Below are 71,760 nucleotides of genomic sequence, written 5' to 3'. Positions count from 1 at the left end.
ATAGAGCAGCGCAGACTGTGTGGTCGCCTGATGTTCCCGTTCGCGCTTCGTTCGAGTTTGGTGTCCTCTATTCTGGCCAGCGAAATAATATGACGAGGTAATGCATGGTCCAAAGATTTAACAACAGTTTTAACTACTTTGTGTTTGGGAAAGACACATTCTTGGTCTTTTCTATTAGATTAAAAGCTTCGTTTTTTATTTATATGCGCATGCCCCCTTATTAATGTTTACAAACTAACCCTGAAAGCATAAAATGCTGGAATTAGAGTGTTGAAAAAATAAAAGCTTGCCAGTTCGGGGCCTAGATGGGAAGGAGCTGGCAACGACTACTCGCGAACAGAACAACGCTTGATTCGCGAGCGTTGACGCTCAAAGATAACAAATTAAGAGAAGCCTAACAAAACAGCGTCACACTGCATGCGGGCATATCTACCGCACATCATGCGACAGTATATTCAAAGCATGGCACGGATTAGTCTGCAAGCATTTATTGCCATTCAATTGAGTACACAATCAATGAGAAGTTTTAAATATTGAGGCATGAGGAGTGCGCCACGGATTCTTTGGTGTTATATCCTCTTTATCGAACCCAGAACTTGCGGCAGCATGTGAACGCTTGCCGTGGAACGCATAATGAGGGTCCTATCTGGCTTTATAGCAGCGCCATCCGCATTCGAATTTTCAACGCATAACGTTACAGCTGCCAGCTAGAGCCCCGCGCAATGTTTCACCGCGCTGACAGTTGATCTGTTCTCTCTCCGGACATAAGATTGTTGATACACACTGAGTTCTATAGCCAAGACTTCTAGGATAATTCGCAACATAGCTTCATAATCACAAGGTAAGGACCTTAAGAAGCTCGTCTCAACACGAACAAACATCAAGGCGGGCCCACGGTATAGGCACATAGTTTGCTTGGCACCGGTCTGGCAAGGCCAGGTTCCTGTATTAGGAGTACACCGAAATGCTGACATTTACGCGACACACAAAGCCCCTATTTGCAGATGTTTGCTCCTTCCTGCAGCTGTGTTTGCTCAACAGAGTCGCTAAGTGTTGCTCTGTGTCGAGTGCAAACTAAACTCCCCGGTACGAAATGGCCTGCATCCGTTAAAATTCATGCAGTATTGATGGAACAAAAAGAAAACGCCATAGGGACTCCTGCCTTCACGTTCCGTTCTTGATGAATACCGAAACAAGTACTTAATCACTGTAGGCATCAACTAGTGCATTACAAAACACTTAATTTTGTTTAAACCATGCTGCCCATAAAAGCGGACATTAATGTAATCTCGAATTTTATAACAGTATATCGGCAAATTTATGGCATGTTAAGGTAATGACGCATTGTTTGCCCTTATAAGGGTATCGAAAATGTTCACCTTTGTTAAAAATAAAAAAAAAACTGAGACGAAGGTTGTCATTATGTAACGCGATATTCCTCTACAACTGTTCGTGGTGATGAAAGCAGTGTTGCTTACTCGTTATTTTTAGTCCACATCTCTGGTACAGTGCACGTGATTCCACTGTACGTGCTGTCAGTCGTGACATAACTGTTCAGACCACAAAGCGCGGCGCAATGTTACTCCAACACCAGAGGGCCCGAAGGTCTACCCTTAACAGCGGTCGCTATACAATTGCGCATCACTCGAGGGCATATTTTAAATGGTCGTTGCGCTGTCAAATAACAAGTAGCAGCCTGAAGTGATCTGCACTGTCGCAGGTGCTGCTCGCCGTGGTGACCACCGCGTCTGCGACCTTGCACTGCCACCTGCTCAAGGGTGGACCAGGAGGAAGGCCCATCTTCGGCGGAGGAGGCCCCGGCCCATTCATCGGAGGTGGCCCCGGTCCGTTTATCGGAGGAGGACCGGGTGGCTTCAAAGGCGGCTTCGGCGGTGGCTACTCGGGTGGCTTCCGCTCTGATTTTCAGAGCGGCTTTGGAGGAGGCGGTTTCGCGCCTGCCGGACCCCTGTTTGTGTCGGGCCCCGGAGGGTTCGGCGTGGGCCCAGCCGTGGGAGGAGGCTACGGCCCCAGCATAGCGTTGGCGCCCTCCGTCGGACCAGCGGCTGGCTTTGGGCCCGGAGGCGCGGTTCCAGCTCCGCTGTCGTTGTCCAGGCCACCCGCGACCACTTCGACCTTCATCCCAGGAGGTCAGACCAAGGTGATCCTCGTCAAGGTGAGGTTCTCAATTTCTCCAAGCATGGAGCCTGCTGAGTAGAACAGATGGAACACACCAGCTCCTGGTGCACTACATTTTGTTGTGTTTCTTCGCATGTACACCTCCGTTCAAAAGTATACAGCCCAATGGGTTTGTCTGTGAGGCTTGCAATATTTCTCATTATGGCTCCTCAGCGACCATAATCTCTCGAATGGAGAGTGGCTTTAGGTTCCCAATCGTCCCAAAATTTGGACTGCTTGATGCACTAGGGAACCACGCTAAGCAGTTTAGAAGCAAACCTTTTGGTCTGTATGCTTCTGACGAGGGCTGTACCTGTCTGCGTCTTTCTTTGTCTTTTTAATAACGAATGATAATGAAGCATGCCTCTGTTAGCATGCAGGGAGATAACAGACTATATTTGATCGTGTGATTTAAGTTACCTGAGTGAAGAGGGGTGTAGGGAACTGTGGAGGTGCGCAGGAGGTTACTACCTCTTCACCCCGAAGGAGCCAGTGGAGTGGAGGGTTCTTTCACGGCGGAGAACTGGCTCTACTCCCGCCCATCCGGACACGCAAGGAACAGGGTCACTGAATGAAGTGGCTAGCGGTACCCACTGATAAAAAAACAACGCACAATCTGGCTGAAACTTCAAACAATGGAAAAAAAAGCTTCATAAATATAATCTTAACTGCATTTTTTCGCTTTAGTAGCATTTTCGAGGAAAGGAGCCAACGCTGCGTACTACGTTACGATCTCCTGGCAGCCACTGGCGAACATGCATTATAATGCTCGCTCGCTGCCTTCCAGGGGACACCCAGTATCAGCCAGAGGCCACTAACCACGCGTTCTAAAAATCCTCGCTCACCATCTATTACTAAATGGCGAATCCTACAGGGCGCTTACTAAACGGAGGACGGTGCCCGTCCATTGAATGGCTTCAGAAAAGGGACTCTGCCAATATCTCTGCTGTGTCTTCGATGACTATTGGCAGGTTGCCCAGACGGGCGCCGCTCTTTCATACGAAGATCTCAGTAATTGATATTTGTAAGCGATGCTTTGGCGACAGGGTTGCGTGCATGTGGAAGGAGAAGCACCTGCTCTTGCGTAATTCACTTCCGGAGAGAGCGACAAGCCATGATTGGGAAACCGATGGTACGAGGAAAAGGTTTCGTTCTTTTTACCTTCTAGCGGAAAGACAAGTGACGATGAAGTTGTTAACCCGTTAAAGTTAAGCCCACAATTATAGCAATAGCAAGTACCAAGCTTAAACCGTGCGTTGTCTGCGCCTGTTGCATGTAGCAGCGTCCCCGACTGGTGGTTCTCTTTGCTCAGGTTAAACACCTGGGCACCACCACGCACCACCCGACGGGGTTTGGCCCCCTGGGCAGCGGAGGGCCCCTGGTCGGTGCCCCTTTCGGGGGGCATGCGGGCCACGTGGCGCCACCTTTCGGGCTCCCCAGCACGGCGACCGGGTACGGGTCTCCCATCAAGCACGGAAAGGGCGGCTGGTGGTGAGCATCAGGCTCGAGGTGAGTGGCCTCAGTCAGTCAAGCGACGCGAAATCGCCGAAACAATTGCTTCTCAGAATTGGCTTGCAACATAATGCAGTACAGACTGCTGGGGAACCATGGAGAACCTACAGGACGACTCTGCCCAAAGCGAACACCTCTAATTTGTATTCAAACAATATCACCAAAGAACTGGACCATATTTTCGCCGATTGAGAGAAAAGTTGGAGGGGACGCCTAGGCTGCGCCTTAAGGGTTTGACACGATAGCGCTAATGGGTTAATGTCCGTATATGTGGAACTGGTAATTCTCTACTTCACATTAGTAGAACCTTGTGAGTTCTCATACCACTCCTGGCGCAGCGTTGCAGCGGTTAACATGTACGCCAGTGCCCTGCGATGGCAAGTATTATCACCAGTGGGACTTGTGCGATCCAGGATGCTCTTCCTGGGCTGCCAATAATTAATTTAACTGCCACCTGCCACGGTGGTCCCTTTGCTCACAATCCGGTGGGTAGGTTAATTGTGATGACACCACAAGGACACGTGACATAGGTGACTCACCCAAGTTGCTTCTCCCGGGATTTCCCGCTCACAACGCTGACGACGACGGCGGATTTTCTGCACAGCGGGGTCTTTAACGCTATCGTGTTAAAATCTAGTATAATGAGTATCTAATGAAATTCTAGCGGAGTAAAAGTTGATTTTGCTGGCTACCGTAGCAGAGCCCTAGCTAGCAGGTTCAAGAGTGAGGACCATTCCAACTCCTGGTAGCGTGCATGGCAGTGAACGCGCAGCAGGCGAGGTGCTTTTGGCGCCCAGATTTTAGCCTTCATCACTGAGATATCCGAGAGGTTAACATATGCTCTAGTTAGTGTTAATGAACGACATGGTTGAGAACGAAGTGCTAGGCAAAGTTCAGATTCACAAAGAATGCTGATTCAATAGGACAGGTAGAAATCATTGCCTCATGGGGAGTACCTTCTGCTGAAGCTGCCGGTTCGTTTGTTCTTGCTCTGGTGCCCCTGCATATATCGCAGCGTAGCGACAGCACCTAAGGAGCTTTCCGACCAGTAAAGTGTCGTCTTTGCTGCTCCTGCTTCCACTACTACAAAAAAAATAAATAATCATTGAGGGGTGGCCACTGCTCTAATCCCGTGGGAAAAAGAGCGATAGATGAGCTGATAAGCCACAGGAAGAACAAATGCGGACGGATCTACAGGCGGCAACCTGTCATAATAACATAGCTGTCAATCGCTGCACAACATGAAACTTTGAGGAAGAAGCCAAGCCGTTTTGTTTCGGTGAAGTGCAGAATTGCTGATGAGAGCTTTAAGGTTTGAAATGCGTCGCAGTTGGTGGACATTTCATACAAGCTTATTTTTTCAGCATGCAGGCATGCCTTTTATTGAGTTTCCCTGTCGGCGGCAGACGCGCCTGTGACGCCAGATCTCTTTCCAGTCTGAATGCTTGTGGCGCTCCCTCTGAGGGGCTTAGTCAGCCTTACCGAAAGGAAATCTACAAGCCATCATTTAAATGATACTGTGCTACACAACGCACCTATCCGCTCGAAGACGGCCAATCATTTGCACCGTTGTCGCTGCCGAAGAGTTTAGGGCTTTTCTTTAAAGGTATACAAGTTCGCAAAATAGCGACTTTGCTTTTCGGCTTCCTTGTCCGTCACCCGTCTGCGCGTTGTCAGCGCAGCGTAAGGACGCATTATTGTCGGCCCCCTTGTCAGTTCCTTTCAGTGCCAGGCGACACGTGTAGTGGATTGAAACGGGTCAAAATGGCTTTTGTTCTCCTTCAGGAGAACAATGCTACGGCAGGTTAAAATTCTCGTACAAGGAAGAGCGTATACATTGGCGCATCGTGTATAAAAAGAAACACCGTATTTTCCGGAATGCAGTGAGTGGACTATACATACCTAAATTTTGGGAGTTTGCGCTGCGCGAACAATCTAGTGGCGTGGTCTATTCAGCATTCTTGTCCTACAGCTTAGGCAGTGATAAGCTCCCACGCTCTACCTGATTTTTACTATTGCGAAGTGTCTTAAATTCATAGTTCTGCGGCTCTTGCGCAAGCTGGCGCTTCGACATTGAATGAATTGGGAGAGCAGCCAGTATACCGACGTCAACTTGTTCCTGCTCTTACAGCCAGGATGATACCGACAGTGAACGGGTTTTAGCCTGAAAAACATTCACAGTGGTCACTACACTTTTTGTGCAGAGAAACAGTTAACTAGTGAAGATACATTTTTTTTTAGCAAGACGCGTAAAGCAATAAGCGGATTGCACACCTGCAGGCCCTGCGAACTGTGTACTGGCGGCAGAAAATGTAGAGATTTAGCATTTCTTGTTTAAACTATCAATGGGCTGACCCTGCGAACGGTACATCTTCAAAGCACGGCAGAACAAGCACTTCAGGATGGAAGATGTGCTGAGAATTGGAAGTACTGTGTTGTGAGCGGGTCTTGCTTTTGGATTTTCAGTGCAGAAACGATGTGTATAGCAGTACGGCCCCGAATTAACGTGTGGTAAAGAACGTACTTCGTGGGCATATAAGAGTTCGCTTATTCTGGTATGGTACGTCAATGAGCGTAGATTCGTCACTGTCGGGGCTTCTTGTTGGCTGCGGTACTCTAGAATGGCTGCACTGATAACAGCCCCAGCCTTACGTGGGCATCGATGCAAACAGTTTTTCGTACCCTACTACTATCAGGGAGTGAGCGGATCGTAGAGGCCTCCACAATGTCATGCACTCGGCTTGCTTGAACATCAGCGTTCAGTGTTAGCCTGAGATAATGGCATAAGAATATCCAAGTGCATTTTGAAGACCGCTTTAGTTCCCCGGATGGTATACTGGTACACATACTGTGACGAGCAATGAAGTTAACAGGTGAAGTAATTTCCTCACCATGACTGTCATAGGTAACAGGCACTTTCCTTCGATTCCTATACATGGTTACACAAAAGCGTGAAGAAGGGGCAAACGAATAAGCTTTGCTATCCTGCCTGCATACTCCAGCTCACAATATCTGCTGCAGCGAAGCGGATGCTACCAGTGCAAGGCGCTGCTTTCCAGACGTGCCCATATAGCTCGAACGCGAGCGAACAGCGCACTTGCTGAATCCGTAGCCTGGGCATAGTACGTTCCACTTCAATGCAGCTATAGTTTCGAGACGGAGAGTACCCACTGCCTGCGCGGTCAAAGAAGTACTGCGTATTTTATACAGTATGTCATGACGAATGTAAAGCAGTCGAAGTGAAATCGCTACGCATAAGTTTATAGCAGTTAAATGCACGATGAATAAGGGAGCAAATAGGCCATCGATATTCAGGCCACTTGTCCACACGGACGTCTTTCTATCTCGGCATGGCTTCCCGTTTCGTAAGCGATCAGTAGTGTGGGTTATCCGCTTTACTTAAAAACCACGCCATCGATGAGTTTACGGCCCGGTGTTGTCGCAAAAAATGAATTATCACAGCAGCGTGGCTTCTCCAGCGCGAGAAACGGAACAGCTACGAAAGAAACCAGTTCATTTGCGAAAATTCTTTCTGTTCAAAAGTGCTTAAATGAAGGCGGCAAACAACCTTCTACCACTGACTACTGAAGAAGGCGACAAACATCAATCGACGCCTATTCTGTAATAACAAAGGCAAAAAACACAGTCTGAAGAAAAGCGATACCGTCGAGAAACTCGCCTGGAGGGTCACTTGGGTAGATATTGTGCCCCAGTTACTGCGACGAAAGAAGAATGAATGAGGAGTACGTACAGTGGGGAACTGCTTTGGCTGGTCACTCCTGCTTTAGTTTTTATCCCCCACACGGGTTCGAAGGCTGAATCTGGCGCACGCCTCATCCCGAGATTGCGGAACGTGCTTTTGTATTTTTTTCCCCTTCGCTGTGCTGCGCGATCGATTATTTCCGAGCCTATTTAGATAAGCGTTTCGTTTTGCGGCCTTCCGACCAGACGCTCCGAAATGTGGGAAGAAACAGCGTCCTGAGAAGCCTGAGAAGAAACGAGTTGCTGGTTGTTGGCTTTACAATATCTTTTCAGGTTGACTGCGCCGCTGACGACTGCATTGCCGTGTAACTTCTTTCATTTTGTACTCAGTCCTGTACAGTGCATCCATTAGTGCAAACGTGGGATGCCGTCTACGCTTTTCAAGGCGAGACCGTTAATGGTTCCGTTGTGCAGAAAATCTGACCTCCGCTAGCGCGTGCGGAAAATCCGGATTTGTTGAGAAGGTCGTGACGTCACAATGACATGATCGCGCGCGGGAATTCAAACACCCCGCAACGATCACACACTACAACTGTTATAATGTCACTACGCAACTCCTCATTGGCATATAGGGTCGTGACGTCATTCCACCACCATTACGAATTGCCTCTAAAGAAAGAAAAGCGATTGCGCGGCAAAGAAAAATGGTCAAGCCGGGATTAGCACCCCTGCCCTTTCGGTCCTGAACCGGGCTCGCTACCACTCGACCACTCGGCCTCTACAGGGACCCATTAATGCTATAGCGTCATACCATAAAGACGGAGCTTAGGTGTCCCCGAATTTCACTCCATTAATGTACTCGCGTCCCCGCAAGCTGCGTTTTTTAAAGGATGCCTTAGGCATCGTCAGGCTTTGTATACGTACAATTAGCGCTTAGCCCTCTTTATAACTACAAGACATATGATAAAGGACACCTTTTGTTCTGTAATTTTCACTCTTTATATTAGCCTGATATCATATACGGAGAAACCTGAGAGCTCACTGTAGACACTCAGTGCCGGCGGCGCTTGGCTGGTAGTCGGGATTCACGGGTTTCATTCCTGACCACGACGGCTGCATGTCGATCTAGGCGGACAAGCCCGTACAACGATATTTTGGCAGTTGGACGCTGAGCCTGAGGTTTGTCAAAATAACTTCCGGAGCCCTGCACCCTGGTGCTACGAAAAATACTTTCCACTGCACTACGACTAGATTCATAGAGCTCACGTTGTTGTTTTTGGACGTGAAACTTCATTCATCAACTATTTGACCTGTTTTGATAACTAAGAAAGCATACTTTCTGTACCTCGTGAATAAGCATCAAACAGTGGCTGTTTTTTTGTTGTTATCTTGTATTAACCTAAAACTTGTGCGGTCCTACAATAACGAGAAAGTTCATAAGTTTCTTCATTGCTGAGGCCTCATTTCACTTCCAGTCATCTTAAGATGGAAGATATAGCCACGTGGTAAGCCGCTCGAAGACAAGCTATCCTTAACAATCGACGGTAAATAATTACAAGCACTGATTATGTGGTCCCGAGGTAGTGAGCTTTCATAAACACTGCTCGCGTTTCAAGAATGGTGTGCGGGAGAACCTGGCGCGCCGCCACTATAGCGCGAGCGCTGAACAGCGAATGGTATGCGAAACAAAAGCAACCAGCAAGGACGACTTGTTTACCAGCCACCATTCTGCGCGCACCTCCTCCCTCGCAGCGGACAATAGACACTGCATCGTGGTTGGCCCTAATGATCTTTCCACGACGCGACCTCCGGGAGTGCTTTTTTCCGGTGCCCCGAAGTGAACGGCGTCGTGGGACAGCAGGTCGACACGTTCCATATTGGCGTCGTCTTGCTCCCTGGATGATGTCTCGGCGATCGTTGCTTCATCCACGCATCCTTGCGGAATTAAAAATACACTCGAATCTGCCAGTCCTCGCAGCTCGTGTGACTGCTTCGCGGAACAACTCGGATGCGGGCGTGTTTTCCATTGCCCGCATGACGCCGTGAAAGGGAGCGCTAAGCAGATCTTCCATAGGCTATGCACTGGACCAGAAAGGGCCAGCACTGCCTTGTACTTGAGAACCACGGAGCGATGCTCTATTGTACGACTTCAGCGCTTCGTTCGCCACGGCGTCTAGCAAAGCATTCGTCGTGCGGCCCAGCAGTCGTGCTTACGTAACGCACACGGCGTGCACACTGGTTTTAATTCTTCCCTCGGCCTCTCCTGCTGACTTCGGCCCACGCGTGCGCTGCCGTACCTCCAAATTGCCCTTTACTAGACGACTGCAGGCCGTCAACGCCGCGCCACATGTCAGTGATGACTGAGAGCGATAACGCTGGCTCCGCGGCAACTTTCGAAACACAAGCGAAAGGGTTCACCTCGACCCGCCTCCATCGAGGGTCGTCTGCTTCAGAACTAGAAAACTGGCGAGAAGGAGGGAACGTCAGAGGCGGCCAGCGCCTGTAAACTTCCACGCTGGCGCTTGGCATTGATGAACGAGCGATCGGACAAGTTTTACTGCCGTTTGTCCCCGGATCACGCGGCTTCAAGCACGATAAAAACTTTATGGGGCATTTCGGTGTCGGGTAACGTGTGTGCCACTGCTGTATCGCAGCGCAATCGGCGCTGTACCCTGTTCATTAGATAAGAACGAAAACCAAAGATTGCGCAAACAGTGCGCCTCTCAACGGGAAACGCACCTCGCGGATACGCCGGACCCTCAACGGACCGAATACCAGTCGGGCGGAACGACTTGGACGGAGCTGAGCGAACCGATGCCGTTGTGCGTGTACGCGCGGTATTTATTTCGCGCGTCCAGCTCCGCGGCAGCGGTCAATACTCTGCGGTGGCTTAAGTACGGCACGTTGCCTTCTGACGACGCACTGATGCGACGTCTGCAGAATTTTGCTATTTTATGAAGATAATGATGAGTATTTATGGCACAAGGGCAACTTTGGTCAATGAGCGCCATGGCGCAAGGTGTTTTTGTCTATGCAAAGCAGGGGTCAGAGACCCATTTTCTAAGCATTCCACTCAGATCAGCGGAACCATTGTATCACTGGTGGGTAGCCACTAGGCCAACACTGCAGTCATGTTTGTTGCTTGTTAGGACCGTTTCTTGGGCATCACGTCCCTGCTTATGTATCCGTCCAAGAACTACTGGTGACCTCGCTACTCGTACGCGCTACTCGGAGAAACTCCGAGCTTGCTGTGGCCTACCCACTGTCTCAAAGAGCTGCCTTCTAACGGCGTCCGCAAGAGCATCAGGGTAAGGGCGAGGCAACATCGGCCAAGAGTCACGGCAGTATTTTAGCAGGCAATGTTTGTTCTTTATTCAAGGTACGAGGTCCCCCTTTAAAGTTAGTACAGTAAAAAAAAGTACTGACATGCCGAATAAACATAGAACGTGAGTTACTATGAATAGAAAGTGTGACTTTTCTTGTTTTTGTTGTGGATGGAAATTTTTTACACACAACAAACATGGACCAGAAAGGGAACATACGCAGGCCTGTGTGTGTACATTTTCTTGTCCGTGTTTGCTGTGTGCGGATAATTTTCATCCACTATGAACAACCAAATCGCCTAAAACGCAACGATGCTGTTTTTGTTGTCTCCTTTTCCGCAGATGTCGAGGAAACCAGCGCTAAGGGGCCGTCTAAAAAGCAAGACAAAGAGGAGGCGACATTTGTGCACGCGTTGTATACAAGGACTGGTGTCGCCAGATTACTGACAGCTGCTGCTAAAGCACTGCCTGTGCGGGTGGCTTTGCGCCCGTGCCCGCAATGTTGTGCCGCTGCTCTGCGGTCGTGTTGAGCCGCAAATCTGAGCCCAGCCACCACTGCCATCGAAACTCCGATAGTGCTCGCACCATCACCGTGCTAAGACCGAGCGGGCGCTCCTTTCTGCCGTTGACTGCGAACCTCCTCTGCAATGAGAACCATGTCTGTGGCAGGCACGTGCGCGTGGGAGAGATGGAAGCACTCTCTTTGTAACACTCTTTGAACTGCGTGCATATATTTAACGATGTACTTTGAAAACACTGAGAACATTCAGGAACGCATTTAATGCTAAATGGCCTCTTTCCATTGCATGTGAGGCTAAAACAACATACAAAAAAATCCTTGTGTACAGAGCTCACCACCAATGCGCGTAGGAGTCCATCACCAAGCGGAAATTATCGTAGTCGTTCATTAATGACCAAGCCCATCAAATTAAGCTCATCCTCATTGATGTTCTTTAAACTTCATCAGAATTAGAGGTCACAGGGCAACACACGGGACCAGAAAGATGGAGATGACACACTGGGCTGTGTGTCGTATTTTTCTTTTTGCTCTGTTTGTTGTACTATGATTTATAATTCTAAACGATGTACCAACTTGGCCAGGTCTCTCTTTCTGTTTGCTAAATAACATTGCTAAACAAAAACTAGGCAAAATAAATACTTGGACGATACAGAGGACGGGACAGGGCTGTTTCTGCGCCTTTCCCGTACTCTGTCATGTAAATCTATATTTTGCGCAGTGCCGTTCTTAATTATGAGCCACGAGCATGTCCAACAGCGTCCTGCCTTCAATTGCTCATGAAAGTCTTTCTCCTTTTCTTTATCTGTTGAGGTGATAATTTTGCCACTGTACCACAAGCTGAGATTCGGATTTGCAGATATGTTGCATGCTGGAATAATGTTATGACACTGTTTCTCTCACTCTCAAGATGTCACAGTCTCTCTTATAACAATAAACTGATGATGCTTGAATGCTGTTATACGTCCTTTCGTTTTTATTCTGGCCTGCTCACCGACGCAATGGTCTCATTTCGGTCACACAATCTTCCACTTCTGTGATTCGTTATGCGCCTGAACCAGGGCAGACATACGCTTTGACATACGCAGACATACGCAGTCATGCTGAAATTTCTGCTTTCGTGCGTGATTTACTGCTTCTAGCCGAGGCTGCGTAACGAATAACCAAAAAAAAAATTTAAAAACACACACGTATGAGGAATAACACCGCATTGAAGCATTAACCGAATTAGGTGATAATTCGCAGAGACATGCCATGCGGCTGCCTCGCACGAGAGGCTGGAACCCGCCAACCGCTTAAAAGAGATGATGATGATGATGAATATGAATTTTTATGACGCAAGGGCATCTATGGCCAAAGAGTGCCATTTCACAAGATATTTTCGACTTCTCAAGGTGGGGTCAAAGACCCATTTCCCAAGCATTTCACCCTAAATAAGCCGAGCACCGGACCAGGGGAAAGCTTGTACCCATTGTATCACCGGTGGGTACCCGGCGGCACTGGGGATCGGACCCCGCACCTCCCGCATGCGAGGCGGATGCCCAACCACTTGGCCACCGCTGCGGTTCGCTTAAAAGCGATGATGCAGCGTCACACTAACAACTAGCGGCTTCTTTAAGCAAACGCCTCAAGTCACCGCACACTGGACAGGGACTTGAAAACACCAGCACCGAGTTGCACGAAGCATATTGTTTTCGTCCAGAGAGCAGTGAGTTCGTCATAAAAACAGGAAATTCTTCAGACATGATAAAGCTTCGCGAGAAGAATACGCGCAATTAAAACAGGATACTGGACGAACACAACTCGTCTCATATCTTGTTTTCTGCGTGTGCTTTACGCGGAACTTTACCATGTCTCAAGAATTACACCAACTAGCCCGACGACATGTTCTACTAAAGCAAGAAATCGATGTTACTACCACTTTTTGCACTCTGAACTGGCGACTTTGGCGGTAATACATACAGGACGTCTTCGCTGATTCATGAATTGAAGATTAAAGTACTGACTGGTAAAATTTGGCTTCTAGTTTGTTTTAAATTGCGGAAAAGGAATACTTGTCCTGCCTTTTCTGCTTATTTTCATGGTTCACTTTTCGTAATGATGGCTTGTCGGAATGGCTAGCAGGCTGACGCACGTCGCCCCTCTTCTCCCCGCGACCTCTGTTCATTTTGTTTTCTGTTGTGCAGTAGTAACAGCACTGATGCACAGTAACAGCTGTAGTGTACCAAGCACATGCCTTGGCTGGACTGCAGTAGGTTAATGAAAGACAGCCGGATATTTGTTCATTAGCTACTACGAGTTGGCAGCGAGAGGTAATCGTTTGTTTTGTAAATGATCGAAAACACCGGAAGTTCCTTGCAACTAAGTGCAATTCGATGACAATATTTTAAATAAAAAACCACCGCATTTATTACGGATGAACACAACTTCCTTGAAATTTCCGACAAATAATGTGAAACAAAATTTATGTTGACTGATGGGGCTGGTAGTGAATTCGACTTTTCAATTATGCCAATATATCTAAAAAACCTCAGCAGATACTAGGCCAAAATGCAGTACTTCTACGACTGCAGTGCAGCGGTGATACAGACGGAAGTTTAGTTCTTAAGCTGCAACTGAAATGGGCACACAGAAACGCCTTACGGTGTGCAAAGCAAAGAGAGCGGCAGAAAACGAAAAGCTGCCAGCAACACGGCCTGTCACTCAAGTCTCGCAATGCGCTCGTGCCAGAAGCGTGCATGCTCCTTTACCTTCCGTTCCGTGAAACCAGGACGGCAGCCTTTGGCGGCGGCTCTTGCGAGTGGCCCTGTCCATTTCCTCAACAAAGAAAGGTGACTGATAAAGCTGGCTGTGTGTCCACAACTCGTTATCATGCATTGTACTCTGTTTGCCTGGCGCACTAGTTTTTTTAATCATGCAAAAACGATGGTCCTTGCAGAAAGCTCATTGGAAAAAATCTTCAACAAATCCTGTTTGTTAAGACAAGTTGGGCAGAAAAATTCCAAACAATTATACTGTTGCGTGTAGCGTCGTAGGCAGCAGCGACTTTTATGTAACGTTCGGTTAGCGCGTGCACAGGTTGCCGTCCCTGGAGAATGTTGAAGACAACCATGTTGTGTTTTATTAATATGAACGCTGCGCAACACTAATAAAAAATAATGCAAGTTTATCCTCTACACATATCCTTTATTTTAATCTTTCAAGTAGGCTGTGTGTCCGCGCACTGTAGATAAAGACAGTGCACGTGAGCTCACGGCATTCAACACAGAAAGGAGGAGATGTATTTGATTTGCTGCTGTCTAATAACGTGTGGATCTTTCCGCTTTACGTTATCCGAAATGTTATTTATTTATTTAGATTGCCCGATGGTTTTTTCTATAGTTTAGTAATGAGGTACTCGGAACGCTCACACAAAAAGGGACCCGAATGAGCGCAGACGAGAAATTAATTTGGGACAAAACACATACAGTATATGCTTTAAATTTAGTCACAAAAAAAAAACATGCTTCAAAGTGAGAGTCCCCGTGCAAGACACGAGTAAAAAATATTAACATATTAAGGTAGGTATTGCTATGTGGTGATGGAAGCCAGGGAAATACTTGGGGGATTTGTCAATAGGCAGAGAAAAGGAGGCCAGACCTGAAAGTGGCCTTATGCTGTGTCCAAACTCTGATGCTCTGCTCGTAGCAGGGCAGCGTCGCCTCGAGAAGGTATAAACCCCATTTTATGAACAGAACTGAGGGAAACATCGAAGGTCGCGGTTGTTGGAAGAAAGTCAGGTGCGTTTATTATTTTTTTTTGCAAGTGGTCATCGTCTCTTGCATCGTGAATTAGCCCTGCTTTTTCATCACATTTACGGGTATATATAGTATTTATCGCCATCCTTTCTTACTGATGGTTTTGAAAGCAGCCTTATAGTATATTAAATTGGTTTCAAAGAAACTTAGGCATCACAGTTAAAGTCATGCTCATTATTGCATAGGCGGCAGTAGCTCTTATTGGGTCTCTAATATCAGGTTTTGAACCTGCCGGAGCAAATCTGCGTTCCATGTAGGTAAGCTCTGTTTTATATTGTTCTGCCTTGTTTCTGAGCTCCACAGAACGGCATTCGTGATTTCCGGCGAGGACTTTTCGATTTTTCAAAATAACTTTTTTTTTGTGTGTCGTACCTTACCATTCCAATGCTCAGCGCTTCCGCGTTTTTAGGACACTTTCCAGCTTTCTTTTTGTACGAAGAAAACATGAACTAGCATGACAGCAGCCATTTTAAGCACACAACACACATGAAGCAGGACGCTGTTTGCGTGGGGAGTTATTGAGGGAATGATGCCAAGGCGTCCGGTCAGTTACTTATGAATTGTACTTTTGGAACATGCCTTCAGATTGAACAACGCCATAAATAGCAACCTCTGAAGGAGACATCACGTAATCAAGGAACACCTAAGAAAACAACACTAGAATGAGCTCTAAACAACCGTTGGTATCAGTGCGGTGCCATCAGCTTTTTTCATTATTGAATTGAAGCTTAAACTTGAAATTACATTTTTAAAGACATACTTTAGGGTACAAAACGAGTTTATTCCAATCTTAGAAAAATTCTCGGGTGCGACAATGACGTCAAGTCGGATTTTACCAGAAACCGAAGGGCTCAGAGTATACTGTGTTTTCATTCACAACGTGCATAACAGGTTAACGCAGCTGGGTAGGTTTAACTCTAAATAAGCGCCGAGCTGTTTCATTTGGCTTAGCGGAAAACAGCACTTTCAAAGACGACTCAATCGCGGCGAGTTATTGCAAGAGGGACCGCACACCGGTCTCAGAGATGCTCTTCACCAGGCGCAACGGGCGTGAAATAACCGTGGCCAAGTCAACTCGAATTGCGTCCTCGCCACAAAGCACCTCCCTTCCTCCGCCGTCGTTTTTTAGACGCTTGTTTGGACAAAGAGAGAGCCGTCGTGATGAGGAGGGCGTGCAGAAGCAAGGAAACTGCGGAAGCGAACTTTCCCAGGAACTCGCTGACGCCGCTCGATGAGCACGAAAGAAGCTCCCGCGCCTCTCTCTGCTCGGCGGGGCGAGAAGTATAGGGCTCCAAAGGTCAGCGGCTGCTTCTCGCAACTTCCGCGTAGATCACCGGCTCAGGTGAAGCCCGCAACAAAAGCCTACTGCGCACACGGCCTGCCGACCGCAAACTGACCGGTTCTGTGGCCGGGCCGCGCTGCGCTTCGAAGCAGCGTTCACTGCCGGCAAGCACGCACATACGCACACACAAAGAAAAAAAAATGACGCCGAGAGGGTTTTCACTCTCGCCTGGTGATCTGCATGGCACACAAAACGTCATCTTCTTTGACGGAAGGAAGTTTTCTCTTTTTCGCAATTCCGGAATCTGAACCTTTCCTTGCAGAATTCCAAATTGTATCGAGGGCGCCCCGTAACCAGCAACGCTAATAATGCTTGGCTGCATTTCTTCACAATACAGTCCTCCTCGGCTATTAACTTCGACTATACGAGTGCTGTGAAATGTGAGCAAAAAGAACACTACACATCGAATGCGTTTCCGCACGTTTCATCAGGAGTTGGAGGCAAGGATGTCAAACTCCAAGGCTTCAGGCTGTTCAGTTTGACAGGCAGTTACGCGGAAACTTTCTCCCAAATTAGCATCGCCCTCGGTCGCTGCTGGTTTGTCCTCGTGGACCGACAGGATGCCACGTTCTCCATAAACTACGTCCCGATGACGGAGGTTAGAAGGGAGCAAATAGATGCTCGCTAAGTATTTATTCCAATATCTCGTCAGTGCGGGATGTCTGAAGTCTAATAACAGAAAGCCTACCACTGTTGGTTAATCACGACCAGCAAGGACTACGCAGATGCGTTTCACGCCGCTTCAGAAAATGTCTGCCCTGAAGCTGCAACGAAGAGCACAGGATACTCCGGCAGAAATAAGAAAAACTTGCAGCAGGATTTAAGTCCTGGAAACCTTTGCATTTTCTAGCTCTACTCGCGATGAAAGGGAAGGAAAGCGTACCAGTTGTGGCAAAACTCGGCCGTCGACGTTGCTCGGTAGGGGAACGCGTTCATAGCGCGAACGTGCCATTCACGAGCAAGGAGCCACCAAAGTCGCTAGCTGCCTCGTGCGAGTCTTTCGAGTGGCACTCTTTCGAGTCGACGTCTGGCAAGTGAATAACCGTCGAACAGGCTCCGGAAAAGCGCCGTCGGGCTGCCTTTCAGGGCGGCGTGTTGGAAGGCGGAGGCAGGTGAATGGGTGGTGGGCTGGAGAGGGGAGTTAAGGGTGGCGGTGGGTGGAAGGGCAGCCCCCCATCTTGGGAGTGGAATGAGGAGGTGACTGGTCGGTGGTGCATCTGAAGGGAGACTTCGCCGGCATTTTCGGTAAGTGCTACTGGTGCTGCTGCCGTAGCGAAAATTAACAGGCTATCACACAGTGCGATACAACAAATCTGCGACAGCAGGGTGTCAACCGTGTTGCCTCAGTCGCGCTTTGCGTTTTCTATGTCTTCCGATTCGGCTCCTCGTATTGATGGATCTTCGCGTCTTTTCCGCTTCGGCCGCGCGCATCGCTGAAGCCAGGTGGGCTCGGTGTAGCCGGCGCCGGTGCCTGCACAGGATCACGTCCAGAACGCTGAACGGCACCAGGTGGTTCTTGGGTATGACGAGCAAACCTGTGTCGTTGCAGTGGAGAATGTCGGCGGGCATCATGCTGACCTTGTCGTTGGCGTAAAATTTCACATTGGAGACACATACCTCAATGTTATCAGGTCACTCATGTTTATGTTACGTTCCCACGTCATGGTCAACCTGAACGCTGAGTGCACGATCATTCCATCCATTGAGACCAGGGGTTTACCGGTGGGGGCACACGTGGTGTATGCGTTGGCAGTCGACCTAGTACTGTCACCCTCACTGTAGCACCTGTTGTAGACGTCCATGATCAACCGAAAGATAAACATATTCCCACACCCGGCACCGAGGTTCACCCTTCAACCAAGGCGCAGCACGCTAGTATCACGTACTGTGTTCGCGCTATAGCATCAATGAGCACGCTAAAGGCATAACTACACCCCACGAACTACGCGCCCAGGCCCCATGCGCTTCAAAGGCTTCACACGGACCAGGACAGCTATCGTGAACGGAGCCATATAAAGCTGTGGCATTACAAAACCTTCATCCAATTAAACCAAAAAATAGCCGGTTCCTGCACAGCTCTCCTCAGCATGTAAGATACTTTACAGCGAGAAGCTTTTATACTTGGGTTTAGCTACGTGCAACTAAGAAACTGGGGTGCCGGCTATGCGCTTAGCTAAAGCGCTTTAGCTAAAGCTGCTGACGCCGGTAGCGTCAGTAGACCGTACGACCAGCGCCGGTGGCCGCAACGCACAGCCGGTGGGACGCAATCTAACGACGCGCCGAAGCTGGCCAGTCGGAGCGCCGCATGAGTGCCGGTCTTCTCCCTCTGATGGCATAAATATTGGTGTGACAAAGCCTGTCGATCGGCGGCTCTTGCTCATGTGATCTCGCTGTTTCGAGTTACAGTCAGAAAAAACGACAATTCTTTTATTGCATCCCTGGTACAAATGCCACAATACGCACTCCATTCTGTCTCTTTTTTCTTCGTCCCTTGACGTTCACATGGTTACAATATGCATACAAGTACATTTGTAAAGAAAAAAAGAACACAGTATGTTGTTTCATATCGGAAGGTAGAACACGAGCAGGCGCCAACGGCCGCTCAGCATGCACTGTACAGCAGAGTGTGTTGGTTCCAGAAAATACAAAGAAATGCTGATGAGGATATTAAAGGGCGAAAACAACAAAGCTGGAACTTGGTAGTCTACCACAAGTATTGCTAGCTTTAAGCATTGTTGTAGAGTTTCCTCCTTCCCGCCTCCGCAAACCTCGCCACTGTAGTATCGGAACGGTTCCTGGTTTTCTTTTCTTACGGATGCTCATTCGCTGTACTTGCGGGGTTAGTGTTATCTGCTCGTGCAGTCTGTTAGCACTGAAGGGGATGCCCCAGCACGCGTGAGGAGGGCAGCAGCCGACCCATACACATCAGCTGTTGATGGCTGCCTCGTTCCCGTCACTCCGCTCAGTGGGTGTATGGCAGCAAACCTACCAGCGATTCAAGTCCAATTTTCGAAATGGTCCCTAATTTGCCGCTTCGGGGCCGACCGAAGGATGTCTGATCCGGGAAAGAGCTCTAAACCCCTGCGGCGTGTAGTATAGTCTCGTGAGACCGTTTGACGTATGCTGCTGTATGTGGGCATCGCTTTTGCTTTGTTTTGCTTTCCCGTAGCAGCGCGTTGCCTCTCGCATGAAAGCGCGAGAACGTGAGGTCGCCTCGCTGTAAGGCTGTCAGCCGAGCAACCTAGGGAATATAGAGCAGACGGGCGAAGCGCACTATAGTCTGTCCGGTGCGTCACGATGCAAATAAAATGGCGCTTCCGCTTTCTGGGGGCTTTTACTCGCAATTTCAGGTACTCCATGCTTGACCCGTCCCTATAGAACGAAGACCTAGAAGAGGAGGCACGCATCTCGGAGCAAAGATCGCATCCGGCCGTCGGTGCTGAGCTTTTAAGCTTTTGCGTTCCATTCGCTGAGCATTACTGCGTGAGATATGCCTGCCGAGCTGTCCGCAGTTTCATTTTCATTTATTATTTCTTATTTCCACAAAATAAAGTCACGTTATTCGCTTAATCGGGTCGTGAATAATCGGCAAACTTGTCCTTTGATCCATGGATGCGAACGCGGTCAGGATTTCTCACTCTCATGTTCGCTCGCGTTAGCCAGATTTTCGCTGGAGACGGCTCTTGATTCGGCCAGAGAATTTTTTAGAATTTTATTGATTGGGCCGAAGTTTCTAGCGGCCAGAAGGTGGTTGGTCAAGCCTGTGTATAGGCTCCAACTTCGCGCAAGAATGTCGCAATCGTTGAAAATGCAACCCAGCAGAAAAACCGGAGGCGTCGCTTTCGCGCGGAGAGGGGCGAAACAAGGCGTCGGACTGGGAATGGCAAGGGAGCGGCGGGAGAAAGTGTTCTCGGACCGGAAAGAGGGCTGCCTGGGGGCTGCTGCGGCCGGTCCTCGGACGCGGCGGCATCGTCAGTCGCCTGTTATGCCGGCACGGGAATGACTCCGGTGAGTGCTCTTTCTCTCCCTTGCTGGGCGCTCGCTTCCTTCCGTCGCGCGCCTGCTGGCTCCTCCGGAGCGTCGTCCCACTGCCTCCGAGTGCCGAGCTCGGGGGACGTCGCGCGTGAAGAGGAAAGGCCGACCCGCACTATCAGTACGAACAAGAAGGGGGAGTAGAGCGCGGCTTCCGCCGGCTGTCTTTGCCGCAGCTTTGTTCCAGAGGAAGGACGTCTCATTTTCGCTCATCTCTGCGCGCCTGGGCTCCCAACAGCTGGCCATGGTTGCCGACAGTGCTTTATTTGGTAGATGGTAGAAGGAAGTTTAGCTGCGACGCGGCAGTATAGGCTGTGATTGTATCCGCGGTGCCCATTGCTCTTCAACGCCTCATTACTGCGGCGAGGAATCCAGAAAGGTCGTTGAATTTACCAATGCAGTACGTTGTATAAGTGTTATCTGCCGATGATCGCTTCGTTTTTCATCTTTTAAAAGCTCAGTACAGCTTCCCGTCGATTCAATAGCTCTCATGGACTCCCCTGTGCAATCTTTGGTCAGCACTTTGGTCTTTGGGCGCCGCCGCGGTGGCTGAGTGCTTATGGTGCTCAGCTGCCGACGCGAAAGATGCGGGTTCGATCCGGGCCACGGAGGTCGAATTTCGATGGAGGCGAAATTCTAGTGTCCCGTATACAGTGCGAGGTGAGTGCACTTTAAAGAACCCCAGGTGGTCGACATTTTCGTAGCCCTTCACTACGGCGCCCCTCATAGCCTGAGTCGTTCTGGGACGTTAAACCCCCATAAACCAAACCAAACTTTGGTCTTTGGATCACGTAAAATGGGGATATACCATAAAAATAAATCCTTTCATAGCGCAGAAACCTCATTCAACGCCAGGACTTCAGTACGAGGTGCTCATGGGTTAATGGAATAATTGTCTTGGGAAGAGCGGCATTTAGACAACAGAGCTCGGCGGACTGACCTCTGAACTATTCCGTTAAGCGAGCACTGCCAGCATTTTACCAATATGTAGCGAATTTTAGCTGTAGGCAATGAATTTTCATTTTTGTGTCAATACGCCATTTGAACTAGTTGTAGTATTTTAATATGCCTGATATTGTGTTGCCAGACACTATTACCGCATTAAAAATCCTTAATAACTTTAAGAAAGAAATAACATTTAGCAGTGAAATATGTTCGCTATTTTGGGTTGTATGATTACTTTCCCTTCATAATAACGGATGAAAGCGCGACTAGGAGACTCGTATAGGTAAATATATTATTGTCTTCATCTTGCGTTTCCTGCAAAGTCTTGCTCTTCATGGAAGTTATCATCCGTACCTATTACGAACGGCAGTGACGTAGTGCTCGCAACAAGGTGTACTGCACCGGAACTCTCAGGTATTTAGGTCAAGATTTCAGTAGAATCTTGTTCTACGTTCTGCTGACTCAAGGGTGACTTGCAACAGTATTGCAGAGTGAAGTATGGAATGCATTTTGACCGCACTCTGCGTGTTTTCAAGAAAGGATTTCGCAATCGACCCGCACTGTGGAATAGAAATAAAATAAGCATGGAATCCAATGCAATTCAGTGCAGATAACTGGAATGCAATCGGATGCGAGCGGATGAATGCGCATGGCCCTTCGCTCTCCATACGTCGCAACGAGGGAAATAAAAATGGCATCCAAGGAAGAAGAGCGTTAGCGCGCTTTAAATGCGCTAGCTAACGTCGGTCGTTCCCCCATTTTCCCAGAGCTAAAGCTGATAGTTCGCTGTAGTAAGAAGTAGGCTGCACATTGCTTCGTTGAGCAAGCCCTTATCGGATGGGCACACACAAATAAGGCTTTTGCTGTGCACCCACTGTCGCGAGGTAAAAATAACTTGTAACAAACGCATCATTATGCCTGCTGCTATCAACGGCATATAGAGCGGGGGAAAAGGCACAACATTGTAGCAGCAGTTTGCAGCTGTCAAGACCAAAATCAGTGGAGAAAGGAAACGGTAGCTGATAAATACAAGGACCAAGACGCGTACGCTCGTATATGAGGATGAAATAACCAAGCATTTTGTAGCGTGCTCGATGGGAGTAAAGTGGCTGCTCTGACAGTTAATTGCCAGAGGAAGAAACTGTCATGTTCTCGCCTGCTTTGGCAGCCAGAAGAACGGTCTGGGCACTGCCGTTGAGGACAGAAGGATTTGGATAATAGTTTTGCTTCCCCTACTTGTGGGAGCCCAAGGGTATGTATGGCCTATTCTGACCTGCATCTCGTTAAAACTTCTCCATTTCCTGATTATGTTGACTGTCCTTAAGAAGACCTTATCTTGAGAGGCACGAAGTGATGGACCTGTAATACATTCAGCGATGGCATGCATTTATTTATGTGCACATGTTTTAACAGTTGTGTACCATTATGAGAAGAGATTCTACGCAGTTCAGGGGATTTATTCGTGCATGCGTTTCACAACAGCAGCATTGCAAAGAAAAAAAAACTTTGCATGAACAGCCGATATTTTGGTTCGAAGCAATCAGATTCCGTTGAATAGCCGTAACTAATCCGGAAATGCCACGGAACGCGAATAAATATGCTTCACGTAGGTTGCAGTATCATTACGGTGTGCATGTCCGGCTTCGCTATAAGAAAGATTAATGGCAAGAATTATGAAAGAAAATGCCGGTGCTTTTCGTTCACCAAGAAAAAAACTGCTGCATTGGTTTCTGAATGTGAATTCTCTGCGGTCAACAGCCCTATTCTAGGTTGTCCCTAGAGCAATCGATATGTGCGGGCTGTAACGCTGCCGTGATCTATGAAGCAGCCTCTGCCTTATGGATAGTCAGTACGACGTATCTTGGATAAGTATTATGTAATGGTTGTTTTGGTTTTAATTTCATTTGATGTTCTGTCATTGGTCACTGTTTGCGGTGGCGTGGCCCGTGGGAGACGACGTCGTGCTGGTTGCGGCAAGAATAGGCCCACGATACCGCATACTTCCTGAAACGCGCCCCACGCCGATATCAGAGCACTTGGTCAACGGTTACAGACATTCGATAAACGTGGGCAGTGGCGGGCAGGTGCCTATGACGACGTATGACAGAGCGCGACAACGTGTTTTACACGCCTGGCGAGCTTCATCAGCGCTAATCCTGCATCAGAAAAGAAACTGTGTGGTTGCTGAGCTAAGCACTGGTGCAGAATAATTCCCCTTGGTCGACCGGACTCAATCCGGAGGCAGTAAGGTGCGGATAGCGGCGTCACCGCGTTCAGACAGGTGGTGCCTTCGATTCGTCCTTTGATTGCCCACCTCCTGTTGCTCACGTAACGGATAACGTCGCGACCAAGTCAATTGAAAACGAAATAAATGGTTACTTCAAACGGCCGGAGATTATAACTGCGACTTTCGTGATTCGACTTCCCGCTCGGCCGCTGTGTTTTTAACAGCGGCTGACCGCAGTGTGCCTGCTTCGTCACGACTCTGCTCTATGCGACGCAAGTCCCGGACCAGCACAACGCGATTGCTGAAGAGCGGCGTCAGCAAGAACCGAACCCAGACCCGCGAGCCGTGCCTCTCTGATGAAGCAAACAGGCATGCTTATGATCAAGCCATGAAAGCAAAGCGATATGATGGATGGATTTTAGGAGCGTCCTCTATTAAACGTGGTGGTGGCGGGCGCCATCAAGATCGTTTCTTTTCTTCGTATATATTCGTCTATCCAGTCTGTCCAATTTACAGACACTATCTAGAAATTTTTTCTCCTGAAAAGAAAACAAACTGTATTCGCTTTTAAGCAATTCCAATTTTGAATTCTGAATCGTGTCATCTATGGAGCGCAAGAGGAAATGAGTGAGCAGAGCACCGGCCTCCGCTGCTTCGTTAGAAAAGGATTATCCGCAATTATTTACACTCTGGGGCTTTACTTTGTCGCGAGTTGGCGATTTATTTGATTTATTTCCAGCAAGCGCTTATAATTCCCAACGTTGCGCCTTTATGGCCCTCGGGTACTATGCGTTGGTATGGCCTTACACGGATCCTTTCGGCTTGCACAAAAAATCCCGCAGATGTGCACAGTGTTGCCGAAAGGAGAAACCAAGGCAGCTACCGCAGTGATAATAATAATTGGTTTTGGAAGAAAGGAAATGGCGCGGTATCTGTCTCATATATCGTTGGACACCTGAACCGCGCAGTAAGGGAAGGGATATAGGAGGCTGTGAAAGAAGAAAGGAAGAGGTGCCGTAGTGGAGGGCTCCGGTATAATTTCGACCACCTGGGGATCTTTAACGTGCACTGACATCGCACAGCACACGGGCGCCTTAGCGTTTTTCCTCCATAAAAACGCAGCCGCCGCGGTCGGGTTCGAACCCGGGAACTCCGGATAAGTAGCCACAGTGCGACAGTAGCCGCAGTGCGAGGTTTTCGAATAGCGGCACAAAATCGGGAGCGCCAACGTAGGGTTAAAGCCAAGTGGAGGGAAAATGTGGCGTGACGCAAGAATGCAAGCCTAGCTACCGCGATCGTTAGTCGCAGCTGACCGGTAGTTCGCAAAGAAGTTAATGAAGAATCCCTCAGGGCGCGCGAGTGATCTCTGCGAGCGACTGTGACTTCATGGAGATATGCACAAAGAGCGTGATCGTGCGAAAAGTCCGTCTCCAAGAAATTTATCCGGTACAGAGATTTTGCACGCCTTGGCGCTGTGCGTAAGCTAACGACAGTCGCTGAAAAAAGGTGAAGGATCTGCTATGTGTGCCGACAGCGGATTATGACACCCAGAGTTCCCCAGATACCTTTCCCCACTAGACGTCATTAGAGAACAGGTGCATTCCCCGATACCCCCGTGTATGGAAATGTGACGTCTACGCAATCTCGCTGGCAGTATCGGCATCGTATAGCACAGATGACACACATAAACCATATGTGTTCACTACGCGTCCTTATTCTTCAAAACAGTTATTGGTCATTATATTTTATGTCTGCCAATATTTCGCACTGAGTGTGTACTACTCCTTCAGAGCGTTCGTTTATCCGTAGTTGCAGCGCTCTGGCTTAGATGGAGTGCGGCATGTATTTATAAAGCAGTGAAATATCAGAGCGTTTACTGCTTCAAGAGGAAGTACTGAAACTTCTGTGCATGCTCGTACAACGTGGATGTGCTCCAAATATGAGATGAAATGTCAATTTTATAACATACGTAATTGAAGATAAACAGCAGAACGTATCTGTTCTAATAGTGCAGCTTTAAAGCGACAGATATCTGCAAACCAAAGACGCGAACTCAATTCTATAGAGCGCATAACACATTTTTGAGAGTTTATGCCTTTTTTACCACGGTGTAATGAATATTCCGCATAGCTAGGGTTTGCATGAGATAGGCTGATTTATAAGTTACAAAATTACTGCTTCATTTACTCCTGATCGGAAGTGACCGCCCATAAAACAAATTGCTTATAGATGTCAAAATACTCCCTATATTATGTGCAGGAGGTAAGGTGTCGAGTGCATTTGATTTGGAGCGTTTTTATTTCGTAGCGTTTTCGTGCCTGCTGGCACTCTGCATAGACATCCATATGACTGGGAACGTGCTTTAAATTGCATAATTTTCTTTTATGTAAACAAGGAAGCATTGCTAGTGGCACCCTTTCAACCAGATATTTTTGTTTACCTGCTCGCGCAAAAACCTAAAAAAATTGTGCAAAGCTCAACCACGAATATAATTTCAAGTAACGATCGCAGAAAGCAGCAATATACGTTAACAAGTTGGTGGTATGTGATAATGCACGCCTTTAAGTCATGAGAGCAGGATACACACCCCGTGACGCTGAGCGGGCCAGGAACAGCCTGCTGCACGTCGCATGCGTTGAGAAAGCGAAACACATGGTACAAGGAAAATGTGGGGCGAGGTCTTAGCTGCTTTCGTGATGAGCTAGCCCGAACTAACAGCCGCGCAAAAACAAACAAGAGATATGTCTAGTATTCCTCTTAGTCTGCTCTGCTTCTCATGTATGAAATGTAACCAAGCGCATCCATAGTTATGGATCGCTGCTAGACGCACGTCATTAGATCGGCAAGGTGCTTTCTTCCGCGTATTCCATCAGGCTAGCGGATCACGCTGCAGACTTGCGTTCACCGGCAATTTAATGCAAGACGGCGCGTCTGGAGCAAAGAGAAGTTTTCTAGCACAGGCTGCCCCTGAAGAAGAAAAAAATTAGGACTACAAATGTTGAAACAGCTTGCGTCCTTTGTGTCAGTTGGAAAGTCATGTCTTCATCGAAACTGAACCCGCCGCGGTGGCTCAGTGGTTAGAGCGCTCGGCTACTGATCCGGAGTTCCCGGGTTCGAACCCGACCGCGGCGGCTGCGTTTTTATGGAGGAAAAACGCGAAGGCGCCCGTGCGCTGTGCGATGTGAGTGCACGTTAAACATCCCCAGGTAGTCGAAATTATTCCGGAGCCCTCCACTACGGCACCTCATTCTTCCTTTCTTCTTTCACTCCCTCCTTTATCCCTTCCCTTACAGCGCGGTTCAGGTGTCCAACGATATGAGACAGATACTGCGCCATTTCCTTCCCCAAAAACCAATTATTATTATTATATTATTGAAACTGGCATGCATGGAATGCACGCAGGGAAGGCGCAGCACATTCTGCAGCGCCTCCTAGGTGGTGCTAGCAGCATTCGGATATCGGCTGCAGGTCTCTCATTGGCTGCCTTGCGTCCTGCTTATTTCTCCCCGCTTCTGTTCTTCTTGCTGGTCAGCGTCCTTCGTCTCTCTGGCTGCTTTCGCGTCTTGAGAAGCCGTCACCATCAGTCGCTTCTCTTCCAGCTGTGCGGCGTACCCAGTGTCCCTCTCCGCTTTTTGTGATTTAGGTGAACCTGTTTTCGGGCTTAGATTTTTTTTTTTCGGGCTGAGCAGCGCGCTCCGCTTTTCTCTCTGCTTGCGCTGCCTCAAGAGCAATAGCGTTCGCTCGCCCTTCTTCGCACCCTATAGCAAAGCGTGCGACCTCTTTGGACGCTTTCTCACCTTTGCGTGCGGCTAAGTGAACCCACAGTCGGCGACGTAAGAGAGGCTTTCTGTTTCCTGGCTCACCCAGCTTTTGGAAGCATTTGGAAGCGGAGAAAAAAGAATGCACGATGACGGCGATGATTGAGAAGCGAGCACATGCTATACAGAGTGTCTCAAGTAAGCTGAGCCAGGTAATTAAAAAAAGAAAAAAGAAAAAGTGGCGGTGAATCGCAGCTGGGTGGAGCCAACGCTATGCTGTTTCCCGTGGTGTGGCGCTCCTCAGAGTGTCTTTTAAATTCTGCTAAATTAGCTAATTAACTACAAAGAAATATACAATTTTGTAAACAATCATTTTAGGGTCAAGTGCGCTTGGTTAGGTAGCATGTGTGTGTGCGGGGGGGGGGGGGGGGTGTTCGGAAACAACTGATCTAGTTTTTTTTTGTGTGTGTGTGTGGTAATGTACCTCTACGTGTTCATTTTTTCCAGCCTTTCAAGAAAGCTAGAGAAGTATAAAAAATATCGCATCATTGCGCTTTTGCGCTATCGTGAATTCTAGCGCTTTCAAACACGGATTTAATGAACTAAGCATGCGCGCTGACTCTGCCGAGGGGAGCGGCAAAGCCGCTTTCAGCATAGTCCTGGAAGTAATCAGCATATTTTTCCGGAACATGGAAAACGCGCGTCGTGATCTGCTATTAAGTGATTGGCAGGCCACCGAAAGCCAGTCGGAGCGTTTATTAAGCCATAACACAAAAAATACAAAAAATGAAAGGAAAGCAGTGAAGTCGCTTTCTTGATTTGTATCATTGTGCAGCTGGTCAAACTGAGCGGCGGCTGTTCACTTGGGCGTGGTCAGTGGGCAAGTTTCTTTCCTTCAAAACGAGCTTGAGAGTGCTGCAATGTAGTTGTGTATGAGCGCTGTCGCCTGGTTATTTTTGCATATTTGGCGGGCATTCTTGAAACAGAGAGGAAAAGGACCATGCAGAAATTACGCGAGCACAAAATACTTGGTCGGTTGTCTCTAAACCCCCGCCGTATAACTTACTACACTCAATTTGTCTCAAAGTGAATATTTACAGTTTTCCCTCATTCAGCTTTGTTAATAAATTCATTGATTGGAATGTAAAAGTATACTCGGTGGCCCGCCCCATTATGGCAAACAGTATGCCGTTGTTCTCACCAAGCTACGGTCTCCTGCTTTTTTTAGTCATTGGATCAAGTTACGCGGAAGTTGAAGCGCCCTGCACATAACTATTGCAACGCTTAGCGAGAGGTGAGGCGGCGATGACCGAGTACTTTGAAGGACCCGGGAAGAAAGTGCTCTGTATATTCGTACCGGTGTTGGTTCTAATCGCGTTCGATGTGCGCAATAGGAAAGTTTTTTTTCTGCTGTTAGGGCAAAAAATTTAGGAATTTTCCGGAAAGTGCAGGCTTCACGTTCGGCTCATGGTCGACGCCGGATTCACCGCAGGCTTGGGACAGCGTGCGCCTAAGTTGGCTGATAGTGGGGACAGACAGCGTTTCATGCTCGATTGTAAGTTGGAAATCCTTCCAAACGGAACATTTCGGGAACATTTGAGTCCTAGCTGATTTGTTCAATTTTATGTAAGGAATTAGTTTAGGCTGTATTAAAGCAAACTGCATGTTTCTTCACTGACCCTGTCTCGTAATATATAAGACGGATGCATCTCATCACTCACGTCTTTTTGCAGCCTCGGTACCGCATTCCTAAAAGAAAGGCAAAACCAGAAGTCTATTACCACAGCAAGCCGTAACGCTAAAGCGTAAAGCCATTTCAAGTCAAATGAGGAAGCGAAAATATGATCGCCTTTAGGGTAAGATAGCAAAGTATACACGAAACCCGTAAACCAAGAAATAATGCCGCACAACGCCGCGGGCCGTATGCATCGAGACTCACTTCAATTTCTCTTCGACATCGATCAAAAGAAAGAAAGCAATGCGTAAAACGGGACCGCATTCTTTAACGTTTCCTTTCGTCGTCCTGTCTTTTGGCCGTCTGTTCATCCGCCCCGCACTACGTCACCAAGCAGCAGCTGCCAACGACAGGCGAACCGAAGAAAGGAAATGGAAACGTTACAACATACGGGCCCTGGCCAGCTCCCATACAGACATGACCTCTTTAGTGCATGCAGAGGCGGGGCCTGCAGCATTGTTGACCGGTGTGGCAATTGCCGGCTCGGCGGCACCGCGGCGTTCCGGCTTCGCTGGGTCCGGCCTCTATCAGCGACGCAGATACCCGCGGAGACAGCGAGACGGACAGAACTGCGGGTTTCCACTCATTTCCTGTTTTGTTAGAAGCGGCCGCTGGGTGGTACCGGATTTGCCTGAATACAGCCCCACTGTCCTCGACGTCCGCTGCGATGTTCGTAACGGTGCACTTCCGAAGGGTCATGTCACACAGGTAGCATGACCCATTAGTGTTGGAATATAGTTCGGGCGAAAGACGTATACACTGGAATCATAGCATGCTTCAGTATCAACTAAGCTTAGATACGTGCAGTGGCTATGGTTTGATTCTGAAAAATAGCGCTGCCTGTTAGATGGCGCAGATAGGTTTTAGTCGTGACAAAAACAGTGCAACGAGTTTACTGATATCTCCCGAGGTGGAGAACAATTTTTTTAAAAGGAGCACTAACTGATTAGCAACCATGCAAATACCATAGCAAAGACAGTGTGCTGTTGCAGAACTGAAGCCAGAAGTACGACCCGTAAAACTGTAGACCTCGAAAGACGAATATGAAAATCTTTGAGAGGATATTGCAGTTGAGTATATCCATGCCTTTGTTATGGCCTACAACGTCCAGAGAAGGCGGCCTGGTGTTTCTTCGTAATAAGGGAGTAATTACTCATTGGCATCCACACAAACGCAGCCACACGGCTACAACGGAAAGCTATACAGCTTTCTCAGAAACTTCGAGTTGAAGAAAAATTTGTCCAGGTCCGGGGTTCGAACCCAGGACCACCGCTTCACCGGAGCAGTCGCTCTACGAACTGACCTAACCGGGACGGCAAGCTTATGGTAGGGCGAGAAAGAATTGGTCAATAACTCGAAGTGGAAACAGTGAAGTGTTTCTTCGATATTTCTTCGGCTGTGGTATAATCAAAAGGAAGACCTTGCTAACCACGCGAAGTAATGCCATTGCTGGACAGCAGAGTGTACGTCGCATGCTTTCAGAGCAGCTGGACTGCTGTTCTGGGCCCTCAGTGCACCAGGTATAGCGCGTAAGACACGGTTTCTCTCCCCTCCTCTCTGCTGGAGTTCTCCTGAGGCCAAGGCACAGCTAGCCACCACTACCGGTTAGTCAGCTGGCGGCGCATATCGGTCACGACTGCTCTAACAAGCGGCGCGATACGAAAGAAAATCGGCGAAAGTCATAGCGGCCGACCTTAGCTCACGCTTGGATACGCCGCTCTGCTTCCGTTCGCGTCGCTAGTGTACGCACGAGGCCGACGAGGGCTGCCGCCGGAGCCGCCTTGCAGGACGCAGACTCGCCTCGTCCGGTGCTCAGTCGAGTAGCCCCAGGGAGAATGCGGTGCGCAAATTCATTTCGTGTATATGAGCATCAAGGCCGAACTAGAATGCCCCATTCTTCATCACACCCTAGAACGTCGTAACGAATCACGTCTCTACCTTGATGGCTCATGCGGTATTACCGGAGTTCTTCAGAACAGCGTACCGACTTTGGATTGTTAGCAAGTTTGTTCACTTGTTTGTTTTTTGTTGAGCCTTAAGAAACCAGTAAGTGCCGAGGCCGTTTTCCAAAATTTCCCCAACATTGCCTTAGGCGGCTTATCCGAAAGAACATCAGAAAGAACATCACAATACCCACTTCCCTCTTTGCTTCATTTTTGGTAGCACGTGAACGCAAAACCATCCTGGCGTCAAGCACAACGCTATTCTTTTTACAGCTTTCCGCGTAAGCACGGTCGTCCAAGCGAATGTGCCTCGCAGAGTCATTTCAAGTTTCAGTATTTCACTGTTTAGCGATCTGTTTTTGCGTCGACAGTGCTAGGAGAAAATCGCAACCGGGGATCGCAGAAGGCGAGTGCCCAGAACGGACGACTGCAGCCGACTTGTGCACGCGTGTTGCCGTTCCACAGAAGCACAGATGCTTCGCAGCAATTTCTCCACAGGCCGCATCCGGCGCTAGCAAATCCGGTTTCAGTGCGCACTGCCGCGTCTTACCACTCGGGGCGTAGGCGTGCGTGCACAAAGCATTCGCTGGAAAACCTCCCACGTCGGGACGCTCTGCTCACGGGAGGCAAGCGTTGAGCGAGCGTAACGCCGTCTGTCGCAAAGCCTGCTCGCGTGGGACCACAGTGGCTATGGAGAGGAACACGCCCTTTGTACATTCTTTCTGCGCTCCTTTCTGTTGCTGGCGTTACTCGCAATCGAAGGCCAAGCGGGTGTAGGCGATGGCACCTTGGGACGCTCCTGGGCGGCACTTTGCAATCGCACGTAGCTACTTCTCAATCCAAAGTAACTGCGCTGGGCTCGGCGATCAACGACGACCTCCGGTTTTGTTTGCTTTGCAGTGATCGATAGCTTCTCCGTGCACCTATGTTGTTTGAGAGGTTCGATCACGGAAACAGCTTTCGCAGCTGGTGGGTCAATTGCTTTCACACACATTAGCAGGCTCATGCAAACTTTACCTGAATGGAACGCGGTCACGGTGCCGTGCACTCGCCGGTAGTGCGCGTGACGGCTGTCGTTGAGAGTTTACTGTGTCGACGAAGGGCGAAGAGATTGAGAGCTTTTCGCCACTAATGAAATCTTACTTTTCTAGAAAATAAAAAGAAAACAATTAATTTGCTTGCGACTGGGGCTTTCCCAGTGGCCACAGACGCACAGCTGACGCAAATAACGATGCGGCAGGAGAGATGAAATGCAGGGAGGTTTATAATTAGAGTTACCAGGACGGCTAGTGGTTGGTATCCAATGATGAAAGCAGCGCGACAACTCGATGACACGGGAGGTAAGAGACAGGACAGCGCTGAACTCACATAGGAATTTTTATTTCCAAAGCGATGTTAATGTGCCCACACCTATACTCAAAAAAATTCAAAATTCATACAGGGAATAAGAAAACCAGGAAAAGGATGACAAAATGAACCCGTGTTCATGTTTGCCGAGATCCCATTAATCCCATTAATGAAAAGTCCAAAATTGCTTCCTCGCATTGGATTTGCCTTTCTTGCGAGTGAAAATAGCTTCCCCGATTTCACTAGACATATCCCACCTGTACTTCGGAACAGCTTTCGTTGTTTGTAAGGACTGAATGGAACGGTACTTGCAACAATGAGAGGCCAGGTGTGAAGGACCAACTTTTGTACGGAATTCTCGTGACCCAACTTAGGCGCGCATGGCGCGAGAACTAGGTAGTGCAATGCAGGCGTTTATATATGAAAACAACATTTCACAGAGAGTCCCGATTTCAAAATGCACACATTCAAGCTAGAGAGCATGAGTGCATCGTTCTTGCTTAATAAAGGTGCCGCGTTGAAAAAAAAACCATTCGCGTCTGTCGGTTCATCTGGGTGGGCAGAGCAACAGACGTGTTCGTCGACCGGCGCACAGGCGCCTTCCTCCACAGCGCTCGGTCGTCGACACAACACGGCGCAGCGCCCTTCGCAACGCTCTGCCGCAGAGTGTTTGCAGTGGACGCAACTAGAAGCCCATAGCCCGTGCACGAACACAAGCGAACATCAGGTCCTCGCGAGTGCTGGGGTGAACAAAAACACACAAAAAAACATTCGCCAAAGTAATGCGTGCGATTTCTGTAACTCACGTACGCGCGTTTATCCAGTAATTATCGTCGATATCAACTTCGCAAGCAGGCTGTGCGCAGAGCGCCGTCTTCACTCCGAGTGGTGGTCCGTTACATGGCCGAGGGCACGCATTCGCAACCTCTCGTTCTGCGTGGTCAAGGGATAGCCCTCGAAACGGCTGCTGTCGGCCGTGGCGCTGTGCAGCGAATGCAATCTGTGTGGCCGGTTTCACTGAAGCTTGAAGAGTGCATCGTGAGTGTAGTTTAAACCGAATTAAGTATTTATGAGGACAACGAAAATGGTTACCCGGGAGGCGGACAAAAAGAAAAAAAAGTATGACCTAATAACCTTAGCTGATAAATTAAATCATGAGTTAACACGGTTTTCTTTTGATTAGGACCAGGTTGCGCACATCCCTCCTCCCCCCCCCCCCCCCCCCCCAAAAAAAAAAAAAGCACAAACGGGCGTGAGCGGGCTTCCGTTTGTCTCCTTGTGATATGCAGTGCCAGAACCAAGTTGGGGACCCAGGAACAACGGCCACAGCCTTAAAGTCACTTCAGTGTTGCTTCGTACTCAACCCAGGGAAATGCAGGCAGGAAGTTATTCGCATACTAGCTCGTAACCGGACACAGCAGGACAAACCACAATATGTGACCGTCGTTCTACTAAGCACATCCGCTATTTATAACGAAATTAGTCGTTTTAAAGCTTGCATTAAAACATTCAAGAGAGTGGCATTTACACGAGCTATTTTTCTAGGATGTTTATTATTAAACGCGCACATTAATGACACAGTTATAGATACAACTGTCCGTTTTCTAATCTTCTAATGTGCGGAGATTATACTCGTTTGATTTTTCCGGGCACCTACATACATTGACTAAAGGTCAAAAGTAATAGCGTACTTCATTGCACCACAGTAATCACTTCACAATTTTAAATGGTGAAGTGATTTGCGCGCCCATGTGCAGGAGGGGAGGCTCGTGTGCGCGTTTATATTTCTTTCCTTTTGTTTTCGGTAAAAACCCAGGAATGATGAGTCGTTCAGACACCTGCAAAACATGTGACGAAAACTGTTCACACAGCCGTAGATATCGATAATCTACAGTCACCCCCGGAAACTGAGCTCAACCAGTAACTTACACGGTGGGGAATTCCTTACACTTACACGGTGGGGAACCCACAAGCTTTCCCCCACGGACGTTTTGCGTTATCTCTTTTCACGAAGCGTTTTCAATGTGCCACAGTGTCAGTGTCCCGATGAGTGCCGCGAGAAGGCAGCGCAGGAAAGCACGCGCCACTTTACCACCTCTCGTTGTCCTCGAACTTGGTGCGCCGTGGCATCGCGCCACGGGGGCCCCCTATCGCGCGACGCGATCATGCAGTCCCACTCGGCGTGCGGCGCCCGCGGACATTTCCGGGTGCACCCGCAGATTCGCACGCGCGAGCGGCGACCGGATTTCCCGAAGCGCGCGACGCCGAGGACTTATCGAGGCAGAGGCTGTAAAGTCCAGTGTATCGGTCGAGCGCCGTAATCCGGTCGGCTTAACGCCCCGCTTTCGGATGTTCTTTCAGCAGCCAGAGCTGACTCGCGTGCATCTGTGGTCATCGAGAGCAGAAATGCTGCGGGGCGTCGTCGATTCATGAAATGCTGTCGCCTTATCAGTGGTCTGAGAGTAAGCGCGGCTGCTTCTCAGATCCCCACAAATCTGAGATGAACTAGACGAGGCGAAGGAGAAGGATGTAGAGGACGGCAGTCGCATTCCTCATCTCGTTGCTCATCTTTGTGCCAGTAGCGCTGAGCTGAGTGCCAATATCAAGCCACTGACACAACTGGCTATTAGCCGATAAGGCAAGTATACTCTCAACAGCGGATTCGTAGGTGGCAAAGCTCTCACAAGAGTAATCTTAAAGGTTTTGTTAAATGCCGGAGACGAAAGGAAAAAAATCATCCCAAAAGAACAGAAAAGAGAATTTGTCTTATCCTCATTTGCCCAACCCGGCCCAAAGAGGTACGAGGGGCACAGTGTGTTTCACAGGCACTCGCTGACCCTGCTTATAGCTTGCATGAGTAGCCCTCAGCACGCCCAAAATGTAGTCTGGTAGATAGGAAAGCCGACATCAGCTCGAACAGCGGCCATGGGATAGGTCATAGGTCATAGATGAAGAACATGTAATAGGTCGTACGACCTTTGACCTGTGGGCGCTCTCAGGTAGTGTATGAGAAGGAGCTGCAGTGAGGGCAACCTCTCCAAGAAAAGCGCCACAAATCTGAGTCATGTTCACCCTAAGCCTGTCTCTAATCGAACATCGGAATGAGGGTTCGTTCGAACACTAACATTGCTCAGGCTATCCAGGCAAAACTGTGGTATATCCACGGCATTCCGTTGAATTGTCGTGTGCAAACGAAGGTGTACGATAGGTTTCTGGTTATACGTACAAAAATGAGGCAGGTAGATTCCATTAGGCTAACGCGATTAACTGAATAAAACACGTACAATATGTACACCTACACCCCAGCAGATATAAAAGAGCGTCTGGCATCCTTTCCTGTCATTAAAGTTGGAAGTTTCGCTTCTTTCCCCTGTCTCCAAGTTTCCTGTGTACGTCCTGTTAGCGCACGCTGTTTAATAGAGATGTACCAACTAGCCCGTCAGAAAGTTCTACTGTACAATATGGGTGTCATAAAAAGGGATTTCGTGTTTCAGAATAAAGGACGAAAACTAAAAAAGCAACTGTGCCACCCAGCCAAAGAAGGCGCCGATACAGAGGGCAACGACATACATTATTTATTTTTAATGCTATTATCCTTTCATCTGCACCCTATTTTACAACTTGATGTCATGGAAGCATTGGTGACGGCGGGTGAAGTACACCCGTAGTCTGGAGTGACGTAATTTCGCTTGTCGGGTCACTAGGAACTGTGCTATTGTACACGTTGTCGTAGACATGCTGGAAGGTGCTCTGGTTGAAAGCCGGCACTTTGAAAAGCGCACTTGATCGCGTGCTCCGGTTCGAGAATTCACACCCAACGGGTAGCCAGACGAATCCTTGCGCAGAGTGGTTCTTATAACCATAGTGCTTTAGCCTATGGGTAAATACAGAGCTTTGAAGCAGTTGGCGGGAAATACTTCTCTTTTCTGGATCCGCAATTTCTTGAAAAGAGAGAGAAGACCGAAGAAAATAAGCAGTGTCTATGCAATTAGTTGCTGGAATATATTTGTCGCCTCCCACTGAAGCGCTATAAGCCGCTAGGCTTAGTGGCACTGGTGGGCGCTGTGCCAAATTCTTGGCAATGTTTCCAGTGTCTCCAAGGGAGCGCAGAAGAAAGACTGAATCACCTGTCGCGGCGTCTCAGTGGTTAGGGCGCTCGGCTGCTGAGCCAGAGTACCCGGGTTCGAACCCGGCCGCGGCGGCTGTGTTTTTATGGAGGCGAAACGCTAAGGCGGCCGTGTGCTGTGCGATGTCAGTGCACGGTAAAGATGCCAAGGTGGTCGAAATGATTCCGGAGCCCTCCACTATGGCACCTCTTTCTTCCCTACTCTCAGCCCCTCCTTTATCCCTTCCCTTACGGCGCGGTTCAGGTGTCCGGCGAAATGTGAGACAAACTCTGCGTCGTCTTCTTTCCTCACAAAACCAATTTTTTTCAAGATTGAACCTGGTAGACGTACTACAGCGCATAGTTAAAGCAAATTCGCTTGTTCCTTCATCGCGCTGTGCATTCTATACGACTGCTGACAATGACTGCAATGACCATAACATGAAACTATGCTCCCGCATGGAAACTCGATGGCTGGCAGCTGAACGCCTGAAGTTGGGCACATGGGCGACTGGCTCCCAAGAGGTGCAGCTGCGCGCCCTCAGTGCGTAGTGGGCGGGACCATTTTGGCGAAGCGCTCACCCCGCGGTGGCGCCGGCAGCCACAATCAGAGGTCGCAAGCGGGGGCCTGTACTGCTGTTGCAAGAGCGGCGGCCCGGTCATCGCCAGCCCGCAGCGGGTCCCGCCTGCTCCGTAGGCGATAGCCGTCTCATTACACGCCTGGACAGTCGCCGCCAAATGGCGCGTGTCGTCCACGGGCGAGAGTTGGGCAAGGAGGTCCGCAAAACTATCGCAACGGCACAACGCTGTCGGCCTGGTTGGAGCGCCGGGTCTGCGTGGCCGGTGGGAAATGCGCCGGCTTGTTGTCACCTCCATGGGCCAGCTTTTTCGAACGCGCCTTTGCGTATAGAAATATGCCGACTGTGCTTGCTTCTCTTTACCTATGTACTTGTTTTTCCTTTTATGTCTGCCTCTCCCGAGAAATGGTAATTGCTGTAATCTTTGATGGCTGAACCGATTGCTGTCGTCGCGGTGTGGAACTTTCCATTTCACTTTTCCACCGGTCGCGGTCGAGGTCTTGTGGGGCGTTGTTGTGCAGTGTTTCGCGTTATTCGCGGCGTATAGTTTTTTTTTTCTTTTTATGGAGACTGCAATGCACTTTTGCAGTACCTGAACGCCGTTCCTTCGTGGCTCTGCGTGTTCTTTACCAACGAAACTCCTTGCATCGAGTTACGTGTTGTTTGCCTGTTTCTCTCTCAGATGTAGTCAAGCGACCGGTATATTCGATAAGTTTTGAGATTAAAATTGAGTTTGGTTGGTAGAGTGAAGTGCAAAGAAGTGGCTGGTGGTTGCGGGAAAAAAAAGAACACGAGACTGACGCTTACACCGATTGTACGGTGAGTGTCCAATTCCAGCTGATTCGCAAAATGATTGCTGAAATGATGGCTGAATGCATAACTAATTTGGTGGCGCATACTGTGATGGCGGTGGTTTGTTCATGGGTAAATACTGATGACGAGACTGCGTAGTATTGTGTTCGGCCACAGCGTTTATTGGTTCTGTGCAATTTTCTAATTTTTTGCAACTTGGTAATGTTTGCTGCGCTGTCAGGAAAAGGCGTGGATCTGTTTGAAATCACTTTCTTCACTGTGCCGGCTGAAGAACGACAGTGCAATGTACACATTGCGTTGTGTTGACTGTATTTATTCAGTTGTAAAAGGAAGCCTCGGGATGTGGTGACGACGGCGAATTGCCTGTGCTTCTTGATGTCCACGATGTAGTCGCCAGCAAGGACGGCTGACGAAGTGTAATCGACGCCAGCGAGGGAGGTCCAAAGTGATTTAAGTTATCCTGGGATTCACCCTTAGGCAAGGGTGAATTTTGTTTTCAATGCAAAATTTCTTAGACAGGTGCATGCCTGTACTAAGGTGGATGGTAATGAGTAATAATTGCTTAACTAAACTCTACTCTACATTGCGAGATTTCCCCCAATACATTGGACTAAACCTCATCCTTAAATGTGGAAAAAATTTTCCTCGCTAAACGTTCAGCTCTCAGAACTGCACACGCATCTGAAATGTGCACCGCGAGAATTTCCAAGAAGCGGCAAATCACCACTTCTGACCGCATCGATCCCGCGTTGATGCTGATCTGATGGGCAGCGACAGCGATCCGAGAGCAGCTCGCATATGCTTCTTTTGTGTGACTTCGAAATGTTCGCAGGATCTTTCACTGACACATGGGGAAACCGCGGGAAAGAAAGCTGTCCAGTAGCGTGCAGCGATACAGCCTCGGGCTTGATTGCTTCAACTAGGCCGATCAAATCCATCACGACCAATTGGAAACTGCATCTATGGCACTCTGATATCCGTGGACCTGTATCCGGTCTTTGGATCGCCGCTCTGTGCATTGGCACGAGGTCATGTCAGGGCGGCGCGGTGGACAACGTGGGTCGAGCCCGCTACGAAGGCTTCGTGGTTCTGCAAGCACGGGAAGCAGGCGTGGAATAGGAGGCGGGCAAACACCTAGACGCATTGCCACTTTATTGCCTCCTCCAAGATTATTGACGACGTGTAGCACTGGCGTAATACCGAATATTCCGTCCCGGCTGGCGTGCTAATGAACAAGCGTGCGCTCCGGTGTTCATTATGTACTGATGAAGCAACGGCTGGCCGCATTATTAACCCTCTGATAGGTTGGGAACTAGAATGACTGCTTTTGTATCTATGTTTTGTATTCTTAGCAGGGCCTATCTACGCTTTGGTTCGATTTTTATTTCTACCTCTGAGCATAGCCCCTTGGTTTTTCTTTACGATAATGCACCGTCGAACTGCGTAATGATGGCACGCTCAACGTCAGTCAGAACGTTCCCCTGAATGGTACGTGCTTGTTCTTCGTCGAGGGCCGTATGTTAACCTGTCGAAGCGATATCATGAAGGCAGTGAACTTTTACGTCAGAGCCTTAGTACAATAAAGCGGGGAGAGCTTCAACTCACTGCACATCATAACAAAGGCTCAAAGTCAAACCAGTGTTCGCTGAGCATGATTGAAGGGCTCGTCATTCAACTGCATTTACGTTCGTTTGTGCCCACGGAAAACACGTAGGATGTTGGAGAGAGCAGATAGCTGAGAAAGGCCGCCCAAGGTTCTGTCACTATCACTAAATAAAAATAAACGAACTGCCGCATGTAGTGCTACCTGCTTGAGGGCTCAAGTGCGCCATAGCAGAGCCCTTGCGCGTCGCCATTGAGGCGACAGACGCCGCCCTGACTGGCAGAGCGTCGATGTGGAGATAAGCCATGAGCGGGTCGGGGTGGCCGCCATCAGCAGCAGTCGTTCGCTGGCGGTGGAAATTACTGCGAGAAAAATCGGAAGAAGGAAAGGGAAAATGACGACGTTCTTCAGTCTTCGCTTCATTGAGACAGTCCAGGAACGGCGAAGCAAGGAACGCAAGAGATCTTGACAAGGCAGCGATTCGCTGACTGTTCTTACCGAGTGGTCTGAGCATCCGCCTCGCATGCGTGAGGTGCGGGTTTCGATCCCCAGTGCCGCCGGGTACCCACCGGTGGTAGAATGGGTATAAGCTTTCCCCTGGCCTAATGCTCGGGTTAAACAGGGTGAAATGCTTGGGAAATGGGTCTTTGACCTAAACTCGAGTAGTCGAAAAGGGCCACAAATGGGCTTCTACCGCACGAGGCGTATTCATGGTTACTTGACGGCGGAACGAATCACTGACCCTTCAACGCAATGGTTTGGCGCAATACCCTTTTCTCAAGCATCTCACCCCAGAAGAGCCGACCACCTGTCCGGGGGAAATCTTGTACCCATTAAAAACCGGTGGGTACCCGGCGGCACTGGGGATTGAACCCAGCACATCCCGAGGGCGAGGCGGATGCTCTACCAGATGGCCAACGCTTCGGTGTTCTCAAGCGTTGTGGCCTGCAAAAGAGAATTGTTAGCTTTCCTTTCTCACACCATTGTCATCCGCCATGGCAAACGACGCATCGATGTTAGGCGGCTCGCGTACGTGAATTCTGTAGCGGTACCGTGACAGGAAATCAGCGAGGTGGGATGTTCCCAACAAAGCATTCTGCAGAGCATAAGGAGAAACCAACAGACAGAACAAAAGCGGAAGCGACACCTACCAGGGTAGATGCAGGCCAACAAAATATAAAAAATATATGAAATTCCTGTGAGAAACGGCCCGGTGCACGAAGGGTATAATAGCCTCGTAGTCAGTTAAGGACAGGGAATCCCCTTGAGAAGGTAGTCTATCAGTACAAAACGTCATTTCGTTTTCGTGGTGTAGTGAAGCAAGGAGCATGCGGTATGGAGCGAAGGAAAATGCAGGACACTTTCATTTTATTGCAGAAATGAACCGCACGCCAACACATGGTGACCGCGCTGGCTGCCCAGCAAGAACATCGCTGCTGTCCTTAAGTTAGAAGGAATGCGGGAACTTATTTTATTTTGTATTGAAAGATGAGGACGTATAAAAGAACATCAAAAGAGGAAAACGAGGAGTCCGGGAAGTGTCACATCGGCTCTCAGCTGCAGAAAAGAAAAGGAAGCGGAAAGGGTATGTTAAAAAGCGGTGACGCTTCAGACGAGACGGCCCTCATATTGGGAAACTTGCAGGTGATGAAGACGCGAAACAAAGCGCACAGGTGGCCAGATACTACATACCACACAAGCCGCGAAGCACCGGGGTGGCATAAACTACACTGTTCCCACTAACTGTGCTGAAATGTAAGGAGAGAGGGACGCTAACACACAGGTTATAGCCTATCACTCGCAAGTAAAAAGAAATAAAACAAATCCACATGCCTAAATTTTTTTTGACCGTATCTTTACCTACTTTTCGAGTGAGGACAGGAGCGGCACAGCCGTGCCATGGCGGTGTTGTTTTCTCTATCGCTAGACTTGAGGGAGTCGTGGGGCCCCCTTGTGGTTCCTGTTTGCATAAATTTGCGCATGACAATGTGACCTGGCACACGGCTAATATCAGAACACAGCGCAAGAACAGTGCTCAAGATTTTACAGCAACACATAGGAACACGGTGGCGCGTCCCTCTCTCTGTCCGCCTTGTCAGTTACTCTTGTAATGCTATGAAGGGGTTTAAAGTGCCCGTAGTTTAAGCCCTCTTAATAAATATTAATAATTAGTGTGTCCGTAAAGCTCAGTCGGGTGGTTTATTAAGTAATATCTCCGTAAAGCTCAGTCGGAAGTCGCAATATGTAAGTTGCTAATTGCATGGGCGTACTCCAAACGTTTAATTAACACGAGGTCGCCATAAGATGATGACCATTTCGTGTTCCATTAGATAATAACTATTCAATAAAAGTCTCATCCACCCCATCACCAATCCATCATTACTGCCACAACCGCCATCATCTTAATTCATCATTGTTGGCGGGCCTTAAGGAAATGCATTACGCCGCAAACGGGTGCAGCGGGGAGATAAATCGCACGGCATGCTTGATTTTAGTCTACTATTCCGCTCAAGCGACCAAAGGTAGCAGGGCCGACGAGGTGCATAAACCGCCTGGTATGCCGGAAGGTCTTGCTTGCTGGAGGATTTGGCGACATCTTTTGAGTTTTTGTATAAGGTCTGTTGTAAAGAAGAGAGCGCAGTCCACATGTACACGAAGAAGCACGTGTGCCCACTTGAACAACTTCTAAGTTCGCAGCTAGTCAGTCTGGCAGTATTAGTGGCTATAAACAGCGCGCACCGTGAAAGCGTCGCGGTTGCGTGCTGAAAGAGCCCAGTGGCAGGACGTGCCGGCAGACGCACGTTTGAGGCGCAAAAAGAGAAAAAGTGCTGGCGGTGGCGGTGCAGTTGCATGTCGTGCGCCCATAGGCTGCCACTGGGCCCTGCGGATGGGAAGCGCATTGCTGTCACATGCAGCAGCATAACAGATCGCAACAAACCACGTCACGATAGAACTTTTCACGAGTGCCTCCCTGGTTCGAGAACGTGCAGTGCGACATCCAAGCCACAGTGGAGCGTCAGAAGTAGCCGGTGCATCCGCCTACTTTTAGCCTTCGCCGCTTTGACCTCAGAATCCTTGTACTCACGACTTCGCTCTGTGCCTTCCGTGAGCGCGGTGCGGTTCTATATTTGCGCACTGCAGTGACAGTGCACACTGCACACAATTACAGAGCAGGAAGTATACGGAAGCGGAGGCGCTGCAGCTTCTCATGCCCGTTGGAGCGAGAGCAGAAACCGGAGGAACAGGGAGTCGTCGCGAACGCACAAAGGCTCGTGCCGCTAACAAGGCAGCTCGTCACGGCAGAACGGCGTGGGGATCCTCGCGCCACCTGGGAGTCAAGAGATAGGCCTCTTCGGTCGAGACGCCGGACGACTCACTCGCGGATGCACTCAGCTTGACGTTCGAGAGAAGACACTGCACAGTTGTGGAGGGCCCACTTACCAAGCTGGATATTGGGGGAAGCCAGTGCAGAAGGAAAATAAGATATACGCGATGCTCCACAATTCCACCGCTTAGTTCGAGGAAAGTATCGAACGCTGCATCATAAGTTGAACCTTCGTAAGTCTCGTCTGGGTTTGCGAGATATGTGAATGCTGAGTGGGCAGGGGAAAAAAAAAGGAAAGAAACACGCTTTAAGCGTGGCTTGCTTGCTACAGAACGCTCTCCTTGAAAACTGGCGCCACCTGCTTAGCGCCTTGTCAACGCACATAGCTTATGTTAAAGCACACCAGTGGCTCAGCATATGACATCTGTTTAAAGAAAATTACTTAAATTAATTTTGCTCTATGCTTTCCTTGGTTTCGGTGACTGTTGGCTTTCTTAATGCGGTACTTAGTAGTAGAAGTTAAGCTAATAGTACTGCTCATGCAGTAAAAAGAATGACACAAAATAAAGTCGTTTGGTGAAAAGAAAAATGAGGCTGTGGCCGAAATTCCGAAGGCCGGGAGCTGAAAAGCGACTTGTCGCTCGAAGCGAAAGAAAGGAATTCAACGCGACGAAATGAGACAGCGTCCACTCCATCTAGGACGAGCTCTACATTCAGGACACGCACTTCCAAAGGCAGAGCCGTGTGCATTCCTAACGGATGCGTCAGCCGGCGTTACCGGCCAAGATTGCGGAACCGTGAGCAGCCTACCGAGAAAAGGCGAGCACTTTTTCTTGCGCCTACTTGGACAGCGGCAGCGAGCCTGAAATGTCTCAAAACAAAAAGGAAGCGTGCCGTTTTTCACCGTCGTCTTGTAATTTTATTGGAGAAGAAGAAACAAGGCTCCGCCGTGCTTCACCTCCTTCAACGAAAAAAATAAAGCATGTGAGCCCAACTGGAGTCAAATTTTGCGCTTTTCGCCTCGCCTAGCCTCGGGCAAACAGGCGCGAAACCTATAGGTGGTCACTTCCGCCAACTTCGAGGATCTGTTTATTTAAATAGCCTGATATTTATTGTCCTCAGATTGAAGCTTCATTACCGTTACTGCTCATTATGTGATATGACTTTGCCTGACACTATTTGACACCGCTCTTCTCGATTGCCTGTGCTATTGCTTCAAGATTTTGTAATTTCCTGATTTACATTATTACTATTATTCTCTGTCGATATAATGATGGACTATTAAGAGAAGGTTTAAAAGTTTGTTATTTAGCTCAGACCGCTAATGCTTTGAATAAAAACTGAAAACGATTTTGGCAAAAACAGCAGGAGCAGCGAGAGTTTGGCAATCGACGTTTTTATTTCATTATGAACACACTGACGAAAAAAGGAAATGATGTGAAGTGGTACGGCTCGTGGGAAAAGCAAAGTAAAACAGCATACCAGAAAATTGCGCTATACCTAAATGCCCAGTAGGCAGAGTCAAATACAGTAAACCAAACCTAACTGAAAGAAGAGAGTGAACGCCAATACCTGACTCAGAAGGCACAAGCAAAACTAGGCAGACTGGATATCAACGTAAGCTCAGTAATATTAAAACAGCGCTAAGCAACAAGGACGAAGAAAGAAGGGAACACACACACAGGCGCTTAGCGCTGCTTTATTATGGAGCATTTCCAACTCGCCCAATCTGCCGTTCTTCTACAGTAAGCTCAGTGTCTCAGAAGCCCGCGCACACAAGGGAATCGCAAGCGTGTCTGCTGCTGGACTTGGCAGTAGTCGAGAACTCAGCAAGAGTCTAACCGGCACTCGCCTTAGAGCACTGAAGTCGGAGATACTCAGCAGGCGAGCCAGTTCTTACTCAACGTGGTTAAGACAGAAGGCGTTAATCACCTTTTTGATATTTTTTATCCGTCTCCCATACCGTGAATTGTGTCGGATCTCCCCCCGCTATCTGCACAAACCCGTTGGCTCCCCGACGCGACCGATTTTCGCAACCGGACAAGCACGCCGCCTGAGCCCCCTCTACTTGGCTGTCGGCTGAAGGGCGTCTGCACCGATTGGCCCCCTTCGGGAGAACGCTTTCTTCTCTGCATCCGCCGCAGCCTTACATTGCTCGTCTCTGCATACGAAGCGGCACCTCCTTGAAAAGAAAAAACTAATTCACCGCCGTATCCCGCGGCCACATTTCGCCGCCGTTTCCATTATGTACAAAACACCGGTACGTGCGAGCGTAACCGAACGAGACCGTCCTTGAGCTAGCCTGGTTTGTTAGTTTCGTTTCCGGCGCACCGGAGGCTGGAATTCGCTACGGAGTGCCGTTCACGCTCATATTGGTGTGCCTGCGTGCGTGTCGCCGGCCGCCGAGAGGATGGAGGCTGGGCTGCTATAAAACAGACACGCGAAGATGGCGCACAGATTCCAACGGTCACCACAAGTGCACGCAAGCATGTAAACGCCACGTTGGCGTCGCGCGCCATTCGCCGACGACTAGAGTTATAAAATTTTTTTTAGAAAAGGGTGCCAATCGCTTAGTAGCCCCACAGTGCAGGGTCCTTTCATGGGTTTATGGGTCTCCGTTCGACTGGAACGCTGTAATCGAGAAATTGAGTTCTTACCGAAAACTGGAAGCGTGCGACATTGCAGTGTTCGTCGATAGGAGGTCGCTTGTTTCACCAGCCATTCGACATCGTCTCCGTGCTGTGTGTTACTTCCGCGGCAATTCAATGGTGCACGAACCTTTCGCTTTGCCCAACTCGTCTAATGTAATGCAAATTTAATGTAGACTTAATGTGAATTTTGGTCGGTACTAAGATTGGAGAGAATGCGTAGTTAAGTCACCGGTGAGATGCGACGCTAGTATCCGCGCTACGTCAAAAAACGACCGAACAAATAACAAGTAACTCATCGTCTTTTCATTAGTTGCTCGTTATTATCCCCTGTCATCGTTTATAATTTACAATACAGAAATGTATGCAGTATAAGTATAATCGCGATTGTCTGAGCAGCCGTCGAAACCACAAGGCTTCAAGGCAAGCAGTCACGGTGGGATCATGTGACACAGTATGGCGGCGCCCATGCTCTTGCGTTGTAAAGGCAATGCAATGCTACCGCGGAAAGACGACGCACCTAGGGAGGGTGTGCACATGCTGATGAGCTCCTGCGCGCTAGGCGCGCTCCTAAAATTACTTTCGCGGGCTGTACGAGATGCACGCACCCCACCAGAAATTCAATAAGCTCGAAAATTTTGTTTTCTAGTAGACGGATCACAATGAAGATTTGTGTATAGGGTCTTGAATAGTTGTGCAAACGACTAAAACAATTTTTCAATTTTTTTTTCTGTATCGGTAAAATCACATCTTTCTGCTCCGAATCTCCAGCAGCGTGAGCATGCGGGCTGAACCTGCGGTGCAGTGCCCTCCTGCACTCAATTGCTGTCCTCACAGCCTTGATGAAACTGGAACCATAAGTTTTGGGCGTATTCATTGACTGCTGTAGTTCACCTGCACTGGGAATGTAATGTTATCGCGCAGGAAGCCTTAAATCATACAAGCCACCTGTAGCGTAGCCTGATCCGGGAATGGGAGAATGTATTGCACGGGGAGTCAGGAACCACCCAGAGATACTCGCTGTAATGGCTCTGGTTTCTACACCGGCTTGAATGTCGCCTCAGAACGCGACGTGCTTAAGACGGGACTAAGCGTCCTTGTCAAGGCCATTTTTAATATATGATGACATCAGCCGTCATAGCGGCATGTCTGCTAGCCCATATCGAAATTGTGTCGATAAAGCGGGCTTTAAGCACTGCTCTTGAATTCGAGCTGCTAACCCGACCGAGGCGGCTGCGTTTTTATGGAGGCAAAACGCTAAGGCGCCCGTGTGCTGTGCGATGTCAGTGCATGTTAAAGATCCCCAGGTGGTCGAAATTATTCCGGAGCTCTCCACTACGGCACCTCTTTCTTCCTTTCTTCTTTCACTGCCTGCTTTATCCTGTCCCTTACGGCGCGGTTCAGGTGTCCGCCGGTATATGCGACAGATACTGCGCCATTTCCTTTCCCCCAAAACCAATTATAAAGTGAGAGCGCCAGCTTTGGCCTACGTCAGCTCCTTCTTTGCCTTTCTATCTCTCTCCCCTTCTCCTTCTCATCTCTCATGTCGAAGCTTTGTTGTCACCATTGGCGTTAACCATGTGATGCATAAACTAAACTTATGCATAAATTTTACTTTACTAAGTAGCTAGCCGGCGTTATTTATTCAACAACTGGTATCCGTTGCGGCTGGCAGTTTGTTCATTAAAAACGTTTTTTTATTTCGATCGCCTATGTTTAATTTTTTTTTATACAACGATCTTTATCATATTCTTCGCACTGCTCCCCACGTAAGCTCATGAACAATCACCTATAGACAGACACCGTCTGGTTAGATCAGGCTCAGAGGAGAGTAGTTGCGCGCGGGCATTGGAATGGGAGAGGGAAGGCGAGAGGCCGGAAGAAGGCCACGTGGTGCTTTGGCCTGTTACGCGAGGCTTCGTGCTGCCTCAAGAGGAAGGACGGAACGCCGCTCCAGCCGCCGCCGTAGACGCTAACTGCATGCACTGCCAGCCGGGCTCGTCTTTGGGTTCGCGGCAGCTGCAGTACTGAATGGGAGGATTGGGCGAGGCGTGCCGACATGCGCCGGGCTTGGAGCTCACGTTTTGCGGCCGCCTGCCTGGCTAAGGCACCGAGCAGAAAACAAAGTCCAGAACTGGGGCATTGGACAAGACACCGCGCGCTTCGCTCAGCCGCCTAGTGATAGCCGTGGTACATGGACCGGGGTTGGTTCCCCGCGCTATACGCTGCTGGCTCTCTCAGCGTGATACCGCTCTGACACGACTGTGAAAATTGCTTTACATGGTGCTGCCCTGCCTGCCCATGGCCGCTCCATCGTGTCGCACTCATTTGTCTGTGTATCAAAATGTACTCCATGTTTTTCTGTTAAAACGTGGCCCTCTATGCATATTTATTGTCTTCGTCGTTCTAGCCTGCAGAGTTGTAGCCACGTTTGTTAATCGTCGAACGCGAGATGAGGACTGCGTTGCAAACGTGTTGTTATTTTACTGAACATTATGTGAACGATGGCACAATCATTTTTTTTTTCTCCCAACGGTTGCTCAGGGCGTTTTTCTTTCTAGCTTTTCAAGAAGGTATGGCAATGTCACAAAGATCTAGTTATACCATCAGCATCGAGTAGTGTTATGGCTTTTGATAACACTTCAATTATTAGGGAAAAATTGCGTCGAAATTATAATTCAGCGTCAACACATATACCAGATATATAGTTTAGAGTTTATGTAACTGTAGTGGTAGCTCTATTGGAGCCTTTATTACAAGTATTGAAATTTAATGCTGCCGACGAGTCCCGTGCTGATGGCTTTTGTAAAGTTTTTTTTTTCAATTCGGCTGTAGTTCGGTCACTATTTTTAACCCAGTACCCTGAACACAATATAATTCCTTCTGCAGCGAAATTGCTCTCGTTATTGCTTGCATGCCGGGACTATCAAATTGCGAGTTCTGGTTGCTGCCGTTTTTTTAATTTTTACTTACAATCTACATCAAACGGACCACCCGAACAAATAGCAGAATGGATACTCGTGAGTAACATATGCAGGAATAATTTTTTCTTTTTTCTGCCTCAAGTTATTGCTCCTCTCCCGCTTGAACTTTCAATGCTAATCGTAGCAGCAATAATGGAACTCACTGATGCTCGAACGCTGTTACACGGTTTCGACCACGACCGATTTCTATGTTTGTCAGTTAAACAGGGTTTTATGTAACGCGATTTCGGTACTGGAATCTACGTTCGCCGGTATCTGGCTTAGCGAAACGTCGAAACCAAACGTGATGCAGCGCAAAAAAAAAAAGAGCTCTAATGGCGCGTAGGGCTGAGTGAGTAGGAGGGCAGCTCCACAGCTCTTGCATCCGTCGCGCAGAAGCTGCCTTCCGTCGCCCTGCTGTTGGCCCTGCTGTGGTACCTGGCGGTGCCCAGCCTGTCGGGCGTCATCCTGACGGGCGTGGCCCCCGGATACGAGCCCGAGCAGCCCACCTTCATGTACACCAACTTCGGCGTGGTGTTCGGCACTCGCGACCTGCAAAAGCAGTACATGTTCAACCCGGCCACGGACGAGATCAACCACCGCCACACGGACATCATCGGCACGCGGGGACGCATCCGCGAGAACGTGACGCCCTACCAGGGGGACCCCAACCGCACGCCGGGACACACCGTTGACCACGGCAAGAAGAAGTGAGAATCGCCCGTGAGTAGCGGCGGCTGCGGACGCGGCGGCGAGCGAGGGTGCTCTGGCGCCAGCGCCTCTCTTCTAATGGGCGATTGCGCCTTTGCGTGCTGGTGCACTCAGAGCACCCGAGTTTGCTGTAGCGCCGCGAGCGCGAACTAGCCCATTGGTAAATACGCTGCAAATGATTGGTGATCATGACTGACAATTTATGAATGCTGGGCGCACTCAACGGCAATCGTAATCAATTGAGCACAACCCATTCATTCAGACGGCTCAGGAAGGACTAAATGATTCCAAGTTTTCGACTTCCAGCGCATGTGAGAAGGCATTTTCGATGCTGATAACAATGGACACGAACCTCGTGTGCTTTGAAGTGCACAAAAATAAAACTACATATTCTTATAAGTGCAATCCAGAAGAATAGAAAGGATGCAGCAATAGCTTAATGAGGGCGCAACTGCCGTTCGAAAAAGTTTAGAATGAAATTCGAATTTTGAGCTTTTACGCTGTTTCTAGAAAATTTCAGATCGCTCTGTTGTCCGTTTGTGGAAGCACAAGCATAGGAAAACGTTAAATTAGGATTTGGATTTTCCATCGGAACTTGCGTTCCGAACAATTTTTATAGCAACTTATAAAATTAACTCTATAGCGTTATATATGACAACTATCGGTAAAACATGAAGATAACCATTTCATATTTTTACAACATGGTTGCCCGTGGTGGTGTGTGTAGTGAAAATTCTTTGTTTGGATTGCCGCCGATGAAAATTCTCGTTTGAAACGGCGGGTCATAAAGGAAAGGAAATAAATATGAAGTTAATCGGCATATGTTTCACTTTCAGCGTCGGCGATCTGGAAGCATGGCCATCTCGGAGAAATATAGTGCAGTGAGTTGATCAGTTCCTTGTATTTGAAGTATTTTAGATTCGATTTTTGTATTAGCTCAAAACAGACAGCGAAACGCTTGCGGATTACTCAATGGCTCTACGGGACATGAGATTGTTGAACCACTTCATTCACTAAAGGCTGAAAATCTGAAGAGCATCCCGATTTTTATGCACGCATCCCATTACAATTATGCAAAACACTGTGCTTAGTGCGATCACGAAGCAACAAAAGTGAGAAGAAATATGGCACATTTTTCATGAACTTCAGCCCTTTAGGAAGCAAGTTTTTCAGTATGGCTTCCCCGTGACGTGACTTCCTTGTTGCCTTTCTTGGACGGGGTCGAGTAAGGCCAGATATTAGCGCATCTATTCTTAAAGTACTGCTGGTAGCATTTGCATGCAGAGAAGTAAAACAAAAGCAAGCAGTACAAAGCCCGTACCTCCCGCGGCGTGAAATATTGGCGTGCAGACTGAAACAACCACGCTTTCTCTTTCCTCTCCGCAGCCACCACATGATTCCGGCAGGAGTCGTGTGGATCATGTGAAGGCGTCGAGCAGGAAGAGGTAGTCCGCAGCAACCGGCTTCTGTCAGAAGAGCGGGCCGTGACGCTTGGGAAACTTCATTTCTTGCCATCCATCGTCGGTTGATCCAAGTTGCCCTAGCACGAGCTTTACATACCGACCACAACTGTGATGGCGCTTTTTCTGAGCCCTGTCAAATGTGCCTAGGCAAGTACAAACACGCGTTCGAAGGAATCGAATTCTAGAGTGGTCAGGTCGAGATTTCAAATTTTGCACCCGATTCGTGGCGCTTAGAGAATGCTAAATTAAATTTGCCTTTGTGCTTCAGCCAGAATTGTGCGTAAAATGTTACTATACTATGACCCTGGGCTCAAATAGATATTAGGCAGATATATGTGGTTGTCCACATATTAGTCTATCAGTGTTTTTCAAAGCATTGTTGAATTTCTGCCTACAGGACTCTTCGTTGCGTTGGGGAATTCGACTATTTAAAAGCGCCCACAACACGAGAGACCATTGGCAATGTCCCGACTGCCTAAGATGCGCACGCGTTAGCATTTTTTTCTCGGCTTTGCATGTGGTGGTTAGCATGCCATTTGACTTTTTGTACTTGAAAGCAGGTTCTCGGAGGTATAAGTATCGATCCTTGCTGGATGCCTCCTCACGTGACACTTCAGTTGATGAAAACTTCAGCTTCCAGCTTGCTTGTAATCTATGCACGGAAAACTGGTGGCCACATTTCCGTACTGACTCGTCAAATTGAAACTTGTGCATTGTCCTGTACTTTTTGTTTGGTGCTCTGGACAGGTCCCCTGCAGCCCTGCCTAAGCAGTATACTTTACCGCAGTACTTTCTATTTCTTTAAATCTTCTTCAGTCCTCTGGTTACTTGTTGATAATTGTTTTTGTTGTGAAAAAATAAATAACAACAGGCACCAGCCAGCTCATTGCATTTTTCGCATTCTTTTTAAATGCACAATAGTGTGCGAGCACAGCAAGTAGACTAGTATACATACATACGTACACACACACACACACATATATATATATATATATATATATATATATATATATATATATATATATATATATATATATATATATATATATATATATATATATATATATATATATATATATATATATATATATATATATATATATATATATGTATATATATATATATATATATATATATATAAGGGAGCCAACAGTCACCGAACCCAAGGTGCATAGGGGATAGGGGAATGCTTAATTATTTTTTATTTAATGTGTTGTATAATAATACGTAGATTAATCTATCGCTTAAAGAAAATTACACAAAGCAGCAGAAAAAACGACCATACCGCCGGTGGGATTCGAACCAACGACCTCCGAATATCGCGTCCGGTGCTCTACCAACTGAGCTACGGCGACGGCTGTCCAATCTGCTGCTCTCGTGGGTATTTATGTTTATTGGGTGTAAGCGAACCTTGAGAGTGTTCACCAGCGCCACCCTCGTCCAATATATATATATATATATATATATATATATATATATATATATATATATATATATATATATATATATATATATATATATATATATATATATATATATATATATATATATATATATATATATAATTCTACCTTCACAGTCGGTAGAGCAGACAAAACGTTTGAATGGCGCAAACGTTCGGTGCGTGGATTTGTAGGAAAAAAACTTGGAAAGAGAGCTGCGCGCGTTTTGCTTAATAGCAAAAATGCACCGAGTAACCAATGAAACCATTTTAAGTCACTGTTGCGCGAAGGAACTGCGTGCTCTGCTCATTCGTGGACTACCCATTGTCGCGGATTTTGGAGAGATTGGATGTAAGCACTGTGGAATCAGCCGCTGCACGTGCTACTGAGTGCAAGTGCAGCCGGTGTCAGGAGTGTATTATAACGCAATATTAGAGGAAAAGAACTTAATTTCATTACCATCATTTCAAGCAGAATTGAATGGATATATGAAGCCCAGCGCTCAGAGTGCAACCTACGCATCAACTCTCGAGCAGTGCGCCCTGGAGACAAAATTGTTTTTTCTCGCAAAAGACGCATTGTATAAAATTATGGCGGCCGGTGCACCGTCAAAAATATTCTCGGCGCCAAAGAAGCCACTGCTCGCCAAAGGCATTGCCATTTCGTCCGGTTCGCCGGACTGCCAAGGCGACTGCAGTTGTTGCAGAAACTGTACGAGCCCGATAGGAACGACGAAGTGAACTACCGCGGTTGGAGATCGGGGCTGCAGCGACAACGGTGGAAGCTCGATGTGGTCAGCAAAGTCCAGAAGAAGAAAGACGTCAAAGTAACGCGATACCTGGAACTCTCTAAAGTCGGCGGAAGTACTCAGTGAAATATGAGGCGCAACAGTGAGTAAATTTACCTGATTTTACCTGCGATCGTAAGATTACGCCCACCGAAACAAACACGTAAGAAATCAACGTAAAGTGGTCCTTACACTGCTTATAATCGGTTGTTTCGCCTGATGGCATATAATTTTTCAGGTGAGTCTCCTTTAATCGAGGAACTACATAGATGTTCTCGCAGATTTCAGCCAGATAGCGCAACCGAGTAAGACCTTCGAAATTATGCCCGTGCTTCAGCTCAGTTTAGAGCAGCCTACAGGACTGGTATTGTGTGGGGACTACTGATCCAGTAGTAACGTGTATCTACAAGGGCACAACAACAACAACAACAACCACAACAACAACAACAACAACAACAACAACGACTACATCTGGGAAAATAACGGCCCCCGTACGTCGCGTACATTGCGGGAGCGATGTGGGAGCGAGCTTGAGCACCCCGACACTGTGCACTGCCCGGCTCAGAGGGAAGACGGGGGCCTTGAAGCCAAAACCCATCACAATTAAAAGTACAGCTTGACAGCAGGAAATGGGCAGGTAAGAATTATTTTATGCGCTTTGAAAACGTTGTTGCCGCATTCTGCCTGCGGAATAATTTCGACCACCTGGGGATCTTTAACGTGCACTGTGCGATGTCAGTGCACGTTAAAGATCCCCAGGTGGTCGAAATTATTCCGCAACCCTCCACTACGGCACCTCTTTCTTCCTTTCTTCTTTCACTCCCTCCTTTATTCATTTCCTTACGGCGCTGTTAAGGTGTCCGCCGATATATTTTTTTTATTTATGTACATACTGCAGACCATGGTTAGGTCCAAGCAGGAAGGGCAGGTGCACAAATGAGACAAATACTGCGCGATTTCCTTTCCCCCAAAACCAATTATTATATAATTCTGCCTTTAGCAATTAAGTCGCTGTGTATGTTCTGTAGTTATGAGCGCTGAAACCTAGAAGTCCTATGATATATTCCTGAGATCCATCGGCCGGCCTGAGGCCGATCAGATCACGCGGAAAACAAAGAGCTGATTTTTCCAGGCATAAAAGTGGAGACAACTGTTTTTCCAGACAGGAATTCGGTTTCATGAAGACTTTCAAGGTAGGAAAAGATGAATTTTTTTATGGTACTACACATGAATGCTCATCAGCAATGCAGGACGAAAGTTAGCAAGTCATTGTGGGTCGCTATACCTGTGCGGTTGCGCAACCTTCACAACTTGGCTTTCCATTTATCGAGGATATCACGTGAGTAGCCTCGCGCGGCCAGCGCCCCCAGCCGCAAATAAGACGCTCAGGATGAACAGAGCAGTATTGGTTTCCCCTCTGCACCTGTGTTCACGCAGCTCCTAGTTCGTGACAGTACGAGGGCTTAATCTGACTCCCGAATAAGGTTGTTTTGACCTGTCTTGTCTCAAGAAACCGCTCAACCAGTTCAGTGAACGTTATAGAGCTGTATACCTTGCAAAAGTATTCCCACAGCCTAAGGAAAATGAAGGTTTCAGATTTTCGGCGAGAGTTGTAAGATAAGCTTTTATCGACAAGCTTTATGGCGTTGAACCTGCCATTCGTTTTCTTTTTAATTTCCAGTGAGACGTCACAGCTAACGTCAAATGAGAAACTAGTGTGACTTCGTTTTTTTTCCGATAGCTAGAGGAGTTTCAAACATGCTCGGTCCCCAAATGTCTCCAAATCTGATCCCGGAACTTCATTTCCAGCGAATCTATCTTAAAGTGTGCGTAGAAATGAAATAGCACTGCAAGTTTGAGGATTTACGGCAGGATGGGCAGAGCGAGATCTCAGTGTTATATATCTTCTCAAGTTCTGGCTGCCAGCTACACGAATACTTATTGCATCATATTTTCCCTGTACGCTAAGAGGAAGTACACCCTTCGCATGCAGTTGCTTTTTTTTTCATTCGCGTATATGAAGCATAGTTTCGTTTGGAACCGTGTTGCCGTTTCCACTTGACGCTTCCCTGGACTTTGTTAGACCCCCTGTAGCTGCTCAGTGTAGCTGGCAAAGATGGCTTTCTTGGAACGTTCTCGCTCTTAAGTTCCCGAATCCCACGTGCCGTTTTTCACGAAAGCAACGGGCTTAAGTCGAAGGCCACGCCACTATTAGTAAACTGCAGTGGGAATTGGCCGCTAAAGCCGCTACATGCAGTCGTCAGCCCGGCCGCAGTTCGCGTCTTGCTCCGCAAGGAGCTTAAAAATGAAACAGCAAAAAGCAAGAAAGATCAAGAAGTAAGTAAACGGTTTCCGCCTGGCACCGCCCCTGTGCGCTGGCGATCGTCTCGTAGCGGCCAGACAGCGCGCCGCTGAGCAGTCGAAAGCCTGACGCGGTGCCACTTAACGCCCCGCTGCAGCACCAGCGGAAAAAGCCGCCCGCAGTTGGGAAACCCAGGGCGTAGCGCAGCGGGCGATCGGCCAATTTGTCTGCTCGATCACGCGGTCACCTCTGCCTCCACACCTTCGTCGACGAGGCCGCACCCACGCGTGCTGCGGTCTCCAAGCTGTTTTTGTCGTTCTTTTTGTAGTCAGGCCTCGGGAGCGAAGCTGTACCCCGTCAATTAATCGCCAGCTTTGTCCTTGGTTAGGACGAAACCATAGTGAGCGTGAAAATGTTTGAAGGCGCACTGCTTGGCACTTTATTTTTTTCCCTCCCTTGCGAGCGGCACACCAAAGGTGAACACACCTATTCGGCATAATGTATGCTGGCGACATCAGTCTCTACAGAGTGCTGAGTAGTCGAACTAAAGGGCAGCATAAATGCTGCTTTGTAAATCGAATTAAGTTATTATTGAGCTTTTGGCGAGAAAAACAGCGTATGCCCGCCAGCTCAGACCTTTAGGGCTGATAGCAATTTACAGGTTGAGGTTAATGTCGCAGCCAGAGAGAGACATCAATGCAGTAAGTTTGAAGGTAAGGAATGGACTGTAGATGGCACGAACGAGCTTTGGTGAGAGGTGATATAGCTTAAGAGAACTTCTTGTTGGGCTAGTTGGTAATTGATCATTGTAATTTTAAGGCGCCAATACCACACACACACACACACACACACACCAGAAAAGAGAACGGGACAGAGCGCCTTTGTCCTGTTCTCTTCTCTTGTGTATGTGTGTGTGGTTTTGGCGTCTTAAAGGTACGGTGAGAGGTGAACACGAGCTCAAGGTTGCGCAAAAAAAAAAAAGCAATCACGAAGCGATCCTGCAACTTCTGTTTTCAAGGCTGTGTAACGGTAATAAATATTGCTTCCGCAAAGTTTTTATCACTACATCACTGATATGCCAAACAATACTGGTTATTACGAACTAGGCGCACAGCGTGTTCACTCCTTTATCGAGCTAATATATGCGACGAAACAGTATTGAGTACTACTGACTACAACAGCAGTACAGACTGTCAACTGCGACCACCTCGGTAACGTTTCCCAGCCTACCAAACTGTATTCTCAACGCATAGCAACATTAACCGTTCTGGAGATAAATGAACGTGCTCTTTCAGACAACCACAAAATCGATGTACGGCAGCAAAAAACGAGGATCCTGGCGTTCTTTTCGAACACACTGTATAATAGAGCCGGCAGTCAAACCCGCCTTCAGCAAACTCGCTCAACGTGGCAAAGCGCGGTCCATTGCGAAATTAAATACCCTCGGCACAGTTGATAATTTAACGTTGATAGCTGTTTCTGCCAGCCCCAACCAAACTTATGCCAATATATTAGGCACAAGGTCAGAGAAGCAAGGCTCAGTCCTGCATTGCAGCCCCTTTTGGTCGCTCGGAGTGGTTTTAGAGAAACGGTGCTGTCCGCCAGACAGCCTCGGTGGCACGCCCATGAGACCGATGGGCAGAGCCACACGCACCGCTCCTTTGTTCACCGACAAGACAAGGCCGCGCTTTGGCAGTCACTCTCCGCAGTCACACTTGAGCCTGCAGCTGCCCGACCCTGGCAAGAGCAGCAACAAAAGCGACAGTAAGGGGCACCGCGAATACAAAAGCCTGCCGTGAGTGTCCGGCTTAGGCACGGAGAGGCAGGAATAATGGCGATCGTAGCAAGAAGGACGGGAGAGAAACGGTTGTTTTGCCCGCCGATTCAGTGTGCGGGAGCGCAAGGCGAGGTGAAAAGCAGCCATCGCGAATAAGTAAATTCGCCGGGGGAGAATATGCTGGAGCACTGGCAAACTGCCAGCTGCCCTCAGCTCGAACGTGCTGCCTACTGTTCCGGTGTGGTGTGAAAAACATGCGAAGAAAAGAAAGCATAAACTCATGTGACCGAAAGCCTTAGGAATTAAAGCGGTCCACTTTCGCTCTTGCGATTCTCTACGCGTCGCTTTAGCTCCTGCTGAGTCTTTCGGAGAACATATATACGTGCGCTCAGCGATGATCATCTCTCCGTTGTGGTCAGTTCCGGTTTGGCCTTTGCCGAGCCAGCCGTCAGGAAGGCCGCATCACAACGTGTGTCTCACGAAGGAACACCACTCTGACATAATAAGGATAAAAGAGCGCACCTGCACAAGGACGATGGAAGATGAGACAAGACACAGCTCTGACCCCTCCTCGTTGTGCAGGTGCCCTATTTTAGCCTTATTATGCCGTACCAACTCGCCCATAAGTGTGCGTTTTACCAGTCTGACGTCATGCACACAGGAATGGCTGCCCGTTTCGTGCACATGGCTCTCGCTAGCTAAGGTTTCGCAAGAAGATGTGGTTCTCACGTTAATGTTCGCCCAATATACCGACGTGCTGCTACCTGCGAAAGGGGCTGACCAAACCAAAAAGAAAAAGTAGTAGAGGAGCAGTACCATCGAACAAGAAGACTTGCTTGAATGAAGGTATAATCACATGGCCAAGAAGTCAGGATGTCCGTTTTTTGCTCCCCAAACAAAACTAATACCAGCTAGCTGCAGTTCTGCAAATGAAAAATTAGTTTCTCTGCCTTGCTTCGCAGACCACGAAAGTGTGTCTAAAGCACATGGAGAAGGCGGTCATGTTGACCCATGGCTCACGCTCACGCAGTGCTGCAAACGTACGTGGCCGGAAACGTGTTCAGCGCGGATGCAAGAGTGTGTGATATCAGTGAAATCTGCTTGTGAGCTACCGGCTGCCACCGATAAAGTCACATGACGGTAATTAAAGAGTGCACGTTTATCTCTCAAGATATTTCTTATTCCTCTAGCGCTAATACATCTGTGCATATTCGCAATAAGCATTATTGGTGTGCGTATGCACAAAGGGCTGAATTTCTCCTATCACATCTCTTTTTATTTTCTATTTCCAAGCACATTAACGCCATCAAAGCTTATTCAACCTGTGCTTGCATATGAGAAGCCGACGGAAGTGGCCTTTCTTCTTTCCCTCTTCAAGCTTTCCGCTGGACTGGTATTCAGCGATTGGCGCCTGCCAATCGGCGCGAACCGAATCAGAAATGTCTAAAAGGTGACAATCGTTGAATACCACCCCTAGAAAGGTGCTCAATTCCTCTTGTGCGAAACACTTAGAAGATGTGTCTCGAACCCCATCTTGCATAGGGAAGAATGCCTTGCAGCGTGGCACTCTTCGGCTAAAGCTGCCACTGCGCCATTAAAATTATCTTCATTGCGCCTTCAACGCTGTGCGGCCGAAATTTACAGCCATATATTTTAAAACCCTCCTTACCTTGCGCCATTGCCTTACTTAATGTGAGGAGCTCTCAGTACTTCCTTGACTCATGGAACCATTGAAGGGAGGCACCCAGATTTTGAACCGTCCTGAGCCGGTGCTCTAGTAAGGACACCCTTAGAGGGACGAGGCGCCGCTTATATGGGTATAGTTGCAAGACCATGGGTCTAATGATGGAAATACTTTTATCCATATCAGATAGTCCTAGAAAACATTTCAAATTTGGCATTCATATTCAAATTCGCACACTTACGTACGTTCGTTTTACATTTTCCGCACAATTTACGTGTATTTTACCTGTTCGAGAAGGCTTTGGAGGAAAACGTAGTTGGTCTGGCAACTCTATACTCTTCAACTGCAGAGTCAGCAGCGAGTGGTCCCTTTCTTCTCGCGTTTTTTATCCGACCTAATCTTTCTTCTTTCCGTCCTTCTTATCTTGAAAATTTCTTTTTTTACGGAAGAGGATAAAACCATGCTAAGCGAGCGGATCCGCAAACATCGGTCTTCCGCTGAAAAAAATTCAGGGGGGCACTTTGTTCATGAGAAGTGTGGTTAGGCGAAAGCCTTTAGCGCGGTGTTGCTGCTTGTATCACTGATGTGTGGTTAATATGTTAATTAAGTACGCAGTTGTTTGTGAATCTTAAACGCTGGAGATACTGGAGGGCGTTTGGGAGGCATCCGTCTGATTCGACTCCTTTCCGCACTCTCCAGCGTCCTAGAGAAGAACTATATATGCGTTGGCAGGCAGTAGCGTAGTCATTAGCACGCACGGCTGCGCAACGGAAGGGTGGTGGTTTGAATCCAATCGTGCACAAAGATTTTTTTCCTATCCAGCTGAAGAGCGTAATGGACGGACGGATGGACGGTATAGTGTCAGTTCCGTTGTCGTGACTTCCGGTTGGCGATGAAACGGAGGGACAGGATCTCGACTGGGAGTATGAGCCATTAAAGGCTTTCGCCTTAATAAGTAACCGGACGCGGTGTCATAAAAACTGAATACTCCAGGCAGAAGTACATCGCTGCTGGAGGCGGGTATGTGCACGCATCGCTACATACAAACTCAGCCGCACGGAAAACAAGCCTGTCGAACCCATAGAACCTGCAGACCACGGAACATTAAGCGAGATGAAGCTTTCATTTTGAACTAGGTGTCGCCTTAGCAGCTGGAGTAACCCTCCTGCTCACGCGTGCCGAGTGTGTGGTTGTGCAGTGAAGCATCTGTTCAGTGCCTGAAGGACAGTAAGGAAGCACGAAGGTAGCTTTGCGCGTACCTCTAGAAAAGGACGCTCTAAGGGAGGCCCAATCCAAGGCTCCTTAGTGAGGCGTGCTTGAAAATTGACAGAAGGAAGGTAAGCCACTCTCGAGACATCCTGACTAAGGTAAGAAGTTTTTTAACAACTTGGCACCATGTTGGCTTGGCCCACGGGTCGCGGCGCTGTTGTGGTAATATAATATATACAGTAATAACACAGGGCTTGCCGAGATGAGGAAAGTGTGCATGAATAGAAGGCCAGGAGTGCGCGGGCGCGAGCGTTCTCCTCTGTAATCGCCACTGCGGGATACTGTGGAAGCACCAGCTCTGTGGCGGGCTCGGGATCTCGAGCGCAAGCTCAAAGGCTATGAGGACCTTGCTCATCATTCAGCCGGGGTCGGCAGGGAATGAAGTTTTTGGTGCTAGTCGACTATGAATGCAGGTGAGAGGAAGCGCTGTGTCCGGGAGGCTGCATGTGTGTACTCGGCCAGAGCCGACAAATTGCGACGGGGGAAAAAAAGAGGATGAACGCACTCTTAACGCCGGCCGCAAACGAGCTGCGCGCAGCTTTTTGCGTGCTTTTTCGCAGCTTTTTGCAGCTTGTTGCTGCAGTTTTTCGCGTGCTCACAAACGGGAAGGGGAAGGGCAAAATATCATGTTAGCATCACTAATTCAATAGAGCCCGGATATATTGAACTTGAAGGGATCACGAAAGAATTCGATATATCAATAACTTGATATACAGGAAATGTCTATAGATAAGCCTATTTGTAACGTAGAAGCAAGAACGCATTGAAAATAGGTTAGTGACGCGCTTCTTCCAGCGATGCGCCGCTTGCCGGCGTTCTGGCAGCGGGCCGCTTCCTAGGCGTTACTATAGGTTGTAACCTTCTTCTGACAGATTGTGACCGTGTTTCCCGTTCTTTCTCTCTTCCGTCTTTAATCCCCTCATTCCCTTCCCCAGTGCAGGGTAGCCAACCAGAAGCCTTTCTGGCTAACATCCCTGCCTTTTCCCCCTCTCTTTATCTACTTATCTTCTTCGCATCGAAGCCGTGGGGGTCAGTGCTTTGGAGCTAGCTACTGCCGATAAAATATTAAATCCTGTTACCAATGCACCATAAATGGACTAATTCGCTCATTAAAAGTACTGTACAGGTGTTGTCCACTAAGCCTTTGGCAGAGAAGCCAGCAAAACACGCCACGCGAGGGCCATCGCAAGGCTTTAGATAAGTTCGCCTCATCGCTTTACAGTGATGCGGCATGAAACATGACCACGGTGGTCATCCTTAAGTACACAACAAGTTCACCTCGTCACGTGGTTTTACAGCGCTTGTGCTGTCAGTAGGTGTTCAAGGCCATGGAGCCGATGTGTATACGCGAACCAAAAGTTATCAAAGAGCGCTGATAGAAGAGCCATTTGCAGCGACGGCGCGTGCCGTTCGTTGTATCGGACTATACTGGCGAAGTTCGATATACTGTGCGATTTTCCTATTCTTTTACGCAGGATGTTCCAAGGGAAAATGTGAGCGTTCGATACAGCCTGTAATTCGAAATATCCGGGTTCGATGTATCCGGACTCGACTGTAAAACAGTTCTTTTCAAAATGAAAGTAATGATGTAACTTGCTCCTCCAAACACCTGTCAGAATTATCAATGGCTGACCATTTGCGTGCCAGAGCCTGTGCAATGAACTATAACCACTGCTTTGACTATCGTCGTATTCCTTTACGTACGCGAGAATTACGAAGCCAACTCCAAGAATGCCTTTCTGCATGGATGGTGTCGGCCTGTCTGACCGCGTGCTAGCAAGGAGCAGAACGAACAAAACCTTAGAGGTGCGTAGCAAAACCTATAGGCAGCTTTGTATACGTGCAAGAACCAGCAAAAGTTGCCTCGATGTCACTATTCTCGGATGTCATTCGTCTCAAAGTGACATGTGGACCTTGAAATTATATAAAGTTTCTCGGCACATCGGAGTGTCTCGGTGCTAACATCAAGCTTCTTGTGAGGTTGGTGGGCTTTCGGGGAGCAAAGAGCTAATCGACAAAAACCTTGGTACCCGACGCCTTGGAGGTTTAGATGGCAGATCCGAACGGATCGGACCAAAATGGCTTGCTGAGGCCGCTGCGACGCCCACCCATGAAACACCTACACCTTGTGGGGGTTCTCACTAGGCCATTGAGCCTCCTTTGGGGTCTAGGCCGTGAACTCCGAGCTCCCGGTATCGAACACCCCGCGCGGCCGTTCTCACGGCGGCGGAGCGGAAATGCGAAATAAGACCACGACACGAAACAGGATGCTTTGACCGGGGCCAAACGTTTATTGGGCACGCCAAAATCGCTGGCTGCTGGATTTGCGACCCTTGCTGTCTGGCTTAGTCGTGCAACAAGATGGCGACAACAAAGGGGGAAGAAGGGAAGTAATTACCTGGCGTCCTCTCGCTGTCACGGCTCGCTGTCGTCTCTCTCCGGCCACGGCCGGTACCCGCTTGGTGGCTTGGTTTGATGATAGGGGTTACGGACGCGGTATTTGGCTGCCCTCTAGGGGAACACTGCACAGCAACCGGGAGGGGGGAATGGGAATAACGATGGGGGGGGAGGGTTGCAAGCTGGCTAGAAGCACCTGGGGAAGAGTCGAGGCCGGATATAGCCTAAAGCACCGTGGACAGGCCCGTGATGTTAATGAAATTTACAAGGCTTTGCAGGGTCTGAAGTCGCTCTTTGCCAGGATACGGCATTTGGGTTGCTGTGTCGGTAGGGAGCCTCAGGTTGCGGTATGTATCAAAGACCGTAATTCTCTCTGTATCATAAGTGGGGTAGGCCATAAAGAGATGACCAATCCTTTCTATGTCACCACAGGATGAGCAGTTAGGAGACAGGACGAGACCTCTGGAGTACCTTCTGGGTGACGTCCAGCAGCAGCCGATCCTTAGTCTCAAAAAAGTGAACGTTCACGCCTGATGAGACCATATTTGGGGAGGGGCTTGAATGGGTTACAAGTGGAAATCCTGGTGTCTGGATGATAAGTAGTGAGGGTTCATCGTATGATGTGGCGGGAGTACTCATAGGGAGAAACGTAAGGTGATATGGGAGGGTCTTCATTATGGACTGCTTCTGCCAAGGTGCCCACTTCATTCCCGGGATGTCCAGGTGTGGTGGGATCCAGTGAAGGGTGAGTTGGATGCCCTGGTTCCCTAAGGACAGAAGTCTGCTTTCAAGGACTGCGGCTGTAAATGAGGTGGTCTTGGGTCTGTTCAGGCTTAATAGTGCTGCTTTCCAGTTACAAAGTACAGCGACAGGAACTGTAAGGATCAGGGACTCGAGTGTGTCAGCTGCAGATCTCGGCAAAATTGCCCGTTGTCCCTTTCGCCCAATCAGCGACCGCTACGGCGGCGCCTGGCGGTGCGCGCTTGCCACCGATTTGAGGAAGGAGGCGGCGCAGCGCTCTCGAGCTGACCATCTGGCTACTCGCCCGTGGGGAAGGAAGAAAGCGTCCACTTTCCTGCGTCTTTACGGCGCGCCTCGCCGGCCAGGGAAGGATACCGCACTCCGAAACTCTCACAACCTCCGCAACGCCTCCCGCACAGGAGTGCGGAAAACAAGAAATGGTAGAATGCAATCAAAATGAGCTACACGAGCAACTTGTCCTTGCCCTGCGGCTATAAAGCGCTATACTTACACTGGTTTTGCTCGAACTAGAGTTGTAGCTTGCTCCGCTTCCGGCCGGGGCGGGCACAAGCAGCGGGTTTCTCGTCATGGCACCCCTGCTGACGCTGAGTAGCGCCAAGTTGTCCACCAGGCTAAAGACGCAGCAGCGAGGAAGTCCCCGGCAGAGTCGATTTATGAACCCTTTGTTCTTGCAACCCCAGCTGATGGAGTCTGCCCCGAAAGAGGGCGTTGCAATGAATCGACGCCTTTTGTCTCAACTTCGCGCTGGTTTCGTGGTCGGCCGGAAGCACGCCACCGTGCGCGAGGCCTTACGAGTAGCAGCGTGACTCTCATGAACGCGCGGTGTCCTTGGCCCTCTACGGTCAGCAGTGGCAGTGCAAGAGGGTCTGCGGGACCAAGCGCAGACATCAGACACAGCCTTTGTGTCAGAATGGCGATATGTATGCGATAATGAGTGGCTGTGGCAAAAAAAAAAATGAGTTGGTGCATCGCACTACTTTTATTTATTTCTTTCTTATACATATTCTGAAGGCTGCAAGGCACCACAGAAGGGAGTGGTGAAGTTATTACATGATTTCGGAACGGCCAATGAGACTATAAGGCGGTGAATCTTGACACGCTCGCTGGGGTACTGACTGTGGAGGACGGAAGGCGTTTCCATTGTGCGGTAGATCTGGGTGTAAAGAAATATTGAGGCATATTAGTGCGACAAGATGGCACATTAAATTCGTGTTTCTGATGAATGCCAAGTGAGGTGCAACTAGGTGTGTTGTAAAGATTTTATATCACGAACATTAACGTAATATATTCTATGAAGCAAAGGCGTGAGCACCTGCGGCGTAATGAAATATCAGGCAGATCGGCTTTTTTCGTTGACATGACGCTGGAATGACGTGATTTAATAGAAAGAGTGAGGCATATTGTAATTTAGAACGAATGAGTGTTTTAAATACAAGAATATTATAATTTAGAGCGAACGAGTGTTTTACACAGAGTAAGTTTTATTGAGAGGTGTGCTGATGTAAAGTTGCATCTTAAACAGCTTAACATTCGGTCAGTATTGTTACTAACATATTCAACATGCGTGTACCTCCGGGCCCGCCAAGGTTAGCTACGCGTGAGGGCAAAGACCCAGTTGTGGTCCTAAAAGAAAAAAATTCGAGTCTCGCTTAGCTGACGCCAACACCTGAGCTAATGCAGTTTGAAGCGCTTTGAAGATTAGAGATGACGGAACAAAAAAAAAATGCGTCCGCACTGCGCGCACCGCTCGTTAAGATAGTGAATTGGTAGTGAGATCACCCTGATTACAGGAAAAACCTAGCTTTGTTCTTCCGGGTCTAGTTTTGAGTTCGTGAGTTGAACTGATGTCGCTCTATCAAAGCTGTGTGTCTGCATAAAAACAAAGAGCTATCTCCCGTGTTAGTAAGTGCTTCGTCTGTCTAGTCGTTCCATTGTGTCTCCCTTCGACTTTTCGTAGCCAGTTCCGAGCACTTTTCCTCTGTAAAGAGCACTCATCAGCAACCCCTACCCACAAACCTCGTTTCTTACACCGTAAGGTGACCAATGAAACGCGTCGCACAAACTTCGTGCTCCCTCCCAAGCTATCCTTCCTCTGTGTTTTCGAGAAAGACTTGCCCAGCGTGTCGTGGCTGCTGCCCTCTGTGCTTAAAACCGGAAGGCGCGAAACCTTCGTCAACTGCGACTGCGATAGACGGCGCAAGCAGCTGTCTAAAGGAGATTTTTCAACGCATTGAGCTTGCGCGAACAAGAACTGAGCAAATTCAGGTTTTTAAATCTAGGGCTTAACAGCACAACCGATTGCCTTATGAGGCGATATTCGCTTCAAAGGGCAACTCCGGGGTTTTTTTTTTACACATTTTGAGTTTATAATCACATGCCATTCTTTAAAGTCCTCACTCTCCGGTGCTAAAATGTTTTTCAAAATATAGAGTAGAACTATTTTAAAACAGCGAAAGCTAGGAAACCAAACCATTACGTAGTGACATTCGAATTGATGACGTAACATTATGCTGTCCCAAAACTTACCGTGTGCGCGTTAATTGGCTAAACTGGCGACGGTAAGCGACAACTTTGGTCATTATTTTTCTGAACTGACCAAAACCAAGCACGAAGTTTTATTATTCAGCCAATGCGGAGCAAATATCAATGAGCGTGCCAACCTGTGACGTCGCGCACGCAAGGTTGCCCGTAGAAATCGCCCCGATTGAAGCCACAAAATTGAAAGATTTAAAATTGATTTGCGTTGCATCAAGACGCCGCCCGGCTGTGAAATTTGCAACAAATGACCAGGAAACTGCGGTGAACTTACGCTGAAAGTTTCAGCAAAATCCATGGGGATACAAAAAACGCCGGAGCTGCCCTTTAGGAGTTGTTGCGGTACCAGGAATGCGGCTAGTCGCTTCTGCTGGATTGTTGTGTCTGGTCCAAACTGACATCTTCCTCCGTATACCGTCACAAACCGCCACTTTCCTGCAAATACGCACGAAGCACAAGCGGCAAATAAACACAAAGTTCATGCTCACCTCTTTAATTTTAAAAATACTTGTCATTATCCCACACTGGAATAACGCACAGCCGCAAGGATTGATCCTCCTATTACCGCGAGGCTTTGGCGCCTAATCAGCAAGCAAGTGGCGTTTTGTCTTTCTTCACCTGTTTTGTACTTCGCCATCTGGTCTGGTTTCGTAGAACGCGTCAGAAAAATAGCGTGGAAGGTCTTGAATTACAATGGAGAAATAAAAACGGAGGTTTATAATGGCGACCAATATGCTTATTGTAAACCAGCGCAACGGCTCGAAGCCAGACAGAAAGGGACAAAACACAGCGCTGAACTAACAACAGAATAGTTTTATTCAGGGCATCATGCAGTGGTTGCAAGAACCATGTCTGACCAACTCGCCCGCCAGTTCATGTTGACCGATATGCAATTTCACTATGAAGGTTAGTAAGGAGGGAATAATATTTCTGTGTTCGAACATGGACATGGTAGCGCGATCATTTCACACAAGAAGAAGGCCCAAAGTGAGTCTGGGTGACCTACACGGTCCGTTAAAAATTCTTGCCTTCAGAGGTATGGGGCGGCAAAACAGCAAGAAATTGACACCATACTGAACAGGAAACATTATTCAGTCGATACTGGTTCATGAAAAAATAGCGGCTGATAATAAAACGCAAAACCAGGCCTGACATCCACCTGTCGTTTTCGATAAAATTTTCTGCTGTGGTTTGGGAACAAGTGATCCATATAAAGTCATTTTATTTCACCATTTAAGCCCATCTCTTGAAGTTTGTTACAATCCTTTGGGGGCATTGGCGAGCACTGTAAACACGGGGCGGCTGTTCGATATTTTCACCACTTTGTGTGCCATCTCATTTAAAACAGCATTTCTGTGCCCAGATGCCCTAACTAAAAAAAGAAGGTGCCTTTGAAGCGGCAGGCATCAACTGAGCCTCTATAAGACGGGCGAGCGAACGGGGGCACAAGACCCGAGCGCAGCGTTACGGATTTAAAGTAAGAACTGCTGCTGAAGAAAGAGATGGCCGAAGTTTTCCTAGAGCCTGAGCAACGTACAACAGCCCTCCTCTGCTTTCTTACCCTGCCCGCAGCCGCCTTACCGGAAAAGAACCGTGTGCTTTGATTTTGCCATTTTTCTTGAACTCACTCTCTTATTTGATCGTCGATCTGTGTTCCTGCGCTCAAATCAGCCAGTTCAATTTTGAGCACAGATTTCCATGAGCGTTTGCTAATCCACGTGAGGAGGAAGCAGAAGAAGCAGAATCCCAAGCAGGAATGGCTGCATTCAGTGTTGCACGGTGGTTCAAGATGAGTTCGCTGAAAAGAGGAGATCCCCGAACACAAGGATTTGGCGACGACACTTCTGTGCCAGCCGGAGTATTTCATACTGCCGGCCAGCATCCTGGCATCTTCTCGAAGCTTTGCTACGGCCCCGTTGCAAGGCCTGCTTTTGCGTTCCCGCCGCCTGTTGCCTGCTATGCCCTGTACCCGGCGCCAGCTTTCGGCCCTGAACCCTCCAACTACTCGGCGGTTGTTCCACGCGGGCAGACCGCGGCCTGCCGCACCGAGGGCGTTGCTCCGCCAGCACCGCTTTCAGGACCAGTCGCGATTCCAAGCCAAGATCCTGTGCGGGCGGCCATCTCTGCTTCTCCAGCAGCCGTGCTCGCAGCTCGTGCACCGAGGCCTCACAACCACAACCACGTGACATTCGACCCAGCGACGCCGCCGCCTCCTTTTGTGTACACGGCCGTGGAAAACGTGACGGAGAGGACCGAGACGCGTGAGAACTGAGAGCTCTTTACCGATGCGCATGGCGCAACTCATGCTTCGCCTGATTCCAAAACTGCACTTTTCCAAGCACGTTTACGATTACTTTCATCTCGTAGAATTAAGTTGTTGATTAATAAGATTCATAAATCGCAGGTTTCGCCTGTAAACAGCTAAAAGCTTCATGGTATTCTTATGGCTGACTCGGCTTTCTATGATTTAGAACGGTAAGGGGACCAGAAGGCTATTTTCTCGCGTAGAAAATCTCGCTGAGGTGGTTTGATCGTAATAATTTTAATATCGTTAACGCGTTCATTTTCACCACACAGTGACCCCATAATTTATTTGTTTGTAGATGGAGCAGCTAGAGACCAAACTAAGCCTAAATTAGAAATTACATTCTGTTTTGGTAAACAGTCACTGCTCTTGGGTAAGGACTCTCAGAATTATTCGCGCAAACCTTCAGGGAGGTCGACAGTGCGCGTTGCCTTTCACCAGGTTCCATAGCGCAAGTCCGACGAAATAGTGTTTCGTGAGAAACCGGTGAACAAATGGCGGTTAGCTAGTGATGCACGTGGTTGGGTGTGATTCACGAAATGAGCCCGGGCTTCGCTAACATGTCGGCACCTTTCCCTTAATTTCGTTTTGCGTGTAAGAATTGTTTTCCGTAGGAACGACATATTTGCATTGGGGCACTGTACTTGTTTTGTGAATATGCTTGGTGCGACTTCGAGCATTTCTGTATTCGTGGTGATACATTCAGTTTGACATTCTGCCCACCCATTAATGTCTCCCCTCTGAGAGGCCCGTATATGCAAATAAAGGTAGCAGTTAAGCGCTCCTAACAGCAAGGTATATCATATTGTCTTGTTGTGAGCGTTATTCCTCGTTTACAAGGCGCTGTCAGTATTGTACATGCATTTCTGCTCTCTTGACAAAGAATTCGCTGCCGTCATGTCACCAAATAATTCTTCCCCTTCCTTTTAAAAGGCTACCACACTTGCAGAAAAGACTCAGGATTCAAATGTAGTTAAATTAATCTGCTTGCATGCAACTGATTTTTCGAGAAACTGTTGCAAATTTTGTCATAAGCAAGTTGAAAGTCAGAGGCCATAGATTATTTCAAAATGTCAGCGTTCGGAGAAACAAAACACAAAAACAAATTTAAACCTCATTTACACCTTTTTAAAAATATTTAAAACCAGAAATACATACTTACACAGCATACCCAACTATTCTGAAGAAACACGTTTTTTGAATGGGAAATAATTTATGAACGCCAGTTTTTATATATTGTAGGATATCACTATAACAGTCGCCGCAGATTTCCCGTCGGCAGGCATGCATTTTTTTTTGCCATTAACATCTTAACTATCGTCAAAAGCATTCCCCATTGGTTTTCTGTGGCAGTCTTAACTGCTAGATGGGAGCGATGGAAAAACTTTAAGAGAAAAAATTTGCTACACATAGAAAGAATGGACCATTACCTTCAATATTTTCGGAACAGTACCTTATAATTTTCCAATATTCAAAATTTCTGTCCAAGAATGTTGGACATGGCTTACTGAATGAACGCCAACATGCACACAAAGGCATAGGGAGAATAACAACGCACATGATTTGAACACGCTTAGCGGACCTGACTGTAGGCATTCCAATCGAAGTACGGCTCGTTTGATTCATTCGAAGAGTAAGTTCGCCCAAGCTTCGCTGGTTGTTGTGAAATAAGAAGGAATGTATTTCTTCTCAGGGTCAGGCAACATACATTGCTGTCTTATTTTCTAACGTAAAGTAAGAACTTATCAGCAATTTCTACGAATTCTCCTGTAGGATTATTCCCACTTCGGTAGACTACTCTGCATTTATTGACAGGCGGGATGTGTCCGACATAATGCACCACAACGAATGATTTCATTTTGACCATTATCTGCTTTCAGGTTCAGATTGGATTTCCTTAGCATCAGGAAATGGTAAGTATTTGTTACAGGAGCATAATGTGAAAATGCTTCTCTTGCGTCACTCTGTGTTTTGATAATATGCAGGTCCCTAAGCGTAATTTACTTCAGAAAAAAATATTTTTTCATCATGTCTAATCCTTTCTTCCCTCTTTTAGTCATTTTACGCATCTAAAACAGACAAAACAACTATATCTACCGTTACAATTTTTTAGACAGTCTATAGACTGCCCATAGACTTCTGTCTACAAGGTATATATAATAGTCTCTATAGACATACCCTAGCGAAAGGCAATACAGATCGCACAGACAGTCTGTGGACAATCTATAAATTTATGGCCATGCACATTAACCAGACTTTTGTCTATAGACAGTCTATAGACTTCGAATAAACAATATATATATATATATATATATATATATATATATATATATATATATATATATATATATATATATATATATATATATATATATATATATATATATATATATATATATATATATATATATATATTGTGTACAACGTAGTAAATATCACTGTCCGCAGGGTCAAAGGAGAGAGGGCGGATTACACGTAACGCATATCTGGTGCACAGCAGACGCCTCGTCTGCTCGACAACGTTTGTCCTCCGAGCTTCCAAAACCCGGTCAGGCCGTGTGGCGTAAGCGGCGCTGCTAAAATATCGTATAATTTATCTGCTCATGCTTCCTTTCTTGATCGGGCGTAACAGTCTGAGTGCTGCAATGGCCGCAGGGTGGGAACAAATCAGTCCCTGCGCAACTTTTCGATGCACACCACTGCCCCCCGTGTGTTTCTTTTACGCGAGAGGTAGTGCTTTCTGGGCACCAGATGCACACAATTATCTCAGCGAGCGAAGGGTTGTTCCCTACTAAAGGAGTGCGCTAGGGCTGATTAGAACACGAAAAAGGTTCATAATTTCACGGCTATTTGCTAATATGCATAAAATAAGGTAGGTTAGGTTTACACAGTGTATTTTCTTGATTTTTTTTTCACAAAAGTGGGGTCGATTTTCTTCCGTAACATCTTTCTCGCTACGTGGTTAGGCGCAGGTTTCGCGCACCCATATATATCCGCCCTTGTCATACTATACTACACGCAGCGCAGTAATAGCGATAAAACAGTTCACTTCATCGTATCGCCATCTTTCCACAAAGCCTGGAATAGCTCTAAGCAGCGCATTATTCAGCGTACGAATGCTACGCACAGGACGCAATAAATTCCAAATAAGTGCGTCCTGGATGCGTATTAATTAAATTTCTCCGAGAAAGTCGCGTTCCAGAAGTATATCCTTGCGGGTGTGCGAATCGGGAAAGACCATTTAATTAGCCCACTTCAACAACAAAAGCTATAAAATGCGCTGATGCAACTTTTTTTTTAGCTGTGAAATGATAACAAAGCGTACTAGTTAACATCTACGCCTGTTTTCTTTTAAAACGCTATAATCTGCTGTGACAGTGTATTACAGGTAACGAATATACGGGATGCACATGTCACACTACGAAAGGGAGAGTGGAGTTGCAGCGTAGTACTGCCTTTTTCCGTACTGCCCATCATGAAAACCGTAAGCAAACAACTCTGCTCAAAAAGAACCATATAATACCCGAAGCGCGGCGCATAACTCTTAGCAGTGAGCAACGCAGGTATAATGCGAACCCAGGTACTGCGATTGAGAACGTAAATTTAGGCGGAAAAAAATGTGGCATTTTTCTTACGCGGGAATAGTGACGTGGTATTAGATGTCTTTGGCATAGCGAACGCCACCTGCGCACCTCCTGGCCGCGTGCATGTCACTGAGCGTGCGCTGAAGGCGCCCAGTTGACCTGTACACGCCTCCGGCATGCTAAAAACGTAGACCCTTTCAATGGTCGTTATCATCATAATCATCATCAGCCTTATTACACCCACTGCAGGGCAAAGGCCTCTCCCATGTCTCTCCAATTAACCCTGTCCTTTGCCAGCTACGCCCACCCTATGCCTGCAAACTTCCTAATCTCATCCGCCCACCTAACCTTC

General features: G+C 48.0%; 2 protein-coding genes across 3 annotated transcripts in view; both read left to right on the top strand.

The window, feature by feature from the left end:
• LOC144094562 (uncharacterized) overlaps window positions 1–12,171 on the top strand; it is a 15,391-nt gene extending 3,220 nt beyond the window's left edge. The window contains exons 2-4 of the mRNA XM_077628480.1: window positions 1,721–2,173; window positions 3,488–3,684; window positions 11,055–12,171. Of these exons, the coding sequence (XP_077484606.1) occupies window positions 1,721–2,173; window positions 3,488–3,670 (636 nt within the window). The 3' untranslated portion in view covers window positions 3,671–3,684; window positions 11,055–12,171. The remainder of the gene's footprint in view (window positions 1–1,720; window positions 2,174–3,487; window positions 3,685–11,054) is intronic.
• Window positions 12,172–20,248: 8,077 nt separating this feature from the next.
• Window positions 20,249–51,445, top strand: LOC144136338 (uncharacterized). Of its 2 annotated transcripts, none has more exons than XR_013315596.1 (4): window positions 20,249–20,376; window positions 48,787–49,113; window positions 49,938–49,982; window positions 50,488–51,445. XR_013315596.1 is itself a non-coding variant. In XM_077668587.1 (4 exons), exons 1-4 carry the CDS (start codon window positions 20,368–20,370, stop codon window positions 50,525–50,527), a joined length of 408 nt encoding a protein of 135 aa, XP_077524713.1. In that variant the 5' UTR covers window positions 20,249–20,367; the 3' UTR covers window positions 50,528–51,445. The 2 variants fall into 2 exon arrangements, 1 of the variants encoding a protein (XP_077524713.1); XM_077668587.1 differs by having other exon boundaries at window positions 48,787–49,100.
• Window positions 51,446–71,760: the final 20,315 nt, after the last annotated feature.

Source organism: Amblyomma americanum, chromosome 6 (genome assembly GCF_052857255.1).
Source record: "Amblyomma americanum isolate KBUSLIRL-KWMA chromosome 6, ASM5285725v1, whole genome shotgun sequence".
Classification (NCBI taxonomy): domain Eukaryota; kingdom Metazoa; phylum Arthropoda; class Arachnida; order Ixodida; family Ixodidae; genus Amblyomma; species Amblyomma americanum.
Note: the sequence above shows the minus strand (reverse complement) of the source record. Positions and strands in the feature narration are given on the sequence as shown.

What these genes read in the sequence shown, in the direction of transcription:
- LOC144136338 (XM_077668587.1), top strand. An exon ending in GTTGACCACGGCAAGAAGAA is followed by an intron (nt 49,101 to 49,937) that starts GTGAGAATCGCC and finishes TTTCACTTTCAG; the next exon opens with CGTCGGCGATCTGGAAGCAT. An exon ending in TCTCGGAGAAATATAGTGCA is followed by an intron (nt 49,983 to 50,487) that starts GTGAGTTGATCA and finishes TCCTCTCCGCAG; the next exon opens with CCACCACATGATTCCGGCAG.